Genomic DNA, 72,089 nt, shown 5'->3' with positions numbered 1-72,089 from the left:
TATGTGAGGGCCTTCCAAAATGAATGCTTTGGATCATCCAAAAAAAAAGAGAGTGATCATAGGAGCTGATTTTTTGTACACACCCTATCCATGTGAGGGCCTTCCAAATGAATGCTTTGATGGGACCATCCGCTATGTGCCTATGCACATGATGGCACATGATGAATGTTTTACTTTTTAGGGAATTGCTAGGGACTTTTGCAGAAAGGCATTTCGCGCTGGATGTTGCATAAGAGAGCAGCCACACATGCTCACTTCATGCTTTGATGGAATGGGACCCACTATTTTACACCATGCAGCGCATGAGCCGGGAATGCTAATGTTTAACATAACTGAATAGGCTCAAATACAGATTAAGAATGCTAATAAAATTTGGTCATGGATTTTGGCACAAACACGCCGTTGATATGATGGACCCATTGTTCTGGCCCCATTCTAAAACGAACTCTATTCCTAAGATTACCTCTTCTGGTATACATTACATTTTAGAGATTTGAGAGAGAGATGGACCACTACAGAGATATTTTAGGGAGAGAGGGAGTGATTTTTGTTGGTATTTTAATACAACAGTGGCCCTTGTTAGTATTCTACAAATTAAGTTGTTTTGTTTAAAAAAAAAAGCCACTTTGGTTTTAGAAAATGAGTTTGCTCACTTCCTTCACAAAAGCGAATAGTTCCGTATTGGAAAGTGGAGAAAAGTTTCATGGGTTTATATAGCATTTCACTTCTTTAGCTTTGTGAATGAGAAGGGGAGAGAGGGGGCCTACGTGCATGAGCCACCAAGTGGACACGGTGGGCTTTTGGCTATGTCACACATGTGCGCCGCCCGGTGCTGGTCGGCCGGCCGCGCGTGTGAGTTAAGGTTTTTTCCTTCCTCATAAATTTTAATTTTTGTCCGTCAAAACATTAATTACCTTTACCTTCGCCGTTCTTTGAAAAGAACGCCAACGTTATTAGGTAAGCCGGCGTACCTGGGTAAGGCGGTTTACTAGAGCGGCTTATAGAATATCAATGATGCGTGAGTTTTTAATGGAATTTTTTGAAAAACCACATCAACAAAGTGATTTAGAAAGAGTCCAACTATGCAAATGATCCCCATTAGGATCAACACTAACGGTGACATTGGGACCCACAAAGAGACACTTGCTTAATCAGAACCATAGAAACAATGGAAGCCACTCTTTATTTATTTCTCAATTTTTCTCAATTTATTACTACCTATTTATTATTTATTTTATATCTAATATCAGTACAATTTCTTATTCCGAGGTGAAATGCCTAGAAGAATTAAAAAATTATGGTCGGGAAGGTCACAGCAGCAAAAGCCATGGGAATTTTTATTTTATACATCGGAATTGATCTGCTGGTCCATCATGAGCAACTAACATGGCCGTGGTTATTAAAATATATGTGCAGAATCCCTGCTATTAGGAACTTGAAAAATCAACTCCTTTGGTTTCTCTTAAAAGTACCCGAAACGAGGCCTATCCAAGCCAAGGTTGGGTTAATGGCAAAAGACTAGAATTATAAATGTTTGCTGGTCAAATCAATTGACACGATCATGTCAATGGGGCGCACATATCCTCTATAGAGTAACGCTAGCGGACCGGCTGACATGAGGCGCACATATCCTCTATAGAGTAACGCTAGCGGACCGGCTGTTGCATGAGAGAGCAGCCACCTCATATGAAATAAATGAATGAGAAAAAATCGGTGCTTCTGTGGCTGCTCTCTCAAGCAACAGCCGGTCTGCGAGATGCCTTCTGCCATGGTCTCTAGCAAATCTCATATCTTAAATATTCACCCTGTTATTAGGGGTGTAAATGGATATTCGAAAATTCGATTACCGTCCACATCCGAATTCATTTAAAGCGAATATTATCCGGATCCGTTTCAAGCGGATATTATCTGAATCCGTTTACGAGATATCCGGCTCTTAGCGGATGCGAATCTGGTAAATGGTATATCCGATTCGTTTAACATCCAAATCCGAGAAGTAAATATTTTTTATTTATTATTAATAATATCATTAATATTTATTTTTAGTAATGACACACTATCTTTTGTTTCTAAAAGAAAAGTGAATTTTCTTTTTAGAGAAAAACAAAAACAAAAAAGTGTTTTGGGTAGGAAATGAAGTAATCTCTCATTTTGAGGGCATTCTTGGAGTTTGACATGTCTTCTTTATGAAGCAACAAATGTGGGCTGCAGGATGAAAGAGACAAATGGATGATGGTGATCGAAAGAAAATGTCATTATTCTAGAGAATTCTAGAGCAAAAAGGCTATAGTCATTGATGGTAAATGGATGGCTTAGATCAATTTTCCAGCTTAGGGTTATATAAAAACCCAAAATACAATTAAAAGAGGGGTCTTCTAAGGTTTGCAAGGAGAAGCAAGAGAGAGGAGAAATGAGGAGGTTGAGACACTATCTTCGGCATTCCGTGGTGCCTCCAACGCAGCCCCTCTCCACCTTCTCACAGCCACCTCCATCACCGCCAATCACCTCCATCACTAACCCAATCCCCATCTCCATCCCCATTTCTCTTCATCTTCCACAATCAGCACTTCCACTTCCCCTGTTCAAAATAGCCCAAACCCATTCCATCATATACATAAAAAAGAAGAAGAAAAAACCCAAAGACCACTACCAACACCATCATCCATCCCCACCGCCTCTCCCTCTCTCTGCCTTTGTTTTAAAAGGAAGAAGAGGATCTCATATATTTTATGGTTTGAGAGTTAATTTTGTGAAGAGAAGGTAGATGTCTGGTTTTATGGTTTGGAAAATTTATTTGAAGAGTAAGAAGGAGAAGAAAGATAAAGTGCTGCAAGCAAATGTTCGAATATACCGGATAAACGGATACGGATAATATCCGAATTCGAACAATATCCGATGGATACGAATTCGGTAATATATATTAAATATCCGTCAAATTCAAATCCGAATTCGGATAGTGTATACCGTAATCGAATTAGGATATAGCCATATCCGATTCGAATTCGATCCGTTTACACCCCTACCTATTATTTCTTAGGGAAATGACATCAGCACAACCATGTTTTGATAACTGCAGTACCCTGTCTTGCCATTTATTTTTTAAAGAGCTCTCAAGGGTTATTACAGTTCCCAAAAAGCACTTGCAAACCAATTAAAAAGGAAAAGACAAGCTGCATTTGTGGAATTATATCATTTCCCATTTATTCAAGGGTTATTTTTTAAAGAGTTGTGCTTATATCATTTTCCATTTATTAGGGCAGTGTATCCATTGACCCCCATATATCTTAAATCGACCCCATGTAGGGCAGTGGAGAGAGAGAGAGAGAGAGAGAGAGAGAGAGAGAGAGAGAGAGAGAGAGAGAGAGAGAGAGAGAGAGAGAGAACTTGGCTCTTACGTCTTATGCACTCATGCAAGTTGCATTATGGCAACTCTGATAATTAATAGAGGGAAGTGATATTTACGCCCCTTTTGATCACCAGGGGCACCCAGCGCCAGTGTGCGTGGCAATCAAACCTACTATATTCTTCTGACGTCAAGTACATTAGCCCCCCCTTTAGCCATTGATACACTGGTGCTGGGTGTCCCTGGTGATCAAAAGGGGCGTAAATATCACTTCCCTTAATAAAAGGAGTATACTTTGAAGTTGTGTCTAAATTCATGGGACATAAACACACGTCTAGATCCTTCAAAGGTGGGACCCACTGATGGGGACTCAACCGATTATCCAATTAGAGCGTGACACGTGTCCTCGAATGATATACTCTAATTACCCCTCTCAACAAAGGATAATTAAAAGCCTAACCCTAGAAGGCGGGGGAAAAACCACATTCTACCCAATCACGGGGCAACACCTGTCGGAGGGGCAGAAGGGTAAATCAACTGCACCCACTTACTATAAATAGCCATTAAAGGCTCAAAGGTAGGGGTTCGAAACCCGAGAAATGACTGTTTATAGCTATTTTTGCTCTGTACGGCCTATAGATGATGTCCTATACTGACTTAAGCATCGGAGGGCCCGTCAGGGGACTATCCCCCAGGTTGGCCTTCTGACCGGGCGCTACCTTGTGCAAGGTTCATCTTGGTACAGAACCTTCATTACAAAACGATCAGATCAATACTCACTCCAACATTCGATCATATTCCAATCAGGTTTGCTTTTTTTGGGCTACCACCTCACATTAACTATTTTTGACCACAATACCCACCATTGTGTAGTGGGCGTTCCTCAACTTACTACAATGAGGTCGCTCCCTCCTTAAGCCTTCCTCTTCTATGCCTTCCTCTTCTATGATATGATATATGTGAAAGGGAGAATTTAGAAGAAACCTTTGGATGCGACCGTTAGCAAAACCCTAATTTCACTCATCTTTTTTGTCATGAAGACAAACTTAAAGTTAGGAACTATAGAACTAGTCAATCTATTTTATTTGAAGTTGAAAAGAAACAAATAAAAATAATAATAAGAAATGAGCAGTGATAAATCGACCCCATAATATCTTAAATCAATCCCATATCTCTCTCCGTCACATTATAAATGCACTTTGGTAACGTGCAACCAATGGGGGCACACTTTCAGTTGATTTTTGCAAGGGTGCCCTTGAGTTTAGCATACCTCTACAAAAAAGTAAAAGAAAAAGTAGAAATATCCATGATGCATGAGTTTTTAGTGGAATTTTTTGAAAAACCACATAAACAAAGTGATTTTAACAGAAAGAGTCAGACTACGCAAATGATCACCCACTGTGAGATTGGGACCCACACAGAGACACGCGTTTAATCAGAACCATTGATCTGGTGGTCCATCATGAGTAACTAACATGGTCATGGTTATTAAAATATGGGAAGTGATATATCTGCCCCTTTTGGTTACGTGAGATACCGGCAACGTGAGATACCCGCCCCTTTTGGAAGTGAAGTGATGTACTTCACGTCAGAAGGATACAATGGGGCTGATTGCCATGTACATTGCTGTTGGGTCTCCCAAGTAGTCAAAAGAGGCGGATATATCACTTCCCTAAAATATATGTACAGAATCTCTAATATTTAGAGGAATGATAGAATGAAGGGCGCCCTTGCAAAAACCAACTTCCATCACACCATTCTTTCTTTTTCACTGCATCAACAAAACTAGAAGGCTCCATTGCAAAACAGGCAAACTCACATGAATCATATAAGTCAGCAAGACTTCTCATTCTCATGGGAGTGGAATCACCAGATGAACTTGGTGACTCATTAGGATTTGGTAAACAAATCTCCAGGGAAGGAATCTCACTTGATGTGTTCTCATTTAGAACACATAAGGGGGCTTCTACATCATTTTTCCAATTCCAAGCTTCTTTTTCATTAAAAATAACATCACGACTTACAATCAATTTTTTGAAAATAGGATCATAAAGCCGGTACCCTTTTGTCTCTACACTATAGCCAATAAAAATACACTTTCTACTTTTATCATCTAACTTTTGTATTTTTTCAGATGGAACAAAAGCATGGCTATAGAACCAAAGTTTTAAAATGACTCACATTGGATTTTCTTCCACTTCAAGCCTCATATGAAAGTTTTCTTTGAACTGCTTTTGTAGGAGCTCAATTGTATAGGTATACCGATGTGGCTACTGCTCAGCCCAATAATCATTAGGCAACCTTTTGTCTTTTAGCATGCTCCTTGCCGCCTCAAGAAAGGTTCTATTTTTTCGCTCTCCGATGCCATTCTGCTGTGGGGCATAACTCGCTGTCAACTGTCTTTTGATTTTACTTTCTTTGCAAAAATCCTGAAATTCTTTCAAAATAAATTCACCACCATGGTCAGTACGAAGAGTAATAATAGAATGACCACTTTGGTTTTCAACAAGCCTTGAACTGCTTGAAGATAGAGAAAGCTTCATCTTTTTGTTTCAGAAAATAAACCCATGTCATCCTTATGTAATCATCAACAAATATAATGAAATATTTATTTTCACTCAAGGATAAAGTTTGCATTCGGCCACAAATATCGGCATCCATAAGCATCAAAGACTTATATGCCCTCCAAGACTTACCACTTGGAAATAACTCACGGTGGTGTTTTCCTAAAACGCAAGCTTCACATACTTTTCCATCATATTTCAAAGAAGAAAAACCAACAGTCATATTCAATTTTTGCAGTAAATATAATCCACCAAAATTCAAATGCCCATATCTTCTATGCCATAACATAGAGTCATTAGATGCACTAAAAGCATTGAATACTCGTTTTGAAAACACTAGTGGAAATATCTTGTTTTTTGTTATCTTAATAGACAAAACTAGTTTCATACTTTTCTTATCATAAGGTTTACATTCTCTTTCATCAAAGATAGCATGGTACCCCATTTTTATCAAATGGCTCAAACTTACCAAATTTTGAGCCAACTCCGGTAACATTCATAACATCTTGAATTCTTTTCTTGCCAACCAGTGTAGAAACTTCAATACGACCAATTCCATAAGCATTAATATAATTGTTATCACCCATGAAATCCAAATAGGGCCTATGGACATGTTTGGCAACCATGAAAACATATTCCATAGAACATTAATGGGCCCAAAGTGAATGTTTGGGCCATGTCATAGAACAAGGCCTAAGGGCATGTGTGTCTCTTTTCAAGTCCATTGCATAGTAGCAAAATTTCTTGTCCTGGCTTCATTGCCATGCTAATTTGCAAGGTAGCCTTATATTTCATTAAGTATGTGAAATATTTATCAATTCCGTTTCCACGTTTCTTCAGTTCTGGATCACTAGTCAGCTGTTCGACGAAATGCCTCAAAGAAAATCCATCCATCTTCCAAACTCACCCATCTCTTTTCTGTTTCATTATCCGAGCTTCCATCGAAAAGGGTTCTCCTCAAAAAGCCCTTCTCGATTACAAAACAATTCTCCTCTCCGGATTAATCCAACCCGATCGTCGAATGCTTGCGTATGTTCTTGAAGCCTGTAGGATATCTTCGAACCTAGAAATCGCGATCGGAATCCATGGTGGAATCATAAAATCTGGCCATGAATTGCACCCCTCTCTCACAACATCCTTGATTTCTATCTATTTAGCCTATGATTGTTGCATGGAAGCTCACCAACTATTTGATGAAATTCCCAGTTGGAATTTTGATCTTGTATCTGCTAATTTACTAATCTCGGGTTATTTAAAAATTGGTGATTGTGAGAATTCGAACCGGGTGTTTGTCAAAATGCCAAAGAGAGATGTGATTTCTTGGAGCTCAATGATTGGAGGTTTGGTAAAAAACACGCGGCCAAAGGAGGCGATAACCTTCTTTCTTCGTATGCTTAATTCGGGTTTCGAACCAAATTGTTTCACATTTGCATCTGTTCTTTCCGCATGCGCTCGAGTAGGAGCTCTTAATCGCGGCAAGTGGGTCCATGGCTTGATGGTGGAGAAAGGAATTGAGATTAATTTCATACTAAGTTCGGCGCTAATTGACATGTACTCGAAATGTGGAAGAATTAAAACCGCTTTGGAAATTTTCAATGCTGTTCGAAGGGACGATGTATCCATTTGGAACTCAATGATCACAGGGCTAGCAATTCATGGGCTTAGTTCAGATGCAATTGTAGTATTTTCAAGAATGATTGATGAAAATCTCGAACCTGATTCGATTACTTTCGTTGGAATCTTAACTGCTTGTAGCCATTGTGGATTGGTTGAAGATGGTCGGCGGTTTTTCGATGTTATGAGAAAGGATTACATGATTGAACCACGACTTGAGCATTACGGGGCAATGGTAGATCTCTTGGCCCGAGCCGGGTTCCTTGAAGAATCTTACGAGATGATAAGAGAAATGCCTATAAAACCCGACGTCCTTATATGGAGGGCATTGCTAAGTGCTTGTAGAACATATGGAAAGCCTGATCTGGCTGAGGCTGTGATTGAACAGATGGAACGCTGTAATAGTGGGGACTATGTCCTGCTTTCGAACATCTACTCCTCTGCCAAGAGATGGAATTGTGCGGAGAGGGTAAGAGAATTGATGAGAAGAAAAGGAATTCGAAAGGATCGGGGATTGAGTTGGGTTGAGATAGGTGCAAATGTTAACGAATTCAAGGCAGGGGATCGATCGCACCCTGATTCAGATGCAATATATAGAATGTTGGATGCATTGATAATGAGAGCTAAGGCAGAAGGGTTCGAGCCCGTGATAGAGTTGGTGTTAATGGATGTGTCTGAGGAGGAAAAGGAAGGGAATCTGAAATCCCACAGTGAGAAGTTGGCTCTCGCTTTTGGGATCCTAAAGACGAGCCCTGGATCAGAAATTCGACTCTCAAAGAATCTTCGGACATGTCAAGATTGCCATAACTTGATGAAAATGGTTTCTAGAGCATTCAGTAGGGTGATTATTATGAGGGATCGAGTTCGATTTCATCGGTTTGAAGGTGGTTTTTGTTCTTGTAGAGACTACTGGTAGTAATTCTTGAAGGGAGGATATCATCATTTAGAATATGTTATAGATTGTGAGGGGTTGGTTTAATTTTGTACATCTAAAATCATATTTTTGTTGTACACCCCCATGAATTTGTGAAAATTTTAGCTATGGACTGAACTAAAACTGCAATTTAAGCAACTATGTAATAAATAGTTAGTAGTAACTGGGAGAGAAACCATCTTCTTGTTGGGAGTTGCCTTGTTTCCCACATCCTTGTTACCTAATATAACTAGATTAACAGAGGAAAGTGATATATTCGCATCCTTTTTTTTACTTGGACAGTCCCCTCTAGTGTATTTATGACTATTTTTTTACACTAGAGGGGCTGTCCCAAGTAAAAAAGGGGCGAACATATCATTTTTCTTAAGTAATTGTTGAATATTTTACACATTACTTTATTTAGTGCCATATCATTTACCTAACAGCTCACTGGGGTGCAACTCGGGTTGGGTTGGGTCGGGTTGGGTCCAACCCGAACCCGATATGAGCAACCATTTGCTCAACCAGAACCCGACCTGACCCGAGGAACATTTTTTGCCAACCCGAACCCAACTCAACCCGAGATTTTGAACTTAAAAAAATTTATTAAAAATGTCGGGTTCACTCGGGTCGGGTTGCCCAAGCCCTCAACCCAAACCCAACCCAACCCGAACTCAACCCGGGTTGAGAAAACCCAACCCGACTTTTTCCTGGGTTGAACCTGTTGGGTTCTGGTTGAGCCCGCCCAAGTTGCACCCCTAAGCTCACTCATCGCATCAATGCTTATACACTGTTATTTATTTTAATTTATTAATTTCATAATAATTATTATCACATCACCGTATCATCAACCTCAAAATCTCATTTTACGCATTTAAGCGCACACCCGCCCCACCCACACAAAGGGATTTGCTAGGGACCATCGCAGATGGCATTTCACGGAATGGCTGTTGCATGAGAGAACAGACACATTGGCTCAGTTTTTGTCTTATACATCCACTTCATCTGAGATGGCTGCTCTATCATGCAACAGCCGTTCTGCGAAATGCCTTCTGCGATGGTCGCTAGCAAATCCCATATTTAAATATTCTTCATGTTGATATGATCAGCACAACCACAATTGCACTCCCCCAACTTGTCATTTATTATTTAAAGAGCTGTCAAGGGCTATTAAAGTTCCCAAAAAGCTCTAGCAAAAAAGAAAAGCTGCCCTATCTGTGCAATTATTAAAGCATGGTTGTGCTGATATCCTTTCCCATTTCTTAATATCATCTTTGTTTGTTTTCAATTTCAAATAAAATAGAGAAACTAGTTTTTTCAGCTCCTAGCTATATCTTTGTCCACACGACAAAAAAGATGAATAAAATTAGAGTTTTGCTAACGGTCACATCCAAAGGTTTCTTCTAATTTCCCCCCTTCATGTATACAATAGAAGGGGGAGGATTCTGTAGGGAGCGACCTCATTGTAGTATGTTGAGGAACGCCCACTACAGCATGGTGGGTCCCACCTTTGAACGATCTAGACGTGTTTATTACGTCCCGTGAATTTAGACACAACTTCTAAGTAAATTCATTCTACTAATTAGTTATCAGAGTTGCATGCAAGCAGTACTTAAGAAGACGTAGGAGCCAAGCTTGAGGTCAAACAACCTATCCAAGCCAAGGTTGAGTCAATGGCAAAAGACTAGAGTTTGTTGTAGAAAATAAGAAGAATAGAAAATAAGAAGAACAGAATACAGAAAACAGAACAGTATAAACAGTTGGGCAAGGCACTTCCAGGAAGCTATCTTTAGGACAGTAATTTCCCACGTATAGATGCAGATGGACTCCAGGATACACCGAGAATTTTAACAGGACTGCACTTCCTGTATTCTCACGAATCAGAACCCACTCAGAAAACTTTAAACGTATATGAAAGAGAAAAGAAAACTATTGAAGAAGAAAATGTTAGCAAACTAGGATTGAGTCTTTTTATTGACTCTGAATCGGTGCTAAGACACCCACTCATGAAGAGACTCCCACCCTTCTAAAGAAGAGGCGCAACTCTTCAAATATAGCCGTTTAACAGAAAATTGTTTCGGCAATTAAAATTTATACTCTTTTGTTTAAATGACAGTTATAGCCGTTAGGCCTTAACCGTCCTTTTATTTCTTCTTCTTCTTCTTCTTCTATATATATATATATATTTATATTATATATATATATATATTAATAATTATTATTACTTGAAGTTCTTTCATGGTGCTCTCTCAAAGAGAAAGTCCTCCAAAGAACTTGAATGAGATGAGAGAAACTATCTCCTATTTATAGATGAAGGAGTGAAGGAGTTTGAATCCTAAATCTCCATGTGAGATTCACCAAATTTCAAATAATTCCCACCAAAGCATTTGAAAAGATTCCAAATGAAAAAGATGGAGGGAACTTTGCACAACTTTCAAGACTTTGATTTTTTCCTTCAAATTAATGGAGGGAACTTGCACAAGTCTAAAAAACCATGACTTTTTTCCCTTCAAAACATATTATTGTAATATAATATAATTTATAATATCAATTACATTATTAGTAATATAATATAATTTATAATATATAACAATCCCCCACTTATTACTAATGATGAATGTAGAATGCATGAAATGCAAAACTGAGTATAAGTATAGTGTAAGTCCAAAGGTGGCTTAGGCTTGAACCTTAGGATTGAATATGAGACACAATGAAACATATTCACACTATACATGGGTTCTTCGTTCTCTCAAATGGCAGCGCGTTAATGGGCCTTGCGCTGATCCTGGTTTAACAAGTACTCTAGGATTTATCCGGAGAAATCCATAGAAAGCGGCATCTCACTTTCTTACTTGTAAATGCATACTCATAAGGAACGTCCACAACCGCTCTATCGTTCCAGTTTCAAAGCTATGAGTCATGTTAAGAACAAAGTTCAACCTATCTTATTGTGGAGACACAGTGCATCTAACCAGATATGAGACTTTAAGAGAAAAAGTTTTTCCCCCACTATTTCTCAAAATATATAATGCACTGGAAATGCAACCTCGCGTTGACATTTCATGAATAATTCTTGATTGAATTGCCATTGAACTCTTATGCACATGTTTTTCACATTAAAGTATTAAACTTCAATTGACATCAATATGATAGAGTGAGTTTCAACCAGTATTATCTCTTTACATCGGTAATAGTCCCATATCTCCCATGGTTTTACTGATCTTATCACCTGATAAAGGTTTAGTAAGGGGGTCTGGCAACATTTGATCAGTAGGTAATTATTGAAGTGTCACCTTACCCCTTTTCACAACTCTTTTTATGTGATTATATCTCATAGCAATATGCTTGCTATTATTTGAAATTCTTTTATTTATTGTGTTGTAAATTGCTGCTTGATTATCACAGTATAAAGTGATTGGTCTTTTAGTAAAATCTATAAATGGAATACACTTAAATTTTTTTTAATCCAAAGTATCTCTTTGCTTGCAAGAGACATAGCAATGAATTTAGATTCCATTGAAGATAATGATATACACGTTTGTTTCTTAGAGGACCAAGCAATTATGCAACCACCCATAGTAAAAAGCCATCCACTAGCTGATTTAGAAGTAAGTCAATCAGAAGCCCAATTAGCATCACTATAACATTCTAAAACAGAAGTTGTACAATTATAATGCAAGCCATAATTCATGGTATGTTTTAGATATCTCAAAACTCTACTAATTTCATTCCAATGTTCAACACTTGGATTACTAGTAAATCTACTTAATATACCAACTGAACATGCAATGTCTGGTCTAGTATAATTCATGGCATACCAATGATTTTAGCATATTCCTTTTGATTTACAGGTAACCCAATGTTGGGTACTAATTTACAGTGGGGATCAAAAGGAGTCTTACTAGGTTTGCAATCAAAATGATTAAACTTCTTTAATAATTTTTCAATGTAATGAGATTGAGTTAAAATATATTTACCATCTCTTTTGGTTATTTTAACTCCTATTATAACATCAGCAGGACCTAAGTCATTAATGTCAAATATTTGAGTCAAATATCTCTTAGTCTCATTAATGCAATCTATTTTGGAACAAAAAATTAATAAATCATCAACATATAGAGTAATTAACACTTTAAAATCTTTTGTGCTCTTAGAAAAAATACAACTTTCTACTTTACTTTTTTTAAAACCAAAATTTTTAATCTCTTTTCTGAATTTCTTATATTACTGTCTAGGTGCTTGTTTAAGACCATAAAGAGATTTGTTTAGTTTGCATATCTTATTTTCTTGACCTTTGAGAACATACCTTTCAGGCTGATGAATGTAAATTTTCTCATCAAGATCTCCATTGAGAAACGCGGTCTTGATATCCATTTGATGTACTTTGAGATTGTAGATGGAAGCTATAGCAAACATAGTTTTAATAGAAGTAAATTTAGTAATAGGAGAAAATATTTCAAAATAATCTAATCCTTCCTTTTGACTATAACCTTTGGTTAATAACCTTGCTTTGTATTTTTCGATAATACCATCAGGTTTGAGTTTCTTTTTCAAAACCCACTTACAACCAATGAGTTTAGTATTAGGAGGAAGATCCACAAGAGTCCATGTATTATTATCATTTATGGATTTGATCTCATCATCCACAGCTATTTTTCATAATTTGTAATCAGGTAAGGACATAGCTTCTTGAAATGATTTAGGATCCTCTTCTAATAAGAATGTAAACATTCCAGGTCCTAGATCTTTTTCAATCTTGCGTCTCAATATAGACTCATAATCATTTTCTCCGTTAACATTATCATGCATTTGAGATGAACTACTTTCATGAGTCGAATCAAGTAAATTTTCAGAAATACGATCATTATTTGTATTTGTAGACACCCCATGTTGATCGAACCCTAAATGAGCGTCGTTAGGGTAGAAACCTTATTAAACTAGTGTTTTAATGTCCCAAATTTGTTCCTAGAATAGGTTAGGGTCTCATTTAGGTCCCCGTAAATTTTTGTCCGAATCCGTCGCGGTTCGCCTAGCAAGCGGACGATGTTTGTAGAGTAGTGTAGTGTAGGAATAAGGGTGGCGATTCAGCCAGAAACAGGGGTGCGTAGGAACCTAGAAAACCAGTTCAAATTTTCCGTGGTGAGCTGTCCAGGAAGATATAGGGGTATACGGATTAATGTGTAACTTAATTGAGGGGTGTATTATCCTGAACCAGGGCAATTTCGTAATTTGCGAAGATGCTTTTCTTCTTCTCCAAGTCACCATTAAGCCCTAAGCTAGGTTAGTGAGTGATTAGGACTAGGATTAGTTAGAGGGAATCTTAGTTGGTTATATTTCCTTTGATCTCAGCCATTGAATGAAAAGGTGATTTTAACGGTTGAGATCATTTTTTCAAAGAAGATATTTTTGCAAATTTTTTCCCCCTGTTTTCTGCTTGGGCCGCCTCTTATAGAATGGTAGTTGTCCTAAATTTGCCAAGGGAGGTGTCCTGGAAGGTTTGGGGGTATCAAATATATCATTTCTCGTTTTCTTCTTGGGCACCCCCCTGCCAGTTAAAAAGTTGCTAAAAATTACACTAGAGGTGGTTCTCCAAGTAGAAAAGGGGCGTGTTTAATTACATCTTTTCTTTTGTATAAAAGAAAAAAAAAGCCATCGAAGAGAGGAGGGGAGCTCATTTTCGTAGAAAATTGCAGAGGGAGAGAAAGAGAGAGAAGGAGAAAAAGGAGAGCCACCATATTCTCACCACCGACCCCATCTCCGGCCAGCCACCTTTTCCGAGACCACGCCACCATCTTCTTCTTCATCCTCTACCTCCACACCCACACCAGCCATCACCTCCATCAAACCCGACAACCCATCTTCTCCGGCAACTCCCTCTTCTCCCGCGAACCCCATACCCCACGCCACCATCTTCTTCTTCCTCATTTGCTTTTTCCATCCCCTACCACAAAACCCATTTCGTTTCCCTCAAACCCTCTTCCATTTTCTTCTCTTCTTCAGCCACTTCTTTCTCTCTAGACCCACCACTGTGTTTTTGACGCAAACCCCCTTTTTCAGTTTCAATCCCCCATTGATTCCGGCTAGAATCTCGCCGGAATCCGACAGACCCACCTAAACCTTCTTCCCATCTATCATTATCAAACCCTCTCAAACTTCTTATCCATCATCTTCTCCGGTGAGAAATCCCCAAACCCCATTTTCTTCCTCTATAATCCACCACCATCTCCTCAGCCATCGTCATCTCTATCCCTCAAGCTTTTGAAAACCCATTTTTTAAAACCCCATTTTCTCCGGTAGGATTCCGGCAAGCCATCAGCCCTACCTGTGCCATACTTTTCATCACTTCTCTCACTTTGGATTCAATTGGAAGGGCAAAAGGAAGAGGAGCTTCGATCGTCGGCATATCTGGGTAATTTTTCTCTCCCCATTTAATTCATAATCAATAAGCAGACTATGTGGATTTGGATTCTGGAAGTTCATAATCTTGATGGATGGTTGTATTTACTGGTAAGCTTTTCATAAATTCTGTTGTTCATTTTCTCGCGGATTCCGTATCTATCCTCATGCATATCAGTTTGGCTTTGAAGCTATAGCTTGGGCATTTGGATGGCGCACTTAGTTTGTGCCTTCACTGGTTCATTTTCCGGGAAATGGTAATTTTTATTTTTTTAGACTTTGCAAGTCCAATGGATTTTGGGGAGGGGAAGCAAATCATTAAAATTCCTGTCGTGCCTTGTATGGCTTGATCAACAAACTTTTCTCCTGTGAGTCTGAGTTTTCATTGATACTGATATAGCATCTGTCAAGGAATTTGCTGTTGTATTAAATCAGATCCTCTACAGCATATAACCTCTTTGTTTTGCCTTGCATTCTATTGAAATAGCATTTTGAAATTTTAATCTTCATTAAATATTGCAACTTGGAATGGGATATGAATATTGGAACCTGACAAAGCTCTCATTATTCAATTTCTGGTATCATAACATCTGGAATTTATTTAAAGCCTTTGCGATTTGGCTTTCATACTAACTTCATCTTTATCAAGTGAGAGTATTGCTCGTTAATGATTTATCCTTCAATAAGCATTTAAAAGATCTGAATTGTGTTTGCTTCCAAGCGTACACCTCAAATGTTAATCTTTCCGATGTTATCTCGCTTTCCCAATGTTTCTGTCAATTTTAGGCGCCCTTCTTTCTTCTTATAGGTTAAATCTCAGAGTTTAAATTGGGTTCATTTGAGTTGATATTTCTAGATTCATGTAGGCTATTCTCTTGATAAATCCGTCATTTGTCTTCATTTTGAGATTAGAGATTTGAGCCACATGATTATGCTTTTGCTGGTCATAAGGAAATAATTTTCATTTTTATTTTGGTTAGCTTTACATCATTTAGTTTGAAAAAATGATGAGAATTGGAGGCTTGGATCTGTGATTGGAGTTAATAATGGAATTACAAAATGAAATGGCATCGGTATTAATGTTTTGTTCTTAGGAATTTTGTGACAGAAGCTTTTTTTTTTTGTATACTCAAAGAGTCCTTTAGTTCAATAATTTACAGATTTTAACTTTGGACTCGAGGGAAATTTGTAAACAGAGTTTGTTCTTTTGAAACGGCTGAAAATAGATGGTATTTCTTTCACGTATTTGGGGTTTCTGTTGATCGTGTAAAAATTGTGAAAATCTGATAGTTTCTGTTTTATCTTGAAGATTTTCACAATGCTTCAAAATAAAAAAAAACTACCAAAGTTTTTCTAAGAAAGAAGCTTTCTGTACATATCATTGTATGCTTCAGCTTGTGGTCACTTTGATAAAATCAGAAATATCATTGCATGTATTTGTACAATTTGTTGAAAATTTAAGATTCTTCTTTTATCTTAAGCATTGAGTTAGGTTCTGAAGACAATAATGAATGGACTGTTCAGGTGAGATTATCTTGAACCTTATCATATTTGTTTAATTTTATTTAAATAAATTGTTTTAGGAAAGAAGGAGATCAGATGACTACTCTATTCGATATTATCAACATGAGTACTGTCTGATTTCAAGGCGGGATTAGAAATATTATCATGTGTATTATGATATCAGATGATTACTTTAGCATCATCTGATTTCATCCTCATATTGGGGTGGTGTTTGTGGTTGGGCATAGAAGTGTTTGATATTGTTTTATTTTACTTTATTAGGCTATCCAGCGGCTGGTCTGGACTAATTTATGTTTATCATTTTATGATTGCTATAGGTTGTGCATTTTTTAATTGAAAATTCTTCTTTGCTTAGCACTTGATTTATTTTTATAAGAATAGAATGGAATTTGCGATTACCTGGTAGCCTTTTCTTCTCTCTTTGATAGACTAACACAGTCTTATAGATTTCTGTTAAATTTCTTTAGATACTAGAATCCCCTCTCATTGCGGGGGCGATGAAGGCGCTAGCCCAAGCCCATCCTTAGGGGACTTGCTCAGTCCAAGTAGCATCCCCCTCCTTTGTATATAGGAGACTTGCCCAGTCTCATTCTCTTGCTAAACCTCCTCTTTGTGCGTCGTTTGGTTTTGGGAGAACACCCTACTCGGCTTGGCTTCATACCCCTACCCTTATGGGTATTGGGTTGCACATTTGTTGCACCCTAGGGCTAGGTAGCTGTCCGGCCCGGCTGGGTGTTTTACCTCTGCCAAATTTGCAAATTCGTGTTTCCTTTTCTTTTAGAGAGTCTTTGACTCATCTATTCTTTAGTTGGTGTTAGTGGAGTCTTTGACTCATGTTTCTTTCTCTTTTAGAGAGTCTTTGACTCGTCTATTCTTTAGTTGGTATTAGTGGAGTCTTTGACTCTTGTTCCTTTTCTTTTAGGGAGTCTTTGATTCATTTATCCTTTAGTTGGTGTTAATGGAGTCTTTGACTCGTGTTTCCATTTCTTTTAGAGAGTCTTTGACTCATTTATCCTTTAGTTGGTGTTTTTGGAGTCTTTGACTCGTGTTTCCATTTCTTTAAGAGAGTCTTTGACTCATTTGTTTTTGTGATGTTGTTATCAGTGGAGTATTTGACTTGTGTTGTTGTCAGTGGAGTCTTTGACTCATGTTTCCATCTCTTTTGAAGAGTCTTTGACTCTTGTATCCCTCAGTTGCTCTCTTTGAAGAGTCTTTGACTCTTATATCCCTCATTTGCTCTCTTTTGAAGAGTCTTTGACTCTTGTATCCCTCAGTTGCTCTTTTTGGAGAGTCTTTAACTCTTTTATCCTTCAGTTGCTTTTATTAGAGAGTCTTTGACTCATTTATTCGTCAGTTACTGCTATTAGAGAGTCTTGGACTCATTTGCTCTTATAATGGTATTATTAGAGCATAGTTTCTCCTTTTAACTCTAGGGTTCGTCCCTAAGATGTTGTTTTGTATTTTCCCTCCGGTCTTTGACCAAAAGGGTGAAAACATCAGAAACCTATAATCCAAAAGTATCGAAACATTTGAATTGTTTTAAAATGTTCTGAGTGTAGTTAGAGAGTTCATTTCGAACTACGTTGGCTTGATCCTCTTCCACGAGGTACGTAGTGCAGCTTGGGATTTATATCCCAAGTCCAGCCAAACTTTTTAAATAAATGCTTTAACCCTTTTTTCTTCAAAACCTTGTTTTCAACAAGATCTTCCTCTAGAGTTAGGAGTTTGTCCTAGGTAGAGAGTTTTAGAGTTAGGAGTTTGTCTTTGATTTGTTGTGTGCTTGTTTGTGTTTGTTTTAGAGTTAGGGGTTTGTCCTAGAGTTATAGGAGCGCCTCCGTCCGGTCAGTTGGCGATTCACATCGCCGACTGATGACTAGGTCTAGGATGCGTTAGTGATCCCATTGTTTTCCTTAGGACACACAGCCTAGTTACACATAGGTTGTAGGAACCACCTGCATTAGCTTAGGGCTAACTAGCATTTAGTTAGGGCATATAGGGTGTCCTAAAATCTACAATTCACTGGAATTTAAATAATCGTTCAAGAAGCTTTAATAACTAGTCCGGTCTTTTAGATCGAGTCTAAGATAGAGGTCTAGGTGTCTTAGGCATCCTAGCTTAGAATAGGCGCGAAGAACTACGTTGCCTTGATTCTCGTGGAGGCGGGGATACGTAGGCTTCTTTGGATGAACATCAGACCATCCGAGGACTCGGGCTAAATCGTTTAGAGCCTTAGGATTTGTTGTGTTGTGTTATATTGTATATTTTGTTGTGTTTTCTTACTTTCTTGTGCAGACCTATACCTTTAGCTGTAGCATGCATGTGTTCGTCCACCAGAACTTAGACACCCTTTAGGCATGTCACTCATAACCTAGCTGTGCTTAGGCAACACATCTTTCATTTTATTTTATGGGTGTTTATTATCTTTATCCTCAGGAAATGCATGCTTAGGTAGACGACTCCTGAAGATTGTTCCCATTTCACATGATTTTTGCCCAAAACTCTTCGAGGTTAATAATAAATGGCATAAGAGACCAAGTGTTCGCACTCGGGCGAATTGGGGGCGCTCTTCAGACCTTCTCCATTCGTCATCAGGCACGGACCTTCTGTATCTCTGGTTATCCATTGCAAACAGAGCATTTGTTTTGGTTCCATGGCGTGTCCATGGATGGCGACTCTGAGTTATTTTTAGGTACATCTTGGTTTCGAGCTCTGGCTCCTGATCAGGATGTATCTCATTCGTTTTGTATCGCCACTCATGCTATGCTGTGAGGGTGGCATCCGTTTCGAGAGTTCCTTGGCAGAGCCCTCCTTCACTTTGTGGAGATCCAGAGGGTGTTAGGGACCTGTTCCCTCACCGTCCTCGGATCGGGTTCCACAATATTTTGTACTATGGAAGAATCATTGTAAACAACATTACTATCAATTTCTAATTCACTTGATAGTTCTTTTTCTAATTCTAACTTATCAGCATCTTTAATAGTTAAATGTTCAAAGTAAATAGCATGAACAGATTCAATAACACTATTAGTTTTAAGATTAAGAAATCTAGAAGCTTTACTATGCATAGCATAACCTAAGAAAATAGATTTGACAGCTTTACTACTTAATTTAGGTCTTTTAACAGTAGCATCTAACACATATGCAATACATCCCCAAATTTTGAAATAATCAATATTTGGTTTTCTACCATATAATAACTCATAAGGTGATTTATCATTATTTTTATGCAAAATTCTGTTATAAATATAACAAGATGTTTATAAAGCTTCACCCCAAAAACTAAATGGAAGATTAGAATGTAAAAGCATAGCACTCACCATCTCTAGTAAGGTTCTATTCTTTCTTTCTGCTACTCCATTTTGAGGGGGAGAATTATGAGCATAAACTTCTCTAATAATACCATTTTGTTCACAAAAGGACATAAATTCATTAGAGAGAAATTCATCACCCCTATCTGATCTAATCCTTTTAATTTTCTTTCCAGTTTTATTTTCAATCTACTCTTTAAAGATTATAAATTTATCAAATGCCTCATCTTTAGTCTTTAGTAAATACACATATGTATATTTCGAAAAGTCATCTATAAAAGTTATAAAATAACGTTTGCCTCCTCTAGTTAATTTGTCTTTATTGTCACATAAATCTGTATGTATTAGTTCTAACAAAGATGTAGTTCTAGTGACAGATTTAAAAGGTACTTTAGGAATTTTTGCTTGTGCACAACATTCACAAGTTTTAGTAGTTAAAACAGAACTAGATTTAGGAATCAAATTATTTGAAGCCATACGATTTAAAGCATTACTATCAATGTGTCCTAATCTATAATGCCAGATATATGTCATGTCATTTGCATCAATAATATAAGCAGAAATAGAAGCATTCTTATTGATATTAAGCAAGTACATATTGTCCTTAACATAACCTTTCCCAACAAATGATCCTTTCTTACTTTTGATCACTTTTTGGGAATCAAATACAACTTTAAACCCATGATCATCAAGTTTCTTAACAGATACAAGACTCTTCCTATGACCAGGAATGTGATAAACATCTTGAAGAGTTAACACTTTTCCAGAAGTAAGAGGGAGTTGCACAGTCCCTTTGCCAACAACACTTGTGAAGGAATTTTCCATGAAAATAGTCTTGTCTTCATTGATTTCATCATACTTCTTAAAAGCAGATTTGAATGGAGTCACATGGCATGTTGCACCAGAATCAACCCACCAGTTTTCTTCCATGTTGACCATTGGAACCTCAGTGAGCATTGCAACCATATCATTTTCAGCCACCACGTTTGTCTCAACAGATTTCTACCATTTGCGATGGCGACAAACTTTAGCCAAGTGACCCATCTTTCCACACACAAAACAGGAACCTATCTTCTTCTTATTTATCTCTTTTTTCTTGTTGTCTCATCCTCTCTTTCTCTTATTTGAAGAGCCTCCATTATTGTGAAACTTGGGTTGGGGTTTAAAGGAAGAAGATGCAGGAACTTCAACATTAAGAACTTTATCTTTGTTTCATTGATCAACATATATTTCTCTATTGCGAGCCTTATTCTCAATTTGAATGTGTTGAACCAATTGATCCAAATTCAGAGATTTTCTCTTGTGTTTTAAACGTTTTTGATAATCATTCCAAGAAGAAGGCAATTTACCAATAATAGTTGAGACTTGAAAAGTTTCTGAAATTGGTTTATCGGCATCAGAACATTCAGTTGCAATATCATTGAGTTCATTAACATGATCAATAATAAGTTTGGAATCAACCATTTTGAACTCAACAAATTTGTTAACAAGGAAAGATTTATTTCCGGAATCTTCATTAACATACCTTCGTTGAATTACTGACCACAATTCAAAAGCAGTAGAATACTTGTGAAATATGTTGAAGAGGGATTCTTCATAGCCTGCAGAATGGTGAATCGACAGATATAATCATCTTCCGGCCATTTCTTCTGCCCATCATTAAGTTCACTGGTACTTTCTCTTGACTGATTGTGCGGATATGCCGTGCTCTGTACATAGGCAACCTTTGCAATCGTGAGTTGATAGAAGATCTTTAAACTCCAGCGTTTGTAATTCAAACCATTGAATTGCTCAAGCTTTTCCACATTCTGAACTTAAGTTTTGACAATTGCAGAATCCATCTCGGAATAAATTACTATCTTAAAATTGTTGTAAAAAATAAGAAGAACAGAATACAGAAAACTTAACAGTATAAATAGTTGGGCAATGCACTTCCAGGAAGCTATCTTTAAGATAGTAATTTCCCACGTATAGATGCAAATGGACTCTTGAAATTCTATCTCCAGGATACAATGCCCAACACCGAGAATTTTAACAGGACTGCACTCCCTGTATTCTCACAAATCAGAACCCACTCAGAAAACTTTAAACGTATATGAAAGGGAAAAGAAAACAATTGAAGAAGAAAATGTTAGCAAACTAGGATCGAGTCTTTTTATAGACTCTGAATCGGTGCTAAGACACCCTCTTATGAAGAGACTCGCACCCTTCTAAAGAAGAGGCGCAACTTTTCAAATATAGCCGTTTAACAGAAAACTGTTTCGGCAATTAAAATTTAAACTCTTTTGTTTAAATGACAGTTATAGCCGTTAGGCCTTAACCGTCCTTTTATTTCTTCTTCTTCTTCATTCTTCTTCCTTTTCTATATATATATATATATATATAATTACTATTACTTGAAGTTCTTTCATGGTGCTCTCTCAAAGAGAAAGAGCTCCAAAGAAGTTGAATGAGATGAGAGAAACTATCTCCTATTTATAGATGAAGGAGTGAAGGAGTTTGAATCCTAAATCTCCATGTGGGATTCACCAAATTTCAAATAATTCCCACCAAAGTATTTGAAAAAGATTCCAAATGAAAAAGATGGAGGGAACTTTGCACAATTTTCAAGACTTAGATTTTTCCCTTCAAATTAATGGAGGGAACTTGCACAAGTCTAAAAAACTGTGACTTTTTCCCCTTCAAAACATATTATTGTAATATAATATAATTTATAATATCAAATACATTATTAGTAATATAATATAATTTATAATATATAACAGAGTTATGTTCGCTAGTTAAATCAATTGACACAATCATGTCAATGGGGAACACATATCCTCAGAGGATAGAGTAATGCTAGTGAGACCTAGAGTAAATGTAGATTTATTTGCACACATGGCACATTCTCATTGTTGGGCTCTCTCATTGCTGGAAAAGGAACTCCTTCGGGCTACCCATAGAGAGGAAGATTAATCGATTAGATTGGCAACAAAAAAAATGACTCAACTTATAGTCTAATTGGTGATTTTATGGATACATTTGTCACTATATGATATGCATAGCATAAATTCGATCAAACTCGAATCATTCTTTCTCGAGCCGTATGAGGAGAAAACCTCCCATACACCAGGCACCCTGGCAGCATTGCATCCTTTTTTGTTGTTTTTCTTTTGGCTAAGAAGCCCTTAGGTTGTACGCCAGCCATACGTAGCTTGAACGGTGATGGCCACAATGCTTAGCTATTGCCGATTCCCAAGACGCCTTTGGTTGAATGTTGTGGTTTCCATGCCATTTTCCTTACATAAAGCTAAACAAATTTGATGACTTTCTCACACAAGTATTTAATTAGTTAGTTGTATTTTTTAAAGTCTGGAATTGATACCAAGACCAAGGTGACACTAAAAGTTAATCTCTCATAATTCAACCCATTGAATCTCTCTCTCTCTCTACATACACAAGGAGTTGGACAAGTGACAAGTTATGTTTGCATTTTATAGATAATCATCATGGAATAATGGGATTTGCTAGGCAACTTCGCGACTCACTTTTTCGGGAGAGAGAAGTAACGCAGGGACTCACGGCAACGGCAACTCAAGAAAGGCAACTGAAAATTTTATTCATAAGATGATGTAAACGATTACATGAGTGCCTTTCTTGAGTTGTCGTTCCCGCCTTGATTTGCTCGGTGAGTGCATTGATTTGAGATTAAAGTCGTTCACCGTGAACCCGTTGTTGTTCTTTCATCTCACTTATAATTTTAAACATCTCGACGATTAAATCCGCTCGTGATAGAGATATGGTGAGTCTCTTAATCTTATAACCCAGGATTTGAATTCTAGTTTTCCTAAGCTCTTATACCAAATAAATTTTTTTTTGGCAACAAATGGCAACCGAATTCAACTCCAAATAAAGATAATAAAAAGATTACAATAATGCCTATTTACAGGCTTGCCAAGATTAATCCTAAATCAACTAAAACTATGAGACAACGTCTACTACTCTACTAAAACTCCTAAATATTCTCTAAATCAAAGCTTAAAATATATCTAACTCCTAAAAATACTCTCAATCCACCTAAAAGTAAAACTCCTAAATACAATCTCATCTTGGACGTCCCAATTAAAGAAAATAGCTAAAAATAATTAAAACAAATCCAAACTAAAATAGGACTCTATTGAAGAGTAGTAACCAACGTGGAGCATTGATCTAGATGCCGTCTTATATCTTTCGATCTGAGGGTCCTAGACGATCCGATTAAGGTCCGGACGATCTTTACCGTCGATCTTCGTAAGCATGCAAGATGCATCTGCATCAGAATTGGCACTCATGTAATCGTTTACATCATCTTATGAATAAAAATTTCAGTTGCCTTTCTTGAGTTGCCGTTGCCGTGAGTCCGTCGAATGGTGTAGCAAATTTTTTATGAAATCGACTCACTAAAATATGACTCTTTTAAAGTGTAGCAATCAACGTGGACGGTTGATTTGGGCGCCGTCCGATTGGATCATCAAATTACTGTTTTGGTAGTCCGATTAAGTATCCGACGATCCTAGCCGTTGATCTTCGCAATCCGAGGGATGCACATGCATCAAGAAGCCACGCAGGCTCACTTTTTAGCAGATCTTGCCTGATTCATCTAATTCATCTGAGGTGTCTGCTCTCTCCTGCAAAAGTAAGCTGTGAAATGACTTTCCCGCAAAGTCGCCTGGCAAATCCCTGGACTAATACCTTGCCCAACTGTATTGCCATTTTCATTTTTTATGGGAAAAAATAAAACAACAAAAAGAAACAAGTTCATGTTGAAGGACAGTAAACTCTTACATGGTATAAGAGCAGGGAAAAAAGGCCTCTTTTGTTTTGCAACCATGATGCCTCACAACGAATTGAAAAATAAATTTCAATTTAATGTCTTCCCTGAAAAGAAGTTGAGTTCATGTTTAAGCCTCTTGGTTTTGAATTTTGATAAATACAACCTATCTCTCTGGTTTACAATTTCTTTAACTTGTTGTAACAGCTAAGGAAGAAAGTATGAAATATAGGAAGAAATACATCTATCAAACTCAGTTTGCTAAAAAATTACAATAAATCTAATAAAGAGGATGGTGCAAGTACAAGGGAAACAAAATGAAGTGATATTGATTGTAGTTATGGGGATGATCCTTTAATTACAAAAGATTATACATAGCCACCATATATTAGGAGCCAAGAAAGATGAAATTGGAATGACCTGATCTGAATCAAACTCTTCCAATTCTTCCGCCTCTGGGCACGTCACTAGAGACTCCCTACAAAGGGGACAAGTGGGATGTTGATAATTGAGCCATCTATCCAAGCAGACTCTATGAAAGAGATGCTTACATTTCAGCTCTCTGATCTCTTCTCCTTCTTCAATATTACTTAGGCAGACAGCACAGTTTACTTCTTCCCTTGATTTGTCGAGGGACCTGTATTGACAGACCTTAAGTTCTCTGTCAAAAAATTCTGTGTTACGCCAATGAAATGGTGAACTACTTGATGCCCATATGAAATGGGTTCTTGACAATAGACAAAAACACCACACAACAAATCGAGCAATAAGTTTACAGATAAGGATCATAATGAAACAGGAAAGCAGGAAAATGGTAGAAAAGGAAAGAGAAGCTGGAAGTTTGAGGGCTCCCATGCTTGTAGAGTTGTGGAAAGGGAGGATTTTTGGTTGCCTGTGAGCAATGATGGAGAGCCAAATAAGAAAGATATGAGTTGCCTGTAAGGAGTGATGAAGAGCAAAATACATTAAGCGTAGGCATTATATATAGAGAAACGGTAATGATAAATTGGCACCGCCTAGAGTATGCATACGCACACCCTGATTTGTCGTGAACAGTGCTCAACTTTAACCTTATTGACGTCAAATCACGTTATAAGGGGTGCGTATGCGTACTCGTTTCCGTCAAATCATGTTATAAGAGGTGCGAATTTATCATTGCCCTTTCCGGCAAAAATCCTGGCCCCAAAAAGATTTTGCAAGTCTTTTTCCTTCTTTTTTTTTTGGGGGGGGGGGGGGGGGGGGGGGGCACGCTATATGTGCCTCCGCGCCTCGGATCATCTAAAAAAAGTGGGCCCGCATTTTTTTTTTTAATGCTCGAGCATAGATAAGATTAAAAAAAACCATAAGATAAAAAAAAAATATGCGAACCCACTTTTTTTAGATGATCCCAGGGGCGGAGGTACATATAGCGTGCTCAACTTTAACGCTTTTTGACGTCAAATCACGTTATAAGGGGTGTGCATGCGTATTCGAGGAGGTCCGAATTTATCATTGCCCTTTCCGGCAAAAATCCTGGGCCCCAAAAAGATTTTGCAGATCTTTCGGGGGGGCATGGCCCCCCTCACGCTATATGTGCCTCCGCGCCTGGGATCGAACTACTTGATGCCCATATGAAATGGGTTCTTGACCATAGATGAAAACACCACACAATAAATCGAGCAATAAGTTTACAGATAAGGATCATAATGAAACAGGAAAGCAGGAAAATGGTAGAAAAGGGAAGAGAAGCTGGAAGTTTAAGGGCTCCCATGCTTGTAGACTTGTGGAAAGGGAGGATTTTTGGTTGCCTGTGAGCAATGATGGAGAGCCAAATAAGAAAGATATGAGTTGCCTGTAAGGAGTGATGAAGAGCAAAATACATTAAGCGTAGGCATTATATATAGAGAAACAGTAATGATAAATTCGCACCGCCTGGAGTATGCATACGCACACCCTGATTTGTCGTGAACAGTGCTCAACTTTAACGCTTATTGACGTCAAATCACGTTATAAGGGGTGCGTATGCATACTCCTTTCCGTCAAATCACGTTATAAGAGGTGCGGATTTATCATTGCCCTTTCCGGCAAAAATCCTGGCCCCAAAAAGATCTATCATTGCCCTTTCCGGCAAAAATCCTGGCCCCAAAAAGATTTGCAAGTTTTTTTTTATTTTTTTTAGGATGGCTCGAATCTTCTTACGGGACCACGTTACCACATTTTCAAGCCTCTCGACCCTTTTTCATACACCCTTTTCACTTTTGACCTTCCTAACTCTCCATACTCTGAACTTTTTCTTTCCAAAGTATTCATATTACCCACACAATTGTAAGGGTTTCCACATACTGAGAATTGTTGTTTTTATAAATTTAGGATCAGAGCATTCAATCAATTTTTAAATTCATTCTTTTATTAATACAATAGATCTAATCAAAATTATTTTATAAATCTATTCAAAGTAATCTACTCTAAACATACAAATGATCTAGAATACAAAAGAGATCAAGAACTTACTTCGATCAACTAGGGTGGATGATCAATCTAGGCTGAATCTTCTGCTTTCTCTAATGAAATAGATCTCCTTATGATCAATTAGATGGCAGCAGGCACCAACCAACCACCTTATTTATATAAAAAACAATTGTTAGTATTCTACCAATAACAAAACTAATCAGTCTAATTGACCTTATATTAATTTATATCTAGCAATCCTGATATATTTAACTTATGACCGCACTAGAACATTCATGTCTCAATAGAATACTTAAGATGCACTAAAATGCCACGTGTGACTCTGAAAACCGGCTAAACTTAGCACCGGTTACCATTTTTTTAGGTTTTCATATTTAACTAAATATATAAAAGAAAAAGATAAACCTTTCCCAAAATTCGTGCCAAATATCTCTCCAACCACCAATTATCTGTTTTCAATATACGTCCTCTCACCTGGACTTTCTATTCTCTCGTCTTTTTCTCCCTCTCTCTCTCCCTCCCTCCCCCTCCATGAATAAATCCCCAGCAGAATTGTTAGGATTTGCATCACTTTCCGAGCTTTATAAAGTCCTGACCAAAAGCCACCAATTAACCAGGTAAACTATAAGAAAGCCGGAGATGGAAGAGCCACTACTTCTCCAAGATGCAAAACTGGTTTCATGTCCAGGCAACCAATGAGGTGTTGTGGGAAGATAAACCAATTGGTCTGATAGGATCACCATAGGGGTTGCAAATTGGGTCACTTTTTAGGGATTCAGGTTGAGCTTTTCCCTTAAAGTCGGGTAGGGTACGGGATTTTAGCAAAAGCTCAACCTGACCCGAACCAAGTTGCACCCTTAATTTTATACTATTTTCTCGTTGCCGGCTTTTCCCACCATTTCCCGTATAAACTATAAACACCCGTTATCTTTCCAGGCCTCTCTCTCTCTCTGCAATAAGAGCAGCTTAAACAAAAACAAAAAGGGGCTTCCCAATCCCTCTAATATTGAAGCAAAAGAACAAGTTTTCATACATCTCAGTCCCTTCCCAAATAATCAATAAACTCTCTCCTCTTCCTCTCTTCAAAATCTCCTCGTCTCGCCAAAAATCTTCCAAGAGCGCGAACAAGTTCTTCACTTGACCCAAAAACCCTAGGTTCTGGTTCTTCTTGCTCTTCATCTCGGCCTTTATCCGAATGACAAGAATTCTCTTCAATGTCGATCCTATACTCCCGTTCTCCGACTCTTTTCAGCCGCTCACATTTGCAGGATGCCGGCCACTTTCCCGTTCTCCGACAGGCCTAAACCCAAATCCATGTAGGAATTTATAGGGGAACTAGAGGAAATGGTGATCTCCCTCCAAGGCACCGATGCTGAGTGGAGATCAAGAGTTAAGGTGATTGCAGGCAGAGTTAGAGACTGGGGAGAAGGATACGACAGAAAATGGTGCAAAGAAAAAACAGCAGAGAAAAAACATTACATTTTAGAGATTTGAGAGAGAGATGGACCACTACAGAGATATTTTAGGGAGAGAGGGAGTGATTTTTGTTGGTATTTTAATACAACAGTGGCCCTTGTTAGTATTCTACAAATTAAGTTGTTTTGTTTAAAAAAGAAAAGCCACTTTGGTTTTAGAAAATGAGTTTGCTCACTTCCTTCACAAAAGCGAATAGTTCCGTATTGGAAAGTGGAGAAAAGTTTCATGGGTTTATATAGCATTTCACTTCTTTAGCTTTGTGAATGAGAAGGGGAGAGAGGGGGCCTACGCGCATGAGCCACCAAGTGAACCCGGTGGGCTTTTGGCTATGTCACACATGCGCGCCGCCCGGTGCTGGTCGGCCGGCCGCGCGTGTGAGTTAAGGTTTTTTCCTTCCTCATAAATTTTAATTTTTGTCCGTCAAAACATTAATTACCTTTACCTTTGCCGTTCTTCGAAAAGAACCCCAACGTTATTAGGTAAGCCGGCGTACCTGGGTAAGGCGGCTTACTAGAGCGGCTTATAGAATATCGATGATGCGTGAGTTTTTAATGGATTTTTTTGAAAAACCACATCAACAAAGTGATTTTAGAAAGAGTCCAACTATGCAAATGATCCCCATTAGGATCAACACTAACGGTGACATTGGGACCCACAAAGAGACACTTGCTTAATCAGAACCATAGAAACAATGAAAGCCACTCTTTATTTATTTCTCAATTTTTCTCTATTTATTACTACGTATTTATTATTTATGTTATATCTAATATTAGTACAATTTCTTATTCCGACATAAAATGCCTAGAAGAATAAAAAAATTATGGTCGGGAAGGTCACAGCAGCAAAAGCCATGGGAATTTTTATTTTATACATCGGAATTAATCTGCTGGTCCATCATGAGCAACTAACATGGCCGTGGCTATTAAAATATATGTGCAGAATCCCTACTATTAGGAACTTGAAAAATCAACTCCTTTGGTTTCTCTTGGAAGAACCCGAAACGAGGCCTATCAAAGCCAAGGTTGGGTTAATGGCAAAAGACTAGAATTATATATGTTTGCTGGTCAAATCAATTGATACGATCATGTCAATGGGGCGCACATATCCTCTATAGAGTAATGCTAGCGGACCGGCTGTTGCATGAGAGAGCAGCCGAGCAGCCACCTCATATGAAATAAATGAAAGAGAAAAAATCGGTGCGTCTGTGGCTGCCCTCTCAAGCAACAGCCGGTCTGCGAGATGCCTTCTGCCATGTCACTAGCAAATCTCATATCTTAAATATTCACCCTGTTATTAGGGGAGTAAATGGATATTCGAAAATTCGATTACCGTCCGCATCCGAATCCATTTAAAGCGAATATTATCCGGATCCGTTTCAAGTGGATATTATCCGAATCCATTTACGAGATATCTGGCTCTTAGCGGATGCGAATCTGGTCAATGATATATCTGATCCGTTTAACATCCGAATCCGAGAAGTAAATCCTTTTTATTTATTATTAATAATATCATTAATATTTATTTTTAGTAATGACACACTATCTTTTGTTTCTAAAAGAAAAGTGAATTTTCTTTTTAGAAAAAAACAAAAAGAAAAAGTGTTTTGGGTAGGAAATGAAGTAATCTCTCATTTTGAGGGCATTCTTGGAGTTTGACATGTCTTCTTTATGAAGCAACAAATGTGGGCTGCAGGATGAAAGAGACAAATGGATGATGGTGATCGAAAGAAGATGTCATAGTTTCTAGAGAATTCTAGAGCAAAAAGGCTATAGTCATTGATGGTAAATTGATGGCTCAGATCAATTTTCCAACTTAGGGTTATATAAAAACCCAAAATACAACTAAAAGAGGAGACTTCTAAGGTTTGCAAGGAGAAGCAAGAGAGAGGAGAAAGGAGGAGGTTGAGACACCATCTTCGGCATTCCGTGGTGCCTCCAACGCAGCCCCTCTCCACCTTCTGACAGCCACCTCCATCACCGCCAATCACCTCCATCACTAACCCAATCCCCATCTCCATCCCCATTTCTCTACATCTTCCACAATCAGCACTCCCACTTCCCTTGTTCAAAATAGCCAAACCCATTCCATCATATACATAAAAAAAAAAAAAAAAAAAACGCAAAGACCACTACCAACACCATTATCCATCCCCACCGCCTCTCCCTCTCTCTGCCTTTGTTTTAAAAGGAAGAAGAGGATCTCATATATTTTAGGGTTTGAGAGTTAATTTTGTGAAGAGAAGGTAGAGGTCTGGTTTTAGGGTTTGGAAAATTTATTTGAAGAATAAGAAGGAGAAGAAAGATAAAGTGCTGCAAGCAAATGTTCGAATTTACCGGATAAACGGATACGGATAATATCCGAATTCGAACAATATCTGATGGATACGAATTCGGTAATATATATTAAATATCCGTCAAATTCGAATCCGAATTCGGATAGTGTATACTGTAATCGAATTCGGATATGGCTAATTCAAATTCGATCCGTTTACACCCCTACCTATTATTTCTTAGGGAAATGACATCAGCACAACAATGTTTTGATAACTCCACTACCCTGTCTTGCCATTTATTTTTTAAAGAGCTGTCAAGGGTTATTACAGTTCCCAAAAAGATCTTGCAAACCAATTAAAAAGGAAAAGACAAGCTGCATTTGTGCAATTATATCATTTCCCATTTATTCAAGGGTTATTTTTTAAAGAGTTGTGCTTATATCATTTCCCATTTATTCAAGGGTTATTTTTTAAAGAGTTGTGCTTATATCATTTCCCATTTATTAGGGCAGTGTATCCATTGACCCCCATATATCTTAAATCGACCCATGTAGGGCAGTGCAGAGAGAGAGAGAGAGAGAGAGAGAGAGAGAGAGAGAGAGAGAGAGAGAGCTTGGCTCTTACATCTTAAGTACTCATGCAAGTTGCATTATGGCAACTCTGATAATTAATAGAGGGAAGTGATATTTACGCCCCTTTTGATCACCAGGGGCTCCCAGCGCCAGTGTGCGTGGCAATCAAACCCACTATATTCTTCTGACGTCAAGTACATTAGCCCGCCCTTTAGCCATTGATACACTGGCGCTGGGTGTCCCTGGTGATCAAAAGGGGCGTAAATATCACTTCCCTTAATAAAAGGAGTATACTTTGAAGTTGTGTCTAAATTCATGGGACATAAACACACATCTAGATCCTTTAAAGGTGGGACCCACTGATGGGGACTCAACCAATTATCCAATTAGAGCGTGACACGTGTCCTCGAATGATATACTCTAATTACCCCTCTCAACAAAGGATAATTGAAAGCCTAACCCTAGAAGGCGGGGGAAAAACCACATTCTACCCAATCACGGAGCAACACCTGTCGGAGGGGCAGAAGGGTAAATCAACTGCACCCACTTACTATAAATAGCCATTAAAGGCTCAAAGGTAGGGGTTCGAAACCCGAGAAATTACTGTTTATAGCTATTTTTGCCCTGTACGGCCTATAGATGATGTCCTATACTGACTTAAGCATGGGAGGGCCCGTCAGGAGACTATCCCCCGGGTTGGCCTTCTGACCGGGTGCTACCTTGTGCAAGGTTCATCTTGGTACAAAACCTTCATTACAAAACGATCAGATCAATACTCACTCCAACATTCGATCATATTCCAATCAGGTTTGCTTTTTTTGGGCTACCACCTCACATTAACTGTTTTTGACCACAATACCCACCATTGTGTAGTGGGCGTTTGTGGACCCCGATCCGAGAGAGAGGCGGTGGAGGACGAATTCCACACGCTAACTGTCTCTATGGATCATCCACGTGAATGGAGAGCTCTACCAAGGAACTCTCGAAAGAATGTGCCTCTCACAGCATGAGTGGCGATAAAAAGGGAAATACCTCTCGATTCGGGGACTAGCCCAGATTCGAGGCGTACCTTAAACAAAGAAGAGTCGCCATCCAAGGAAAAGGGTCCAAGGATCCCATACTATGCTCTGTCGCAACGGATAACCAGAGATATAAAAGAGGGTTCGTGCCTGGTTACGAATTCGGAAGGTCTAAAGAGCACCTCATCCGCCCAAGTGCAAACACCTGGTCTCTTATGCCATTTACTTAATAATTTTGAAGAGTTTTGGACGAGAATCATATGAAATGGGAACACAAATCTCCGAGAAGACGTCTATCTAATCATGCATGTCTCGGAGGAATAATAAACACACATAAAAGAAATAAAAGTGTCACCTGAGAAAAACTAGGTTATAAGTGACATGCCTAATGGGTGTCTAAGTTCTGATGAACAAACACATGCACGACACACCAAAAAAGTATAAGGTCTGCGCAATAAAGTAAGAAAACACTGCAAAACATAGAAAAATGACTCGATACCATACAACCCTAAGACTCTAATCTATACCTAGGCCCGAGTCTTTAGATGATCTGATGTTCATCCAAAGAAGCCTACGTATCCCCGCCTCCACGAGAATCAAGGCAACGTAGTTCTTCGCACCTATTCTAAGCTATGATGCCTAAGACATCTAGACCTCTATCCTAGACTCGATCTAAAAGACCGGACTAGTTCTTAAAGCTTCTTGTGTGATTATTTAAATTCCAATGGATTGTAGATTTTAGGACACCCTATATGCCTTAACTAAATGCAGGTTAGCCCTAAGCTAACGCAGGTGGTTCCTATGATCTATGTGTAGCTAGGCTGTACGCCCTAAGGGAAACAATGGGATCACTAGCGTATCCAAGACTTAATCATCAATCGGCGATATGAATCGCCAACTGACTGGACGGAGGCGCTCCTATAACTCTAGGACAAACTCCTAACTCTAACACAAACACAAACAAACCACACAACACATCAAAGACAAACTCAAAACTCTAAAACTCTTTAACTAGGACAAACTCCTAACTCTAGAGGAAGATCTTTTTTTGAAAAGGTTTTGAAGAAGTTTTTGTATTTTTTTGAAGGTTCGAAATGTTTATTTTTAAAGGTTTGGCTGGACCTGGGATGTGGATCCCAAGCTGCACTACGTACCTCGTGGAAGAGGATCAAGCCAACGTAGTTCGGAAAAGAATTTCCTAACTACACTCCTAATGACTCAAGATTTTTGAGATTTTCGGTTTTTAGATGTTTTTGAATTTTCAAGTGCTTTTGAAATATTTTTGATTTTTTTGACATAGGAGGACAGAATCCTATCATCATAAGGGGAGGACAGACTCCTGATATCCCGCAAAGGTTGGACAGCATCCTATGCTTTGCGGGGGAATGAACAGAATAACAACTCTGCAAGGGTTGGACAGCATCCTATACCTTGCAGGAGCGGATAGAAAAAAAACACATGATTTGATGAGAGGTTGGAAAGAATCCTAACCCCTAATGATGATAGGACTGACTCCTGAAACTGAAGGACAGACTCCTATGCTAATGGAAAAGACTTTCAAACGAAAGAACTGACTCCTAGTGCACAACCCTAAGAGGGGAGTGCCAAGTGCCTAGTTTCCTAAAAGAAGAAAAGATAAGAAGGATGCTAGTGAGACTAGGCAAGTCTCCTAAACACAGAGATGGGCTCCATTGCCCTTGCAATGACAAGATGGGTATGACTTTCTATGAGATAAAGCATGTCTCCTAACAAGATAAGACATTTCTGCACGAGACATAGCTTGTCTCCTAATAGGGTAAGACATTCATGTTGGGACATAGCTTGTCCCCGTAAAAGGTACGAGTTGTGAGACTTGGATAAATTTCCTAAAGGGTAAACTCTAGACAAGGCTTGTACTGAACCTAAACGAAATCAAAACAATCAATTCTAACATGATTATTTGACACACAATTCTGAGATGAAAAGCCATAAACATTCCATACGCCAACCAACAGAAAATGATTCTCTATACGAAAACAATGAGATTGTGAAAATTGATATCTTTAACAAGTGAGACAAACCAATGAGACAAACCAAAGATATTGTGAAGATTAATATCTTTAACAAAACCTTAGAATCTTATGTGAATTTCACTATTCAAGACAGAATTTCTCTGGGTAAATCATTACCAAATATGAACAAGAATCCATTTTAGGAAAATAAAATCTGTACATCCTATTCTCTGAATCTCATAAAAGATCGAATGTAAAAAAAAAATCAAATTCAGAATCAAGACTAAATCAAAATGATTCACACTAAAATTAATAGATGAGAGTATTTCATACCATAGCAAACACAAATCATAATAAAAAATAAATAAATCATACCTGGACAATTGATGAAATCCAAATCAAAGTTGTAAAATACCTTGGATCCAATTTAATCTCTTGCTCCTTCGTCTTCTACTTCTTCTTTTCTCTCCTGGGCTAAAGCAGGGAGAACTGGCCTCCCTGTCTGTTCAAGAAACCAGCACAATCCTCAAGCGTATACACATTTTCTACAGAAAGAACCCGTAGCCACTCATCCACACCGATCCTTCCACCGGGAGACTTGGGAAGATCTCTTTCACGATGCCCCGCATGAGGTGAACAACGCTCTTGGTCAAGTGCCTGGTTGCATATTGCCTTAATTCCCCATCAAATGATGATAGGATTTCATTTGTCTCTATCAGTGTCACACGAATATCGTCTTTAACATGAGAATACCGCTCGTGCACATCTCTCATGATAAAATCACTCAGTTCACCACTGAACTCCATGCCAGTTGGGCCACCTCCAATTACAACAGTGTGTAAAAGACGATTCTTTTCTTCTTCTGAAATGCCAGTATTTTCGGAGAACATCAGGTTCAACAGAAATTTCTTTCGTATTTCTTGTGCGTGCACTACTTCACGGAGAAACTGTGCATGCTCCTTTACTCCTTCGAATGTTAAAAGTCAAGGGCTCAGCCCTAGCTGCAATGACCAGCTTATCATAAGCAACTTTAAAGCGATATGGCTCGTGAGGGGATCCAACATTGCTGGTCGTCTCACAATAAACTTCATGCTTGTCAATGTCAATTTCTGAATTCCAGAGTCCCAACACATGTAGAAGCTAGCAGAGGAGTAAAAACCATGTGTTTCCTCTGTGATATGCAAACAACATCGTACAACTTTGTGTCCAATCCTTGAAGAAACCGACAACCAGCCCATCCACTACCCAATACGACGACCCTTGATTTCTCATCTGGCCTTGTTGGTTTCAACCCTGGTAACTTCCTATTTTTAATCTTTGAATCAGAATCATCAACAACCTGCTCGGCCAAAGGGAATTGGTACTGGGGAGATACCCTTATTCCCCTGCTCCAAAAGCACATCTGATCCATGGTTCCTATGGCAGAAAAATCCCTCAAACTGCTGCTTGCTGTAACATTCCTAAATGAAGAGAAATAGCATTCCCTAGCATATAAATCCTTGCAGCAATTCAAGTAATTACTTCCTATTCTTGCTGCTGAATCAGAATTCAATGACTGTCTTAAGCTACTTCTTGCCACCCTTGACCATACCATCTTAAAATAGAAGCTCTGAAGAAACCACAACCCTTTATACACTTTTCTTGAAACACTAGTAGTCTGCTAGAAGTTCTGCGCGGAAAACCTTCAGCTATTATAGCTATAACTCTTATGGTTGGCTGCTTCAGAGCAGCCATGGAGGAGGCAGCCGCACTTCGAAAAGATGCAAAGTTGATGAAAACATCAGCTGTTGGATGTGCGGCACAAGCTGCTTCAATGCTTGAGTGAACTGGTATGGCAATTTCCTCTTGACCAAAAAAATAGTTTCTGAAATCCCTCAGCACCAGGGTTAATAATTCCAGCAACAGAAGGTATTTCCCTCCCACAAAGGAAGTCAAAATCAAGCATGCGTTGGATGGGAAGTTGTTTGTAGTTGTAGAATAATGCTTGTGTGTTGCGAGAAAAGAGTTGACCTGTAGCCATGATGTGCAAAGGCACTCAAAGCAACCTCGAATAGAAGAGCGTAGCTCGAACCTTGTTATGTTGGACTTTGGTGACCTCAAGAAATGTCTGAGGAAGGTTTGGGAATTTCATCTTCAGTAGCTATAGAAGGGCCTCACCTCTCTCCAACAACATCTCCACCTTGTCAACTTCTGATTCTGAATCCCTCGTGAAGGTCCATGAATGTCGCGCTGGCGATTTCCCATTGGCTTGATCAGAAATTTTCTGTTTCCAGGTGAAAATGGCGCACTCCAACTGATCGCAATTTCCAGAATGCCATGCTCATTTTTTAAATCAAGGGAATACAAGATTTCCTCAACAGAACTCGATTCCATGCTTAAGACCCTGTAAAGACGTTCGCCCAAGCTAGCCTTGCCTGACTTTGGGAGGGCATCCCTGATAACGATGGGGATGGGGATTTCCACCAAGATGTGCTGGTTGATAGATTTTGCGGCCTTCAGGATTTGATGCAAGAATTTGCCCCGAAAATTAATTTCTCCCTTTCGATGGTGGAAAGGCCAGAGGTGGGGACTTGTGCAGACGGCAGCCACCATTTCTTGCTCTGTCTTCCACCACCTCTGCTCCTCCCTTCCGCTCTGCTCCGTCCCTCTGCATACCAAAACTCCCTATTCACCATAGAATCTAGGGTCTCAATGAGCATAGAGTCAAGCTTTTGAAGTGCCGGAAGATTCACGTGGATATCTGAACGAGCTTTGGGTGTCATTATCTCTAAGGTCTTGCCATTGGCACCATTTTGCCTGGCAGCAACCAGCTCAACCATGTAATTTGTCGGGGAAAGCAACCGGTCCATTTCTCTTCGCCATTTGCTCTTTATTTCTTCAGGCAATGGCTCCAATTTCCAAAGCTCACCAAAAACAGATGCTGCGAGGTTTGTTATAGCGTTGGATAATGCCAATGCAGTGGTGACGCCCCTGCAGCCTCCCGAAACATCATCACCTAACAAGAGCTTTGAAAACCTTTCTTTCATAGTTTCAACATCTGAATATTGCATGGTGTAAGCAGGTTTCTCAGAAAGCCGCCTTGGACTGTTATACATCTCACACTCATCCGAGCAAAGCTCTTCATGTTTGTTCATCAACAGTTGACAGGAGAATGATCCAAAGGCATCTTTGCTAGAAGAACAGCTGGAATCATCTTCATCCAAGGAGTCAGTGGGGCAACCATTTGCTCTGCTCGTGCTGCTTTCGTTATCGTAAGAATAGCTGTTGAGAATGCAGCTCTCCAAACCACTGTATGTCATGACCCTCTCATGCTGATCAAAGTCGATGCTAAACTCCTTTTCCCGGCGGCAACAAGCTAATCTTCGCATGATCCCTAGTCTTTCAAGCTAAAAATTCCTCAATTTTCGTATTATCCGAATCCGACTATTTGCACTGGAAATCCACAGGAAATGAACTAAAACCTTTATGAATCGGCATTTTCAAGAGAAGAAGATTCAGTTTTTGTTTGAAGCTCTGATTCAGTTTTTCTTTGAAGCAGAGCAGAGAGTATCTTTTTGGAATATGGAAGAAGAATAAACGATGATGGGAGGAAAATGTGAGGGCTGTTGATGAAGATATATGATGGAAAGAAGTAGATGAAGGTGAAGAGGGTTGATTGGAAGGCAGAACAACACCGGCCGGAGTTCCGGCAAAGCCGCCGGAGAAGATAACTTTGGGGATAAAAAAAAAAAAAAAAAAAAAACTAGCTTCTCTTCCTTTTCTTCTTAGAAAATACAGATCGATCTCTTCATCATGGATAATGCTGCTTGTTTGACAGCAAAAAAAAAAACAAATGACCGGAATCCGATCAAAACCTAGCCGGAGAAGATGATCGGCACCTTGGAGTTAGGGTTTCAAAAAAATGATGAAACAACAGATCTGCTGCTTTTGAAATGCTAATCCTCTAAATCAAAGATGAAAATAAAAAGATAAAATACTTCGGAGTTAAAATTGTGAAACTCGGCTTAGGGTTTCAAGCAAAAACTAAAGCTTGATCTAATGGTTTCAAAGGCATGGCTGATGAGAAAGAGCTTATATAGAGAAAGAGGATGTAACTACCGTGCTCGGATGAGTAAATCTAGTAGAAACTTGGCCAAAATCCGGCGAGATCCGCCGGAGAAGAAGAAATTGGGGTTTGAGGATTGGATCGGATTTTTCTCTCATCTCTGTCCCTTTTTTTTAAAAAAAAGCTTAAACTTGTATTTATATGCAAAATGGGAAGTTGATATTGGCACAACCAGTTTGAAGGGCGCGCGGTTCACGCGGATTTTGATAAGGCGTGCGAAGAAATCGTGTCCTTTCTGGAATAAATTCGCCCCCCTCTCAGGATAAACTCACCCCCCTTTCTGATTTACACTATGAACACCTCTTTGGTTCGTTCTCTAGGCAAATACACTCGGATTTCGACGAAATTTTACAGGGACCTAGCTAGGATCCTAAGCTAGCCTAGGGCGAAGTTTGGGACCCTAGTTCAATCATTTGATGGGGTTTTACACAAAATTGAAAGGTTTAGGGCACGGTCAAAATGGGGTGTCTACAGATGCCCCTCTTTGGCAGAGCGTGCTTGTCGCGCGAATGTCAAAGTTGAATAGACAACACATTTTGACTGGCCCAAAATTGATTGGAGAGAAAGAAGAATGAAGGAGATGATTTGGTGAATATTGGATTTTTGAAAGGATCAAACACCTCAGGGATTGTGATATGGAATGGATGCCTCAGGGGTTTGAAAATGGAACGGGTGCCTCAGGGGTCTTGAAATGGAAGGGTTGCCTCAGGGGTCTTCAGATGGAAGAGATGCCTCAGGGGTCTTCATTTGGAAAGGTTGCCTCAGGGGTCTTGAAATGAAAGAGATGCCTCAGGGGTCTTGGTTCTTTTGACGCTCGGGACGAACACTATTCAAGGAAAAATTAGATTTTATGTTCAGGACGAAAAACTCTCAGGAGAAATTGGGTTCCACGCTTGGAGCGAATGCTTTCAGGAAGAAATGGGTTCTACGCTTGGAGCGAATGCTTTCAGGAGACAAAATTGATTTTACGCTTGGAGCGAAATGCTTTTCAAAGAGAAACTTGGGTTCGACGCTTGGAGCAAAAGCTTTCGGGAATAATTCGGTTTCTTCACTCGGGGTGGATGCTTTCAGGGAGAAAATTTGGTATTTTCACTCGGGGTGGATGCTCTCAGGGAGAAAATTTGGTATTTTCACTCGGGGTGGATGCCCTCAGGGAGAAATTTTGGTATTTTCACTCGGGGTGGATGCTCTCAGGGAGAGAATTTGGTATTTTCACTCGGGGTGGATGCTCTCAGGGAGAATTTGGTATTTTCACTCGGGGTGGATGCTCTCAGGGAGAATTTGGTATTTTCACTCGGGGTGGATGCTCTCAGGGAGAATATTTGGTATTTTCACTCGGGGTGGATGCTCTCAGGGAGAATTTGGTCTCTTCACTCGGGGTGGATGCTCTCAGGGAGAATTTGGTTTCTTCACTCGGGGTGGATGCTCTCAGGGAGAATTTGGTTTCTTCACTCGGGGTGGATGCTCTCAGGGAGAATTTGGTTTCTTCACTCAGGGTGGATGCTCTCAGGGAGAATTTGGTAAACAGGAATTGATGGTCCATGGTAATAAACCACGAAGAGCCTCACGAGAAAGATATTGAGGTGGTTGGTAGGTTAGAAAACTAGGAATCAAGGGTCCATAGCCATAAGCTATGAAGAGCCAAGAAGTAATCGAGGGTCCACGGTGACAAGCCGTGAAGAACCACGCAATGAATCTAGGGTCCATGGCAAGAAACCATGAAGAGCCCAGCAGAAAGGAATAAAGGGTCCACGGCAATACTCCGTGAAGAGCCAAGCATTGAATCTGGGGTTCATGGCAATAAGCCACGAAGAGCCCAGCATGCAGAAACAATGACATGTAAAAGATATGAATGGAATGACTATGAATAGTAGATCCATAATATATCTGAAAGGATATATCACAAAGAGCCACTCAGGAAGCAAGGGTCCATGGTATACCTGAATGTAGACCACGAAGAGCCTTGGAAGGACAAGGATATTGCTGAGAATTGATTGATTTTGAATGATGATTTTTTTTTTTAGACTGATCGCCTCTTGCCGAGGAAATTGGGAGTATGAGTTCCTTGCTGAGAATTGGACTCAGATAACTTGCAGGGATTTGGATATTAGCCCTTCTTTGACAGGCGAAAAGCATTCTGCTGAGGTTTGAAGGTTGTGGGAGCAAATTCTAGACTCCATTGGAGAAATTGATTTTCTTTGAAAGTTGACTCTTTTAGAAAGAGGGTTCATTTGAGGAGTTCAGAGATTTGGCTTAAGACGTGCTCGTATCTCTCTTATCTCAACTTGTTATAAACATTGGCACTGATTGCCTTTGTGCGCTTGATATCTTTTATGACGCAAGTCATAAAAGATGCCCCTAGTGTATTATACTTCCATGACAAGAGTCCTAAGGAAAGTAGAACCAGGATAGGTAAGAAAATTTGGGTTTGCATGTGTTTTTTCTTTGGAATCAAAATAGGATGATGGCTAAGCCCGAAAACTTCTCTTTTCATTGACCATTATTTGAGGTTCTTTCCACCACTCACTGCTTGAAACTTGACATCGTCTCCATGTCTGAATAGGATATTTCTTGCTTTTTCTGGTACCTAAACCAAGGTCTATTCTGAGAGTTTTTTTTTTCATTTTGGAAGGTATACACCCATTCTCCCAGTGCCAGACAACTTTGGACCTTGAAAGGGAAATTGATAAGAATGAGGAATAGACTTCCAAGACTCTATCAAAGAAGATGTACTTTATTCAAGGGACTTGACTCATTTTTTATTCACCCTTAGACCTGATGTGTATTTTTAAATGGTAAGGCTAGCCGCTCCCAAAATAATTTTGAAAACCATGTCAAGAGGCACTAATTTCCTCCAACGGGATTTCCGTCATGGTTATTACCCCTTTGGATTGCTCAGTTTCAATGCCCCTAGTTTAGAAAGGTGTCAAAGTAAATCTTACTGACACTACTCGGATTCCAAGATCCTGCCCTGTGTAGTGATTGCTTCTTCATCTCTTCGAGTCTCCTCTGGTGGGAACTCATGATTATTGCATTCCAGGTTTCTGGTCTAACAAACCATTTGCCTCAGCTTTTGCCTGGAATTCTCATACTATTCAAACGTCAAAGTTCTTCATAACCGAGGAAACTCCTTCCATGCTTATTAGCTCACTTTTTGTAAAGTCTTTGCCCCTGACTGGATTGCCACTTCAATTTTTCAATCCAGTAGATCGCTACCCTCATTTTGCATAAGCCGGCTTCTTTAGTTATCGACTTAGCAAATACATGACTTTATCTAGGCCGCCCTTTCGGGTTTTCAACCTAGTGGGTCTTCAGACTCTCATTCCTTTTATTTCTTTCTGTTTTTTGTTTTTCAATTGCCTTGAACCTTTGCTCGTTTCACCAGAAGAACTTTATAGGTAGGCTCGGGTTCAAAAGGGTTGGATATCGGAAGTTCAAACGATTTGGATCGAATCTGGTCTTGCCAGACTACCTACGTACCCCAAAAATGGAGGATCAGATCCGCGTAGTTCGCTTTGGGTTTAACAAAGAATGGTTTAGCTTTTTAGCTTCAAAATTTTGAAAGGGGGATTATTTGGCTTTTATCCCCAAGGATTTGACCGAACCTGAGTTGATCAGGTTGCCTACGTACCCCCGAAGAGGTGGGGATCAGGTCCACGTAGTTCGGGTGCATAAAATGCCCCTGGTTTATAATGTAGCTGAAAGAATTGTTTGGTTTTAAAATGTTGGCTCAAAGGGCTCACAAAAGGATGTTTTTAAACATTGGGATTTTGGCTATAAAGGCTCAAACGTCCAAGGATGGCTTCCTGGTGTTTTGATGTACAAGCTTTTGAATGTTTAAGGTTCAAGACTTTGAATTTTTTTTTTCGAGAGTCTGGCGGTATTTGCAAACAAGACTTCAACCACGGTGCTCCACTTAAACTTGTGCGCTTCTCGAATATCTTGAATGGTCAAGATTATATCGTTCTCGATAGTCTCCAAATGTTGGAGACAATTCTGATATTCAATCTATTTCATAAACTCCATCACTTGGGTCTTTGATTTTTCTAAGGAGTTGTCTAAGGGACACATTCCCTTCTCCTTCTTGTCTTTCTCAGGCTCTTGTTTCTTTTAGATGTGCTCTTTCTTTCTCTTGAATATTTCCTTTCTTTGGATATAAGAACTGTCCCACTCTCTGAATACAATGACTTCAAATCCCACCAAGATTTACAACACAAATGCTCTTCATGGGGATCAAGTCTATAACTTTCTTTTTTTTGAAAGTCATCTCTCAATGTCTTCTCATCAGCTTGACTGGATGTCTGATGCTCATTTCTCGAGCATTTTAGTTTCTGACTTGATGTCTAAAGCGGAAGGAGTCTTGCTTTTCACAACAACAGGGCGTTCACTTGGTTTATCCTTATAGGATCAAGCAAGACTACCTCAAACCCCTAAAAACAGGTTTATCAATTCCTCGCTCTCCTCGGGAGATAAAGTTTTGCCAATCCATCTTTCCCGAGTTTCGGATTTCAATACCACTATCAACAGCTTTGATTTCTTCTTTGAGTGGCTATGCTCGACGCTCTTCCTCTCGTTTGACCATCTTTCAGATCTCGAGGGGAATTTCGTCTGCATTCTCATCCGAGAAGGGTGTCTTTAGTTATTTTAAACATTAGATCTAAGAGTGAATCATAGAATATCGAAGATATGAAATCAACAACTTTATTGAATTGAAAATTGTATGTACAACGGTAACACTCTTTTTCTCTTTCTCTTTTTTCGACGCGCCTCAATGGGCTCTACATTAGACTTGACAAAGGACGGAAACAACAGACTCTGAATGAACACGACTGACAAACGTGACACTTTTTTTTTTAACATTGACACAATAAGACTTACCAACTTTGAGAGAAGAAAGTTGGTGTACATTTAACGAAAGAAAAACCTAACAAAACAAGACACTTCTTCGTCAGTAATGCACTGGCACTGAAAGTTTAAAGGGTGGCACTCCTCTCTCCATAATGTCCATAATTGGGGGTTCAACCCTGGTATAGGTTCTGTTGACCTAGCTGGGTGAAATGAAAGGAAACTGGTTCAACAAATGGGCGAAGTCAATTAGGTCTGACTCCTGTCATGGAAATGACAAACACTAATTTTAGTGTGAGACAATCTCGTTGAATGTTATACACAAGTTGAAACAAGAGATAATACAAACACATCTCTCCCTTGGGTAAGAACCAACAGCATAACAATTGGAAGAAGGATTATGGTAAGATAAACACATGACTCATCAACAATCCCAAAAGATGGCGATCACACTGAAAATGTGTTGGGTAAAAATTGGCAGCATGACGGCCACACAAAGGGACCCCACAAGTCATCTCAAGGGTATATGAATAATCTCTGTAGTATAGAACTCCCAGCAAGGATACTTGCACTCAAATGATGGTGGCAAGATAGGCTCATGAGTGAAAAACAGAATATGGTCATCGGAGGGATGTGAGGGACTGACCATGAACGACGACATTTAGAGATAGGTTGAATTTGCAACCAAAAGATCTAAGGATAGATCGTGACCATAAGAATGATGATTAGAAGCCATCGATCTGATCATAATCTAAAAGAATGAATAGATAAGGATAATTGATTAGATTAGGAATGAAAACCTAACTAAGAGGTAAACCCTAATCTAACAATGAAAAATACGGATCGATTTTAAGACCAATAGATCAAGGAATAGATTATGGATAAAGAACCAATAATCTAATGATAATCCACAGAATGGATAAAATAGAAAGGATTGATTAGATTACGAAGGAGAACCTAACTAAGAGGTAAACCCTAATCTAATAATGCACATATAGGATCAATGATACAAGGTATGAATCAGATCTATGATCAAAGGATCAGAAAAAAGACCATGGTCATAACGATGACAAATAGAAGTCACCGACCAAATCTAAATCTCAAAGAAAATGACTGATTGGATTAGATAGGAAACATTACAAAGGAGTAAGCCCTAATCTAATAATCAATAAATAGGTATATATACATATATACACCCTAACCAGGGGCACCAGCCCTAATTCTAATCTAGTGGAGTCGAGAGAGTCTCGACTCATGACAGACATGTGAGTGTATTAGGACTGCGATGTAGTCACATAAGGTGAGCTACAATAATCTAAAAAATAGGACATGGCTCCTAAATCTAAGCTCCAACATGTGTAAGCAACACATGTTCGTCCTTATATGAATGCAATATATATATAAGCACATGCAGATCCTAATTGGGTTTTACTAAATCAACATATATATCCATGTACATAATATATGTAAAATGAAAGTAGAGCTCCGGACTCAATCAGGTACTATGCATATGATCCATACTTTAAGTATATAACACAAGTACACCGAGTGTTATATACAGTATGCTTCATTGCTCACCGGCTGCTGTAAACACAAGTACACCGAGTGTTTACGACTGCAGCACTGGCGCATAGCTTGGTAATAGATACAACAGCACCATCTGGATAGTGATATCCCATGAGGCACGCATTATATCTATCCCGTGGAGCCAATAATAAGAAAATCAATAAAAGAAAATGAAGAACAAAATGATGTATGCTGTGCAATGTGTGAATCCCTTGTTTTAAACACCTATCTGGTGCCCCTGGATTCTAAGCGATTAAATTCCCATTTATAATGATTTTAGCTCAAAATTCTTCAAAATTAATAACAAATGGCATTTTAACAGAGTTAGGCAATGTTCCCAGAACTCCCCAGCAGAGTCGCCAGCCTGTGGACCCCGATCCGAGAGAGAGGCGGTGGAGGACGAATTCCACACGCTAACTGTCTCTATGGATCATCCACGTGAATGGAGAGCTCTACCAAGGAACTCTCGAAAGAATGTGCCTCTCACAGCATGAGTGGCGATAAAAAGGGAAATACCTCTCGATTCGGGGACTAGCCCAGATTCGAGGCGTACCTTAAACAAAGAAGAGTCGCCATCCAAGGAAAAGGGTCCAAGGATCCCATACTATGCTCTGTCGCAACGGATAACCAGAGATATAAAAGAGGGTTCGTGCCTGGTTACGAATTCGGAAGGTCTAAAGAGCACCTCATCCGCCCAAGTGCAAACACCTGGTCTCTTATGCCATTTACTTAATAATTTTGAAGAGTTTTGGACGAGAATCATATGAAATGGGAACACAAATCTCCGAGAAGACGTCTATCTAATCATGCATGTCTCGGAGGAATAATAAACACACATAAAAGAAATAAAAGTGTCACCTGAGAAAAACTAGGTTATAAGTGACATGCCTAATGGGTGTCTAAGTTCTGATGAACAAACACATGCACGACACACCAAAAAAGTATAAGGTCTGCGCAATAAAGTAAGAAAACACTGCAAAACATAGAAAAATGACTCGATACCATACAACCCTAAGACTCTAATCTATACCTAGGCCCGAGTCTTTAGATGATCTGATGTTCATCCAAAGAAGCCTACGTATCCCCGCCTCCACGAGAATCAAGGCAACGTAGTTCTTCGCACCTATTCTAAGCTATGATGCCTAAGACATCTAGACCTCTATCCTAGACTCGATCTAAAAGACCGGACTAGTTCTTAAAGCTTCTTGTGTGATTATTTAAATTCCAATGGATTGTAGATTTTAGGACACCCTATATGCCTTAACTAAATGCAGGTTAGCCCTAAGCTAACGCAGGTGGTTCCTATGATCTATGTGTAGCTAGGCTGTACGCCCTAAGGGAAACAATGGGATCACTAGCGTATCCAAGACTTAATCATCAATCGGCGATATGAATCGCCAACTGACTGGACGGAGGCGCTCCTATAACTCTAGGACAAACTCCTAACTCTAACACAAACACAAACAAACCACACAACACATCAAAGACAAACTCAAAACTCTAAAACTCTTTAACTAGGACAAACTCCTAACTCTAGAGGAAGATCTTTTTTTGAAAAGGTTTTGAAGAAGTTTTTGTATTTTTTTGAAGGTTCGAAATGTTTATTTTTAAAGGTTTGGCTGGACCTGGGATGTGGATCCCAAGCTGCACTACGTACCTCGTGGAAGAGGATCAAGCCAACGTAGTTCGGAAAAGAATTTCCTAACTACACTCCTAATGACTCAAGATTTTTGAGATTTTCGGTTTTTAGATGTTTTTGAATTTTCAAGTGCTTTTGAAATATTTTTGATTTTTTTGACATAGGAGGACAGAATCCTATCATCATAAGGGGAGGACAGACTCCTGATATCCCGCAAAGGTTGGACAGCATCCTATGCTTTGCGGGGGAATGAACAGAATAACAACTCTGCAAGGGTTGGACAGCATCCTATACCTTGCAGGAGCGGATAGAAAAAAAACACATGATTTGATGAGAGGTTGGAAAGAATCCTAACCCCTAATGATGATAGGACTGACTCCTGAAACTGAAGGACAGACTCCTATGCTAATGGAAAAGACTTTCAAACGAAAGAACTGACTCCTAGTGCACAACCCTAAGAGGGGAGTGCCAAGTGCCTAGTTTCCTAAAAGAAGAAAAGATAAGAAGGATGCTAGTGAGACTAGGCAAGTCTCCTAAACACAGAGATGGGCTCCATTGCCCTTGCAATGACAAGATGGGTATGACTTTCTATGAGATAAAGCATGTCTCCTAACAAGATAAGACATTTCTGCACGAGACATAGCTTGTCTCCTAATAGGGTAAGACATTCATGTTGGGACATAGCTTGTCCCCGTAAAAGGTACGAGTTGTGAGACTTGGATAAATTTCCTAAAGGGTAAACTCTAGACAAGGCTTGTACTGAACCTAAACGAAATCAAAACAATCAATTCTAACATGATTATTTGACACACAATTCTGAGATGAAAAGCCATAAACATTCCATACGCCAACCAACAGAAAATGATTCTCTATACGAAAACAATGAGATTGTGAAAATTGATATCTTTAACAAGTGAGACAAACCAATGAGACAAACCAAAGATATTGTGAAGATTAATATCTTTAACAAAACCTTAGAATCTTATGTGAATTTCACTATTCAAGACAGAATTTCTCTGGGTAAATCATTACCAAATATGAACAAGAATCCATTTTAGGAAAATAAAATCTGTACATCCTATTCTCTGAATCTCATAAAAGATCGAATGTAAAAAAAAAATCAAATTCAGAATCAAGACTAAATCAAAATGATTCACACTAAAATTAATAGATGAGAGTATTTCATACCATAGCAAACACAAATCATAATAAAAAATAAATAAATCATACCTGGACAATTGATGAAATCCAAATCAAAGTTGTAAAATACCTTGGATCCAATTTAATCTCTTGCTCCTTCGTCTTCTACTTCTTCTTTTCTCTCCTGGGCTAAAGCAGGGAGAACTGGCCTCCCTGTCTGTTCAAGAAACCAGCACAATCCTCAAGCGTATACACATTTTCTACAGAAAGAACCCGTAGCCACTCATCCACACCGATCCTTCCACCGGGAGACTTGGGAAGATCTCTTTCACGATGCCCCGCATGAGGTGAACAACGCTCTTGGTCAAGTGCCTGGTTGCATATTGCCTTAATTCCCCATCAAATGATGATAGGATTTCATTTGTCTCTATCAGTGTCACACGAATATCGTCTTTAACATGAGAATACCGCTCGTGCACATCTCTCATGATAAAATCACTCAGTTCACCACTGAACTCCATGCCAGTTGGGCCACCTCCAATTACAACAGTGTGTAAAAGACGATTCTTTTCTTCTTCTGAAATGCCAGTATTTTCGGAGAACATCAGGTTCAACAGAAATTTCTTTCGTATTTCTTGTGCGTGCACTACTTCACGGAGAAACTGTGCATGCTCCTTTACTCCTTCGAATGTTAAAAGTCAAGGGCTCAGCCCTAGCTGCAATGACCAGCTTATCATAAGCAACTTTAAAGCGATATGGCTCGTGAGGGGATCCAACATTGCTGGTCGTCTCACAATAAACTTCATGCTTGTCAATGTCAATTTCTGAATTCCAGAGTCCCAACACATGTAGAAGCTAGCAGAGGAGTAAAAACCATGTGTTTCCTCTGTGATATGCAAACAACATCGTACAACTTTGTGTCCAATCCTTGAAGAAACCGACAACCAGCCCATCCACTACCCAATACGACGACCCTTGATTTCTCATCTGGCCTTGTTGGTTTCAACCCTGGTAACTTCCTATTTTTAATCTTTGAATCAGAATCATCAACAACCTGCTCGGCCAAAGGGAATTGGTACTGGGGAGATACCCTTATTCCCCTGCTCCAAAAGCACATCTGATCCATGGTTCCTATGGCAGAAAAATCCCTCAAACTGCTGCTTGCTGTAACATTCCTAAATGAAGAGAAATAGCATTCCCTAGCATATAAATCCTTGCAGCAATTCAAGTAATTACTTCCTATTCTTGCTGCTGAATCAGAATTCAATGACTGTCTTAAGCTACTTCTTGCCACCCTTGACCATACCATCTTAAAATAGAAGCTCTGAAGAAACCACAACCCTTTATACACTTTTCTTGAAACACTAGTAGTCTGCTAGAAGTTCTGCGCGGAAAACCTTCAGCTATTATAGCTATAACTCTTATGGTTGGCTGCTTCAGAGCAGCCATGGAGGAGGCAGCCGCACTTCGAAAAGATGCAAAGTTGATGAAAACATCAGCTGTTGGATGTGCGGCACAAGCTGCTTCAATGCTTGAGTGAACTGGTATGGCAATTTCCTCTTGACCAAAAAAATAGTTTCTGAAATCCCTCAGCACCAGGGTTAATAATTCCAGCAACAGAAGGTATTTCCCTCCCACAAAGGAAGTCAAAATCAAGCATGCGTTGGATGGGAAGTTGTTTGTAGTTGTAGAATAATGCTTGTGTGTTGCGAGAAAAGAGTTGACCTGTAGCCATGATGTGCAAAGGCACTCAAAGCAACCTCGAATAGAAGAGCGTAGCTCGAACCTTGTTATGTTGGACTTTGGTGACCTCAAGAAATGTCTGAGGAAGGTTTGGGAATTTCATCTTCAGTAGCTATAGAAGGGCCTCACCTCTCTCCAACAACATCTCCACCTTGTCAACTTCTGATTCTGAATCCCTCGTGAAGGTCCATGAATGTCGCGCTGGCGATTTCCCATTGGCTTGATCAGAAATTTTCTGTTTCCAGGTGAAAATGGCGCACTCCAACTGATCGCAATTTCCAGAATGCCATGCTCATTTTTTAAATCAAGGGAATACAAGATTTCCTCAACAGAACTCGATTCCATGCTTAAGACCCTGTAAAGACGTTCGCCCAAGCTAGCCTTGCCTGACTTTGGGAGGGCATCCCTGATAACGATGGGGATGGGGATTTCCACCAAGATGTGCTGGTTGATAGATTTTGCGGCCTTCAGGATTTGATGCAAGAATTTGCCCCGAAAATTAATTTCTCCCTTTCGATGGTGGAAAGGCCAGAGGTGGGGACTTGTGCAGACGGCAGCCACCATTTCTTGCTCTGTCTTCCACCACCTCTGCTCCTCCCTTCCGCTCTGCTCCGTCCCTCTGCATACCAAAACTCCCTATTCACCATAGAATCTAGGGTCTCAATGAGCATAGAGTCAAGCTTTTGAAGTGCCGGAAGATTCACGTGGATATCTGAACGAGCTTTGGGTGTCATTATCTCTAAGGTCTTGCCATTGGCACCATTTTGCCTGGCAGCAACCAGCTCAACCATGTAATTTGTCGGGGAAAGCAACCGGTCCATTTCTCTTCGCCATTTGCTCTTTATTTCTTCAGGCAATGGCTCCAATTTCCAAAGCTCACCAAAAACAGATGCTGCGAGGTTTGTTATAGCGTTGGATAATGCCAATGCAGTGGTGACGCCCCTGCAGCCTCCCGAAACATCATCACCTAACAAGAGCTTTGAAAACCTTTCTTTCATAGTTTCAACATCTGAATATTGCATGGTGTAAGCAGGTTTCTCAGAAAGCCGCCTTGGACTGTTATACATCTCACACTCATCCGAGCAAAGCTCTTCATGTTTGTTCATCAACAGTTGACAGGAGAATGATCCAAAGGCATCTTTGCTAGAAGAACAGCTGGAATCATCTTCATCCAAGGAGTCAGTGGGGCAACCATTTGCTCTGCTCGTGCTGCTTTCGTTATCGTAAGAATAGCTGTTGAGAATGCAGCTCTCCAAACCACTGTATGTCATGACCCTCTCATGCTGATCAAAGTCGATGCTAAACTCCTTTTCCCGGCGGCAACAAGCTAATCTTCGCATGATCCCTAGTCTTTCAAGCTAAAAATTCCTCAATTTTCGTATTATCCGAATCCGACTATTTGCACTGGAAATCCACAGGAAATGAACTAAAACCTTTATGAATCGGCATTTTCAAGAGAAGAAGATTCAGTTTTTGTTTGAAGCTCTGATTCAGTTTTTCTTTGAAGCAGAGCAGAGAGTATCTTTTTGGAATATGGAAGAAGAATAAACGATGATGGGAGGAAAATGTGAGGGCTGTTGATGAAGATATATGATGGAAAGAAGTAGATGAAGGTGAAGAGGGTTGATTGGAAGGCAGAACAACACCGGCCGGAGTTCCGGCAAAGCCGCCGGAGAAGATAACTTTGGGGATAAAAAAAAAAAAAAAAAAAAAACTAGCTTCTCTTCCTTTTCTTCTTAGAAAATACAGATCGATCTCTTCATCATGGATAATGCTGCTTGTTTGACAGCAAAAAAAAAAACAAATGACCGGAATCCGATCAAAACCTAGCCGGAGAAGATGATCGGCACCTTGGAGTTAGGGTTTCAAAAAAATGATGAAACAACAGATCTGCTGCTTTTGAAATGCTAATCCTCTAAATCAAAGATGAAAATAAAAAGATAAAATACTTCGGAGTTAAAATTGTGAAACTCGGCTTAGGGTTTCAAGCAAAAACTAAAGCTTGATCTAATGGTTTCAAAGGCATGGCTGATGAGAAAGAGCTTATATAGAGAAAGAGGATGTAACTACCGTGCTCGGATGAGTAAATCTAGTAGAAACTTGGCCAAAATCCGGCGAGATCCGCCGGAGAAGAAGAAATTGGGGTTTGAGGATTGGATCGGATTTTTCTCTCATCTCTGTCCCTTTTTTTTAAAAAAAAGCTTAAACTTGTATTTATATGCAAAATGGGAAGTTGATATTGGCACAACCAGTTTGAAGGGCGCGCGGTTCACGCGGATTTTGATAAGGCGTGCGAAGAAATCGTGTCCTTTCTGGAATAAATTCGCCCCCCTCTCAGGATAAACTCACCCCCCTTTCTGATTTACACTATGAACACCTCTTTGGTTCGTTCTCTAGGCAAATACACTCGGATTTCGACGAAATTTTACAGGGACCTAGCTAGGATCCTAAGCTAGCCTAGGGCGAAGTTTGGGACCCTAGTTCAATCATTTGATGGGGTTTTACACAAAATTGAAAGGTTTAGGGCACGGTCAAAATGGGGTGTCTACAGCGTTCCTCAACTTACTACAATGAGGTCGCTCCCTACTTAAGCCTTCCTCTTCTATGATATGATATATGTGAAAGGGAAAAATTAGAAGAAACCTTTGGATGCGACCGTTAGCAAAACCCTAATTTCACTCATCTTTTTTGTCATGAAGACAAAGTTATAGTTAGGAACTATAGAACTAGTCTATCTATTTTATTTGAAGTTGAAAAGAAACAAATAAAAATAATAATAAGAAATGAGCAGTGATCAATCGACCCCCTAATATCTTAAATCAACCCCATATCTCTCTCCGTCACGTTATAAATGCACTTTGGTAACGTGCAACCAATGGGGGCACACTTTCAGCTGATTTTTGCAAGGGTGCCCTTGAGTTTAGCATACCTCTACAAAAAAAAAGAAAAAGAAAGTCGAAATATCCATGATGCATGAGTTTTTAGTGGAATTTTTTGAAAAACCACATAAACAAAGTGATTTTAACAGAAAGAGTCAAACTACGCAAATGATCACCCACTGTGAGATTGGGACGCACACAGAGACACACGTTTAATCAGAACCATTGATCTGGTGGTCCATCATGAGAAACTAACATGGTCATGGTTATTAAAATATGGGAAGTGATATATCTGCCCCTTCTGGTTACGTGAGATACCAGCAACGTGAGATACCCGCCCCTTTTGGAAGTGAAGTGATGTACTTCACTTCAGAAAGATACAATGGGGCTGATTGCCAGGTACATTCCTGTTGGGTCTCCCAAGTAGTCAAAAGAGGCGGATATATCACTTCCCTAAAATATACGTACAGAATCTCCAATATTTACAGGAATGATAGAATGAAGGGCGCCCTTGCAAAAACCAACTTCAAGGGAACTCTCATTGGTCAATTTCAGCAAAAGTGCGTTTATGATGGCCCCGAAAAAAGTAGATGGCAGCCATAAAAGTGGAACAAGTTTGACTTTTGCTGAAATTGACCAATGAGGGCGCCCTTGAAGTTGGTTTTTGCAAGGGTGCCTTTCGTTCTATGCTAGGGCTCTCTCATCGGTCGCACTCTCTGCCTCCATATCATTTTCCTTCTGTTAGGCCTAAAATCGGTAACAGGTTATGGTAGGGCTGGGTAGTCCGGGCTAACGAGCCACGGCTGAATGGCTGGTTGAGTCCTGCGCTGCACAGAGTACAGACAAGAAAGAAAAGGGTCAGAGGACCAACCCGGAGTGATACTCCGGACGGGCGCTTCGACACTCAAGTCAGTATGAGCAGGAGTGCAGAGCAATGTCAGAGCAAAAAGCTTAGAGTTTTGGTTCTCAGATTTCCAGGACCCTCACCTTAGCACAAGTGAAGGCTATTTATAGTGGTTCTGAGCCACCTGTCTAGGACAGGTGGTAGTTCTGAGCCAGGTGGTGGCCTCTGCATGGACCAGGTTTCATACCTAAGGAGGGCAGGTGGAGGTCCCTGATTGGTCCAGGTGTCACACCTAGTGGAGACAGGTGTTGGCCTTCCAACGGTCCTTGTGAGGGCCACGTGCCAGAAGCTAATTGGATGCTGAGTTCGGACCCATCAGTGCTGAATCCGGATTGCTGAGTCCGGATTCCCTCAGTGCTGAGTCCGGACCCTATCAGTTGCCCCCTGGTTCTTCAAGCCATGAAAGTGGCTAGAAGAAGCAAGAGAAGGTAAAGACAGCGTCGGGCCAGCCTTAAGACCTCCAGGCAGCTGAGGCCGGGCTCAGACTCAGCTAGAAGAAATAATGGCTGGACAGGAGACTCCTGGCGCCCTGGCCTGGCCTTGGCGTTTGGCCTGAAGGAGTACGGCCGGGCAGAAGGCATTCGACTATCCAGCACGGCTGAATTTTTGACCAGAGGCCTGGGCGGCCAGGGGTCCTGGACGTCCTTGGTTCAGGAAGTCATGTGATCCTGCTCGGCTAGGGCTGTGAACGGCCAGCCGCGCAGGTCTTTCCTGGTAAAACTTTTTGTCGCCTAGCGCTTTTGTCGTCTAGCGAACGCGCCATATCCTGTCCGGACAGCCGGACAGGTCTTTTGTCGTCTAGCGCTTTTGTCGTCTAGCGAACGCGCCATATCCTGTCCGGGCAGCCGGACAGGTCTTTTGTCGTCTAGCGCTTTTGTCGTCTAGCGAACGCGCCATATCCTGTCCGGACAGCCGGACAGGTCTTTTGTTGTCTGAATTATCCTGTCCGGACAGCCGGACAGGTCTTTTGTCGTCTTGAATTATCCTGTCCGGACAGCCGGACAGGTCTCTTGTCTTTTGAATTATCCTGTCCGGACAGCCGGACAGGTCTTTTGTCGTCTAGCGCTTTTGTCGTCTAGCGAACGCGCCATATCCTGTCCGGGCAGCCGGACAGGTCTTTTGTCGTCTAGCGCTTTTGTCGTCTAGCGAACGCGCCATATCCTGTCCGGACAGCCGGACAGGTCTTTTGTCTTTTGAATTATCCTGTCCGGACAGCCGGACAGGTCTTTTGTCGTCTTGAATTATCCTGTCCGGACAGCCGGACAGGTCTCTTGTCTTTTGAATTATCCTGTCCGGACAGCCGGACAGGTCTTTTGTCGTCTAGCGCTTTTGTCGTCTAGCGAACGCGCCATATCCTGTCCGGGCAGCCGGACAGGTCTTTTGTCGTCTAGCGCTTTTGTCGTCTAGCGAACGCGCCATATCCTGTCCGGACAGCCGGACAGGTCTTTTGTCTTTTGAATTATCCTGTCCGGACAGCCGGACAGGTCTTTTGTCGTCTAGCGCTTTTGTCGTCTAGCGAACGCGCCATATCCTGTCCGGGCAGCCGGACAGGTCTTTTGTCGTCTAGCGCTTTTGTCGTCTAGCGAACGCGCCATATCCTGTCCGGACAGCCGGACAGCCGGACATGTCTTTTGTCTTTTGAATTATCCTGTCCGGACAGCCGGACAGGTCTTTTGTCGTCTTGAATTATCCTGTCCGGACAGCCGGACAGGTCTCTTGTCGTTTGAATTATCCTGTCCGGACAGCCGGACAGGTCTTTTGTCGTCTAGCGCTTTTGTCGTCTAGCGAACGCGCCATATCCTGTCCGGGCAGCCGGACAGGTCTTTTGTCGTCTGAATTATCCTGTCCGGACAGCCGGACAGGTCTTTTGTCGTCTTGAATTATCCTTTCCGGACAGCCGGACAGGTCTCTTGTCTTTTGAATTATCCTGTCCGGACAGCCGGACAGGTCTTTTGTCGTCTAGCGCTTTTGTCGTCTAGCGAACGCGCCATATCCTGTCCGGGCAGCCGGACAGGTCTTTTGTCGTCTAGCGCTTTTGTCGTCTAGCGAACGCGCCATATCCTGTCCGGACAGCCGGACAGGTCTTTTGTTGTCTGAATTATCCTGTCCGGACAGCCGGACAGGTCTTTTGTCTTTTGAATTATCCTGTCCGGACAGCCGGACAGGTCTTTTTTCTCCTGAATTATCCTGTCCGGACAGCCGGACAGGTCTTTTGTCCTCTAGCGATTTGGGACCTGTGCCTTGTATTTAATGCAGGCGGCGTATTTAATGCGGACGGCGCATTTAATGCGAGCGGCGCATTTAATGCGGAAGGCGACGTGGCGCACTCCGGCTGGCGGAAATGGGCGGGATTTTTCCCGCTCTTCCCAGCTTCTCTATAAATACAGAAGTTCACTCTTCATTTCTTACTTTTCATCTTTTACTCTCCTCCTCTTCTGTTCGGCTGCTCAAGTTTTCTGCCCGCTTCGGATCAGTGAGCCCGGAGGTCCTCGCCCAACACTCCAGTTCGGTAATCTTTTTTAGCTTTTAGCCTTTCTTTCCTTTTTTTTCCTTTTTATGTCTAGCACTAGTTCGGAGACGGACTCCAGTTCAAAGGAGTCCGGTTCGACCAGTACCGCATCGGGGTCCGAGGCGTCGGAGAGGGCGGTTCCGGCCTCACCTATAGAGGAGGCCGGTGTTGAGGGCGAAGAGCTAGTGATCATAATAGACGAGGAGAGCGGTGAGGAAATGAGTGTGGACTTAGACACAATCCCGGCCTGTGGGGATGGACCGGACCGGGTAGAAACCAGCGACGATGATGAGGACGTCGAAGCGGCAGTCCCTCAATCGTCGCGCATGCCAGTCGAGGTGATAGCGGAGGCACAGATGGAAGCCAACCCGCAGTATAACATCGGGGCCCTATACGAGGTGAACCATCTGTGGCCGAACAGGCTTCAGATCGTCAGGGACAAATACTGTATTCCTAGCCGGTACATTCTGAGGGCGGCTGTCGAAGGGGATCGGGCCAGCAACGATAGCGCAGACCTCTGCGTGTATGAGGAGGCCTTCCGGGCCGGGCTTAGGCTCCCCTTCCACCCCTTCTTTGCGGATGCACTGAATTACTACGGGCTGGCAGTTACACAGGTCGTCCCGAACTCTTGGAGAACACTGATCGGCTTCTTGTACCTTCTTGAAGTCCGGCTCCGTAGGAACCCCACCGTGCCCGTCTTCAGGATGTGTGCGCACCTGAAGAGGCATAAGGACGGCGGCTGGATCTACATTAGCCAGAGGCCTGAAATGAAAATGATCACTGGGATACCTTCTTCCATTCACACATGGAAGAACAGGTTCTTCTATGTAAAGGACACCGCGCCGGGCTCGCAGTGGCCGTTCTCATTACAATGGAGAACGCCGGACACTCGCCGCCTTAGTAAAAAACCAGCTCTCGAAGACTATGACCATATGACCTTCGCTCTGATCAAAGAAGAGCTCAAGCGAGGTCCAGTACACTGCTCAGAGTTCGAAGAAGAGGCCGAGCTGGTCGCACTCGGGGTCAGTCGTGCGACGCCGGCACGTACGTAGATACTATAGGATAGCATTTATTTTTCTGAAGTATTTTTCAACTTTCGTATTGCTGACTGCGCTCCGTTCTCTTTTGCAGAAATGGTGAAGCAGATGTCCCTTTTGGACAGAATCAAGCAGTCTTCGGGCGCGTCCCCAGCGCAGGAGCAGCCCCAAACAAAGGGCAAGAAGAGGAAGGTGCCGGAGTCGACCCCGCCGATGGTCGCGCTGGCTAAGCCTCTTAAAAGCAGCCGGGCGACGCATAAGCTTGCCCTATCGAGCCGGGCAGACACCACGGGTCAGAGCTCCAAGTCCGGAGCGGCGACGGGGTCAAAGCACGGCGGGGCAGTACTGGGTATGCCGGCTACTGCATCGGTTGGAGGCGACAACGTCTTCCGCCCGAACTGGGCCGTGCAGAAAACGGACACCGGCCTGGGGGATACCCGGGTGGCCACAGAGTTGATGTACAAGGGTGTCCTCGCCCGCGACCGGTTAGCAGTCGAAAAAGAGGTGCCGGAGACCTGTGAAGCGGCAATCAGCTCCGCCCTCTATCAACTCCAGGTCTACTCAAGGGATATGGCCAAGAAGCGATATCTCTTCTCGGAGACGATCACAAGGATCGAGTTCGAAAAGGCCTAGCTCCAGAAGGAGAACGGCGAGCTCAATGAAGCCGTCCAGATCAAAGAGGCCGAGCTCAACAGCTTACAGGACGAACTGCAGAGGGTCAAAAACCAGGCCGTGCAGGATCTCCTAAGTGCGGCTGAGAGGGCCGGAAGGAAGGAGAAGGCGGCCGTGGAGAAGGCCGTGAAGGAAACTGAGGAGAGGAAGGAGGCCCAGCACTTCGACTTAGGCCTCCAGGCCTACAGGGCGGGTTTCCTTCTCTGCTCCGAGCAGGTGAAGAAGATTCACCCCGACATCTCCTTGGACGGGCTAACCGTCCCGTATGCACCTCCAGAGGATGAGGAAGATGAGGAGGAAGACGAACCGGACTCCTCCCGGCCTATTGAGGTGGATGCGGAGGTGACTGTGGCCGCCGTCTCCTCGGCGGAGGGTGGCGAGCTTGCAGCCCTCACTCCCGCAGAGGTCGTCACCGAGGTGGTGGCCGACGAGGAGGCCTGAGCAGCAGCCTTCTTTCTTTTTTGATGATACGTTTTTTGTTTGCACAGTTGGTAACGCCTATTCTTTGTAAGCCAGCTCGGCGAAGAGAGCAATTTTGTAATACGAATACGAATACTGAATACAAATACATTTTTGTTCAACTGTCTGTACAGCATTCTCATTTTTGTACGTATTATTTCTGTGCTGCATCGGGAACCGAGCTGGGAATATTTGAAGTTGGTTTCCACTGCGGGCTTCCTGGCTGGAACTGATCTCCAAGCCACTAGGATGAGCCGGAGTGCACCACTGCTGCTCGTCCTAAGTCTGCGAGAACCGAGCTGGATGCTTGGTACTCAAACACTTAGGAAATATTTGAAGGTGGTTTCCACTGCGGGCGTCCTGGCTGGAACTGATCTCCAAGCCACTAGGATAAGCCGGAGTGCACCACTGCTGCTCGTCCTAAGTCTGCGAGAACCGAGCTGAATGCTTGGTACTCAAACACTTAGGAAATATTTGAAGGTGGTTTCCACTGCGGGCGTCCTGGCTGGAACTGATCTCCAAGCCACTAGGATGAGCCGGAGTGCACCACTGCTGCTCGTCCTAAGTCTGCGAGAACCGAGCTGGATGCTTGGTACTCAAACACTTAGGAAATATTTGAAGGTGGTTTCCACTGCGGGCGTCCTGGCTGGAACTGATCTCCAAGCCACTAGGATGAGCCGGAGTGCACCACTGCTGCTCGTCCTAAGTCTGCGAGAACCGAGCTGGATGCTTGGTACTCAAACACTTAGGAAATATTTGAAGGTGGTTTCCACTGCGGGCGTCCTGGCTGGAACTGATCTCCAAGCCACCAGGATGAGCCGGAGTGCACCACTGCTGCTCGTCCTAAGTCTGCGAGAACCGAGCTGGATGCTTGGTACTCAAACACTTAGGAAATATTTGAAGGTGGTTTCCACTGCGGGCGTCCTGGCTGGAACTGATCTCCAAGCCACTAGGATGAGCCGGAGTGCACCACTGCTGCTATATACTGATGGCTAAATGAGTTACTCAAAGAGGGACAATTATTTGGGAAACTTATTTTATTCATTACAGAATTTGGATGATTACAGCAGTTCTTTACAAGCCTATGAAGGCAAACAAAATTACTGATAGTAGATCCGAAGATTTCTAGAATTCCAAGCATGTGGCAGCATCTGTTCGTCGAGGGACTCTAACCGATAGCTTCCTGGGCGGATGACTTCCTTGACTCGGTACGGTCCTTCCCAGGTCGGAGAGAGCTTGCCCACGCTTCTTGGCTGGGAAACGGAGGCTTTCCTCAGGACTAGGTGGCCTGCACGGAATTCTCTTGGTCGGATCTTGACGTCATGATATCTGGATATTTTCTGTTTATAGGCCGCCGCCCTGATCTGAGATTCCTCTCGGACTTCCTCAAGCAAGTCAAGGTTGGCACGGAGTCCGTCCCCGTTGAGCTGCTCACTGAAATGGACGATCCTTGGGGAGGGGACGCCGATGTCAACCGGGATCACTGCTTCTGTTCCGAAGGAGAGATTGAAGGGTGACTCGCCTGTGGCCGTACGCGGAGTAGTCCGATACGCCCAGAGCACATGATACAGTTCGTCTGCCCAACGCCCTGCCTTGCCATCCAGTCTCTTCTTTATCCCCTGCAAGAGGGTCCTGTTCGTCACCTCTGTTTGCCCATTCGTCTGGGGATGTGCCACAGATGTGAATCTCTGCTCTATGTGCAGGTCAGAACAAAACTTTCGGAAGTTCCTCGAGTCGAACTGCTTGCCATTGTCCGTTATGAGGACCCGGGGGATTCCGAACCTGCACACCACTGATTTCCAGAAGAAGTTCTGTACATTCTGCTCAGTGATCTTGGCCAGAGGCTCTGCTTCTACCCATTTGGTGAAATAATCAATGGTGACAACGACGAACTCACGGCCTCCCGAGGCCGGCGGAAAGGGGCCCAGAATATCCATTCCCCATACTGCGAAGGGAAGAGGACTGATGATCGGGGCCATCGGAACGGGTGGCTGGTGGACGGTTGGAGAGAACTTCTGGCACTTCTCACACTTTTTCACAAGGCTCAGCGCGTCCTTCCTCAGTGTAGGCCAGTACAGACCTCTCAGGAGGATTTTAATGGCCAGGGCCTTGCCCCCGAGGTGCTCTCCGCAGATTCCTTCATGGGTTTCCTGCAGGGCTAACAAGGCATCACTGGGGCGAAGACACTTCAGATACGGGAGGGTATACGACCTCTTGTATAGCGTCTCGCCATCCAGTGAAAACCTCGCTGCCCTCTGCGTGACCTTACGGGCCTCCTTTCTCTCTCCAGGGAGCTTTCCGCTGCGCAGATACCTGATTATCTCATCCATCCAGCACGGCTCATCGTCAATCTGCATTACCACGACGGACTGGGCATCGATACTGGACCTCTTCAGAAACTCCATGCGAATTTCTCTGAGGGCGGTGTAACCTGAGGCTGCAAGCTTTGATAGCACATCTGCCTTTACATTCTCTGCTCGGGGGATTCTGACGACCTCAAAGCTCTTGAAATGAACGGCCAGACCGCGAACCCTCCCCAGGTACTTGATCATTCGCTCTTCACGGGCTTCATATACTCCCTGGATCTGACAGACGACCAGCTGTGAATCGCAGTACGCCTTTAGCCTCTAAGCACGGGTCTGCGCAGCAAGATTCATCCCGGCTATGAGCGCTTCATATTCTGCTTCATTGTTGGACGCACGGAAACCAAACCTCAGGGCGTAGTTCAGGACGAAGTCCTCTGGTCCGGTGAGAACTAGTCCTGCACCACACCCTGTCTTGTTCGATGACCCGTCCACATAAACTTCCCAGAGCGGCTCTTCATCAAAAACTGGGTGCGCGATGACGGACTCAGTCCCGGGAGGCGGTGATGCTCTGGAAACGACTCGAGGCTCTGATACGGCCAGCTCTGCTTCTGGAGATGGAACTGCTACCAGTCCGGGGTCTGGGTCCGGAACTGTGCACTCGGCTATGAAGTCAGCGAGAATCTGAGCTTTGATCGCCGGCCTGGGTAGGTACTTGATATCAAACTCACTGAGCTCCACGGCCCACTTGACAAGTCGGCCCGAAGTGTCTGGCCGGTGGAGGATCTGTCTGAGAGGCTGCCCTGTCAAGACCTTGATTGTGTGCGCCTGGAAGTACGGCCTTAGCTTCCGGGCCGCCATAATGAGGGCGCACACGAGCTTCTCTACTCGTTGATATCTGGTCTCTGCATCGTGGAGGACCTTACTCACATAGTAGATCGGCTTTTGCTGGTTAGACTCTTCTTTAATCAGTACTGCTGCAACTGCTAAGGGTCCCGCTGAGAGGTACAGAATCAGCTCTTCTCCTGGCTCCGGCGTGGACAACAAGGGAGGGGAGGACAGGTACTGCTTCAGCTCCTCGAACGCTGCTTGACATTCCGGAGTCCAGGGCGCGGTTTTTATACCTTTGATCGCATTGAAGAACGGGAGGCATCTCTCGGCGGATTTAGAAATAAACCGCCCCAGAGCCGCCACCAGTCCGGTCAGCCGCTGCACTTCTCTGATAGTGTTGGGAGGAGTCAGCTCCATTACTGCCTTGATCTTCTCCGGATTCGCCTCTATTCCTCTCTGGCTTACCATGAAGCCCAGGAACTTGCCTGCTCCGACGCCAAACGTACATTTGGTCGGATTAAGCTTCATGTTGTGTTCCCTCAAGACTTGGAAGGCTTCTTCGAGGTCGGAGATATGGTTGGAAGCACTTCTGCTCTTCACTAGCATATCGTCAACGTAGACCTCCATGTTCCGGCCGATCTGATTTCTGAACAGCTTGTTGACGAGACGCTGGTAAGTGGCTCCTGCATTCTTCAGTCCGAAAGGCATCACCCGATAGCAATAAGTCCCTTGGTCGGTAACGAATGATGTCTTCGGGATGTCAGACTCGTACATTCTGATTTGATTGTATCCTGAGAAAGCATCCATGAAACTGAGCAGCTCGTGACCTGCTGTGGCGTCAATGAGCTGGTCTATTTTTGGGAGTGGGTAGCTGTCCTTTGGGCAGGCCTTGTTCAGGTCTGTGAAGTCTATACAGGTCCTCTACTTTCCGTTGGACTTTTTTACCATTACGACATTCGCGAGCCAGTCCGGATACTGGATCTCACGAATGAAATCGGCCTTCAAAAGCCTCTCCACCTCTTCTCTGATGGCTTTCCGCCTCTCCGGTGCAAAGTGTCTACGCTTCTGCTTCACGGGCTTGCAGGTCTGATCGACACCGAGCTCGTGGGTGCTAATCGACGGGTCAATGCCGGGCATGTCTGAAGGAGTCCAGGCAAAGACATCTGCATTGGCCCTGAGGAACTGAGCGAGATCCTGCTGCGCGGCCTCTGGCAGGGCAGAGCCAATCTGGACAACCCTCTGTTCATCATCGATGTTCAATTGAATAGAGATGAGGTCCTCTACGGGCTCGTTGACTGTGACCTGCGCTTCGTCTCTCAGATCGTACAGCTCGATTGGGAGGGACTCAGACGCATTCTTCCCTCTCAGCGCTGCCGCATAGCATTGTCTTGATTGGGGCTGATCCCCTCTGACTTCACCTACGCCTCCTGGCGTAATGAACTTCATCTTCTGATGATAAGCGGAGGGAATCGCTCGGAGGAGGTTCTGGCCGGGGCGCCCTAGAATGGCGTTATAGGCCGACTTGGCCTTAACCACCAGGAAAGTCACCATTGCGAAGGACTGGCGGGGCGGCTCCCCGATAAGAACTGGAAGCTCAATCTGCCCTTCGACCTTGACAACTTCTCCTGAGAACCCGAACAGATCTGAGTTGGCCGGCTTCAGACGGTCAGCTCCGATCATCATCTGTTCGAAGGCGTGATAGTAGAGGATGTCGGCGGAGCTCCCGTTGTCGACCAGGATCTTCTTCACTTCCCAGTTCGCCACTAGCATTGTGACGACCAGGGCATCATCGTGCGGGAGGATCAGACCGTCAAGATCTGCCTCCGAAAAGGATATCTCATTTTCTGGCTCGGCCCTCTTACTGCAGGCGTGGACGGCGTTGACCTGCCGGGCATAAGTCCTGCGGGCCGATGAAGAGGTCCCTCCCGCGGTCGGCCCTCCTGAAATGGTACCAATAACGCCATGAGGTTGGAGTTGAGGTTGAGGTACCTGAGGAGGGAGAACGGCCGGGGCAGGAGCCTGGATGCGGTCGCCCAGGGGTTGGGCGTCTCGAGGACTTCTGTCTCTGGGTCTCGGGTCGTCCTGGCGCTCCCTTCTGTTGTCGTTATTTTTTAAGTACCTCCCGAGGTACCCTCTGCTTATCAGCTGCTCGATCTCCTCCTTGAGATGAATGCAGGCGTTGGTGTCGTGGCCGTGGCTCTTATGGAACCGGCAATACCTGGACATGTCTTGGGTGCCTGCCTCCGGCGTCTGCTTCTTCGGCCACCGGATGAAGTCTTCTTTCCGGATGGCTGCCAAAATTTGAGCCCTAGATGCGGTGAGGGGCGTGTAGCGCTCCCTCGTCGGGGGGCTCCTCTCCTTTCGAGGCCGGGGGGAGCTCCTTTCCTTCCGGGACGGGCTGCTCTCCTTCCTCTGGGGTCTGTCATCCCTACGCTGCTTGGCGGGGTTCTTCTCCTCTGGTCTTCTCTTGCTGACGGAATCCAGGGCAGCGAGAGTCTCCTCGACGGAGATGTACTCTTCCGCCCCGGTCATCAGATCTGCTAAGGACTGCGGATTTCGCCGGGCGACTGCTCTTCGGAAGTCGGTGGACCGGGCTCCGGCCAGAAGAGCATTCGTTGCCGCGGAGGGATCCAGATTAGGTACCTGAAGGGCCTCCCGGTTGAACCGGCCAACGAACGCTTTTAAGGCCTCACCGTCTTCCTGCCTCAGGGCCATCAGTGAAGCCGTCGTCTTTCGAGGCCTTCTGCTGCTCATGAAATGCCGGGCCAGGTCGTCCCCGAAGTCGTCGAAATTGTCAACGGACTTGGGCTTCAGCCGTGAGTACCAATCTCTTGCGGCTCCGGTTAATGTGGTGGGGAGTGCCCTGCAAAGGAACCCGTCCGACGCCCCGTGGAGAAGCATCGTGGTCCTGAAGGTCTGCAGGTGATCCACGGGATCAGTGGTCCCATCATACTGCGGGATCTGCGGCATCTTGAAGCCCAAGGGGACTGCCGCACCGAGTACCCTGTCTGTGAAAGGGGGATTGCTACTGAAGATCCTTGAAGCAGGGCGGCCATGATCTCTAGCCAGCTCCTCGATTCTGTTATCGATCTTCTGGATTCTTAGTAACATCGGATCATCCCTCTGTTCGGCCAGACGGGCAGGTCTACTCCTTACGGCTGATGGGCTCCTTGCGGATCCGGACTGGCTGAGGGGACTCCTTCGCCGGTGCCGCGATCCCTCTCCGTGCATAGGGTCTCTCTTGCTGCCCCGCTTCTGCACGGAGGGAGATCGTGACCGGTGATGCTGTCGACGAGGCTCAGGACGCACGCTCCTGTCCCGCGAGTGGTGGTCTCTTCGAGTGGAGTGACGAGTTTGGTCGCGGGGTGGAGACGCGCGTTCTCTGCGGGAGCTTTCTCCCCTCTGAACAGGTCGAGAAACCTCGACGGGGTGTTGCTGGAGTGCGGGAGCCGCATTCCTGAACTGCGCAACTACAGCGGTCATTTCCTGAAAAAGGGCCCTCATCTCCCTCGGGGTCGGGGTGGGGTCTGAACGGTCCGAGTGGGGCGAAGTCCGCTCCACGGCCGCCCCGACCTCCACCTGTGAGGCCAGACGCTCACTTCGTCCTTCACGGGGGGCCGTAGCCCGGGTAGCCCGAGAAGTCGGAGGTGCTCGCTTGCCGGTCTGTCCTACCATTTTTATCTGGGTGAGATTTCGAACAGCTTTTTGTTGCGTGGTCCCACGGATGGCGCCAAATCTGTTAGGCCTAAAATCGGTAACAGGTTATGGTAGGGCTGGGTAGTCCGGGCTAACGAGCCACGGCTGAATGGCTGGTTGAGTCCTGCGCTGCACAGAGTACAGACAAGAAAGAAAAGGGTCAGAGGACCAACCCGGAGTGATACTCCGGACGGGCGCTTCGACACTCAAGTCAGTATGAGCAGGAGTGCAGAGCAATGTCAGAGCAAAAAGCTTAGAGTTTTGGTTCTCAGATTTCCAGGACCCTCACCTTAGCACAAGTGAAGGCTATTTATAGTGGTTCTGAGCCACCTGTCTAGGACAGGTGGTAGTTCTGAGCCAGGTGGTGGCCTCTGCATGGACCAGGTTTCATACCTAAGGAGGGCAGGTGGAGGTCCCTGATTGGTCCAGGTGTCACACTTAGTGGAGACAGGTGTTGGCCTTCCAACGGTCCTTGTGAGGGCCACGTGCCAGAAGCTAATTGGATGCTGAGTTCGGACCCATCAGTGCTGAATCCGGATTGCTGAGTCCGGATTCCCTCAGTGCTGAGTCCGGACCCTATCACCTTCCATAAACCTAAACTAATTTGAAGACCTTCTCATACAAGTATTTAATTAGTTAGTTGCATTTTTTTTAGTCTGGAATTGAGACCAAGACCAAGGTGACACTTAAAGTTTATCTCTTATAAGTTTACCCATTTTTAAGTCTGGAATTGAGACCAAGACCGAGGTGACACTTAAAGTTAATCTCTCATAAGTTAAGCCATTAATGCTCTCTCTCTCTCTCTCTCTCTCTCTCTCTCAAATATTTACACAAGGAGTTGGACAAGTTATGTTTGCATTTTGTAGATTATCCGGATTTGCTAGGCAATTTCGGGGCTCACTTTTGCAGGAGAGAGGCCAGGGAGGCTCACTTTTTAGCAGATCTTGCCTTATTCATTTAATTCATCTGAGGTGTCTGCTCTCTCCTGCAAAAGTGAGCTGCGAAATGGCTTTCCTGCAAAATTGCCTAGCAAATCCCTGGAATAATACCTTGCACAATAGTATTGCCATTTTCATTTTTATGGGAAAAAATAAAACAACAAAAAAGAAACAGGTTCATGTTGAAGGACAGTAAACTCTTACATGGTATCAGAGCAAGGAAAAAAGACCTCTTTTGTTTTGCAACCATGATGGCTCACAACGAATTGAAAAATAAATTTCAATTTAATGTCTTCCCTGAAAAGAAGTTGAGCTCATGTTTAAGCCTGTTGGTTTTGAATTTTGAGCAAAATGCATCAAGCGTATGTTGAATTTAAGAACAGTAAACAAGATGGGAGAAGAAGAGAAATATAAAAACTTTTTATTGAATAACAAGAACACAACAGATAGTGGAAACAATGTTCTGTTTTATTTTTTTAATTTTTCCTCACACAACCAAGAACCAATACGTACAGCCCTTTTAAAGACTTTTCTTCACGTTCAACAATAGGTGCACGTTTTCTATTTTCACAAACCTAGTTAAACTCTAAAACAGTACTTCACCGAATCCATTGCCTATAAGATAGCTTTTGATAATAATCCTAACTAATAACAAAAGAAGGATAACTACTAAACAATTCTAAAATATCTAAGAGATAAAACATACTTGGGTGGGTTTAGGTGGGCCCCACAAAATCAAGCACCGTTTGAATTATTATTCCAACATGCCCCCTTAATTCAAACTATGAGGGGTGTTTGTACTCCCATCATATGACGAAATTTTTTGAACTTCTCTTCTGGCAAAGCTTTGGTGAAACTATCTGCCACTTGATCTTTAGTGTTGCAATGCTTTAGTTCCACTTCTTCTATGACTGTGACTTCTCTAAAAAAATGATGACGAATCTCGATGTATTTCGTCATTCCTTGATGAACCGGATTCTTTGTCGAGGAAATTGTGGATTTGTTGTCACAAAACATCCACATAGGCCTGTTTTGTTCCTCCTTCAAATCACACAAAATTCTTCGTAGCCAAATTGCTTAACAAGCTGTAGTTGTAGCAGCGATATACTCGGCTTCCGTGCTTGAGAGCGCTGCAGTGAGTTGCTTCTTGGATGCCCATGCTATGACACCTGATCTAAGGCTAAAACAATAGCCCGTTGTGCTTTTCCTATCATCAATGAAACCTGCCCAAGCACTATTAGAAAAATAAATCAATTTGTAATTAGTGGCTTTTGAGTACGCAATACCAAAATTGATTGTGCCTTGGATGTATCTCATAATTCTCTTTGCTGCCCCAAAGTGATGCTAGCTTGGATTGTGCATAAACTTGGAAATAATGTTAACCGCAAACATAATATTTGGCCTTGTATGAATTAGATAAATCAAACCACCAACAATGCTTCTAAAATTCTTCTCATCTGCTTTTTCAACTCCATCTTGTAATGTAAGTTTCTCATTAATATTTATAGGCGTTTTTGTAGGTGCATAATTTGTCATACCAAACTTTTTCAATAAATCTAAAGCATACTTTTTCTGACATATGAAAATTCCATTTGATCCTTGAATGACTTCAATTCCAAGAAAATAATACAATAGACCAAAATCTGACATTTCAAATTTTTTTAACATGCTCTTTAAATTCCTTAATCATATCAAGAGAATTCCCAGTATATATCATATCATCCACATATAAACAAACAATTAAGATATCATCACCATGAATTTTAACAGAAAGTGTTGGTTCACTAGCACTCTTTTGAAATGAGCTTTCAAGAAAATACCTGTCAACTTTACTATACCATGCTCGTGGGACTTGTTTAAGCCTATAGAGTGCCTTCTTCAATTTGTAAACTTTATGCTCCATGCCTTTGATTTCAAAACCTTGAGGTTGATCCACATACACTTCTTCCTCAAGTTCTCCATTAAGAAAGGCTGATTTCACATCAAGCTGAAAAATTTACCAATTCTTTTGAGCCGATATAGCCAAAACAGTTCTAATTGTATCCATTCTAGCAACCAGTGCAAATGTTTCAAAGTAATCAATACTTGGCTTTTGGGTATAACCTTTTGCAACTAACCGAGCTTTATGCCTTTGGAGAGAACCATCGGCATTGAACTTGGACTTGTAGATCCACTTAATTGCTTTTTTATTCGGAGGCAAATTCATCAGTGTCCAAGTGTCGTTCTTCGTAATTGCATCAATCACTTCTTTCATTCCATCACACCATTCTTTCTTTTTCACTGCATCAACAAAACTAGAAGGCTCCATTGCAAAACAGGCAAACTCACATGAATCATATATGTCAGCAAGACTTCTCATTCTCATGGGAGTAAAATCACCAGATGAACTTGGTGACTCATTAGGATTTGGTAAACAAATCTCCAGGGAAGGAATCTCACTTGATGTGTTCTCATTTAGAACACATAAGGGGGCTTCTACATCATTTTTCCAATTCCAAGCTTCTTTTTCATTAAAAATAACATCACGACTTACAATCAATTTTTTGAAAATAGGATCATAAAGCTAGTACCCTTTTGTCTCTACACTATAGCCAATAGAAATATACTTTCTACTTTTATCATCTAACTTTTGTATTTTTTCATATGGAACAAAAGCATGGCTATAGAACCAAAGTTTTAAAATGACTCACATTGGATTTTCTTCCACTTCAAGCCTCATATGAAAGTTTTCTTTGAACTGCTTTTGTAGGAGCTCAATTGTATAGGTATACCGATGTGGCTACTGCTCAGCCCAATAATCATTAGGCAACCCTTTGTCTTTTAGCATGCTCCTTGCCGCCTCAACAAAGGTTCTATTTTTTCGGTCTCCGACGCCATTCTAGTGTGGGGTATAACTCAATGTCAACTGTCTTTTGATTCTACTTTCTTTGCAACAATCCTGAAATTCTTTCGAAATAAATTCACCACCATGGTCAGTACGAAGAGTAATAATAGAATGACCACTTTGGTTTTCAACAAGCTTTGAACTGCTTGAAGATAGAGAAAGCTTCATCTTTTTGTTTCAGAAAATAAACCCATGTCATCCTTATGTAATCATCAACAAATATAATGAAATATTTATTTTCACTCAAGGATAAAGTTTGCATTCGGCCACAAATATCGGCATGCATAAGCATCAAAGACTTATATGCCCTCCAAGACTTACCACTTGGAAATAACTCACGGTGGTGTTTTCCCAAAACACAAGCTTTACATACTTTTCCATCATATTTCAAAAAAGAAAAACCAACAGTCATATTCAATTTTTGCAGTAAATATAATCCACCAAAATTCAAATGCCCATATCTTCTATGCCATAACATAGAGTCACCATTAGATGCAATAAAAGCATTGAATACTAGTTTTGAAAACACTAGTGGAAACATCTTGTTTTCTGTCATCTTAATAGACAAAACTAGTTTCATTTTTTTTTGAAATAGCTACAAAACTAGTTTCATACTTTTCTTATCATAATGTTTACATTCTCCTTCATCAAAGATAGCATGGTACCCCCTTTTTATTAATTGGCCAAAACTTAGCAAATTTTGAGCCAACTCAGGGAACATATATAAGATCTTGAATTTTTTTTCTTGCCAACCAGTGTAGAAACTACAATAGGACCAATTACATAGGCATTAATATGATTGTTATCACCCATCCTTACTCATGGTATGATAGTTTCATCTATTTCAATTAAATAATCATTGTTCCCGGTCATCTGGTTACTACAACCACTAACTAAATACCATATTAAATCATTTAATTCAACATTGGCAGTAAGACATGATAAAAATATGGTATCTTCTTTTTCCACTTTTTCATCACTTTTCTCTTCATGATAATTTGCTTGTTCCCTAGCCTTTTGATGATAATTTTTTTCAATATGACCATACTTTTTGCAATAAAAATATTGTGGTAAATTTCTATTTTGATTTCCATTATCCTTATACCAACAATATTTATCAACATGGTCTGATTTCTTGCAAAAAGAACAAAATAATGAAGTAGATTCATGGTTAATTACCTCCACTTTGATTTCTTTGATAACCACTGAATTGGCCTCTACCTCTTCCTCTGCCGCGGAATCCACCACGTCCACGGTCTCTTCCTCCTCGAAGACCTTTATTTGAATCATAAGATCTGTTCTTCGAATCCACTTTTGATTGAAACACTTGTTCTGGTGGATTTTCTGTAGTCCTATTCAATCTCTGCTCATGTGCTTGCAAAGAACCAATTAATTCATTCGTAGAATATTTAGTTAAATCTTTAGATTCTTCTACGGCAGCAAATATATGATTAAATTTATTTGGAAGACTCCTTAACGCTTTTTCAATAATTTTTTGATCATCTGATTTCTATAAGTTCTTATTTGATTTACAATAGAACTCACTCTAAAGAAAAAAAATTGAATTGATTCAAAAATTTTCATAATCAAATTCTCAAAATGACAACGAATGGCTTGTAACTTAACAGAGATTACCTTCGTAATACCTTGGTATTCGTCTTGAAGCAAATCCCATGCTTCTTTTGATGTAGTTGCAGCCATGATCCTTGAAAATATTGGTTCATCCATTGCTTGTTGGATGAGAAAAAGAGCCATTGCATCTTTCTTTTTACTCTTCTTCAATTCGTTCTTTTGTGCTGTGGTCAATTTTTTCAGTTCTGCAAATTTTTCATACTCATTCTCCACCAATTCCAATAATTCATAAGACAAAAATAACGTTTTCATCTTAATTGACCAAAATTGAAAATTATCACCTTGAAATAAAGAAACACTTTGTTGAAAATTTGAAAAATTGGTGTTACCTGCCAGGTTGCAAACTTACCAAACCCCTTGTCGGTGTTTATTTGAATTCGCCCTGGCTTTTATGCTCTCTACTTGATTGAGAAATTCCAAGACTTTCTGCTCTTATACCACTTTCTTGAATTTAAGAACAGTAAACAAGATGGGAGAAGAAGAGAAATATAAAAACTTTTTATCGAATAACAAGATCACACGAGATAGTGGAAACTATGTTCTCTCTTTTTCTTTTTTTAAAACTTTTCCTCACACACCCAATAACAAATACGTACATCTCTTTGAAAGACTTTTCTTCACGTTCAACAATAGGAGCCCATTTTCTAGTTTCACAAACTAAGTCAAACTCTAAAACATCACCTCACCGAGTCCATTGCCTATAAGATAGCTTTTGGCAATAATCCTAACTAATAACAAAAGAAGGATAACTACTAAACAATTCTAAAATATCTAAGAGATAAAACAAACTTGGGTAGGTTTAGGTGGGCCCCACAAAATAAGCACCGTTTGAATTATTATTCCAACAGCGGCATTATATATATATAGAGAAATTATATAAATATACCTATCTTATCTTATCTATGCTCGAGCATAAAAAAAAACATGCGGGCCCACTTTTTTTAGATGCTCCAAAGCATTCATTTGGATGGTCCAAAGATAGATAGGGTGTGTACAAAAAATCAGCCCCTATGGATCATCCTAACCCTTCTATCTGTCCATTTTAACCTCCACAAATGGAAGGATTAGGATGATCCATAGGGGCTGATTTTTAGTACACACCCTATCCATGTGAGGGCCTTCCAAATGAATGCTTTGGATCATCCAAAACAAGGTGGGCCTACATGCTTTTTTTTAGTGCAGGAACAGTTTTCCACGTATATGTTTATATATTTATTACTATATACAAAGAGACACTAATGGGACCATCCTCGATGCACATGATGAATGTTTTATTTTTTAGGGAATTGCTAGGGACTTTTGCATAAAGGCATTTCGCGCTGAATGTTGCATAAGAGAGCAGCCACACATTCTCACTTCATGCTTTGATGGAATGGGACCCACTATTTTACACCATGCAGAGCATGAGCCGGGAATGCTAGTGTTTAATATAACTGAATATGCTCAAATATAGATTAAGAATGCTAATAAAATTTGGTCATGGACTTTGGCACAAACACGCCGTTGATATGATGGACCCAATTGTTCTGGCCCCATTCTAAAACGATCTCCACTCCTAAGATTACCTCTTCTGGTTTACATTACATTTTAGAGATTTGAGAGAGAGATGGACCACTATTGAGATATTTTAGGGAGAGAGGGAGTGATTTTTGTTGGTATTTTAATACAAAAGTGGCCATCGTTGGTATTTTACGAAGTTGTTTTGTTTACAAAAAGAAGCCACTTTGGTTTTGGAAAATGAGTTTGCTCACTTCCTTCACAAAAGCGAATAGTCCCGTATTGAAAAGTGGAGAAAAGCTTTATTGGTTTATATAGCATTTCACTTCTTTAGCTTTGTGAATGAGAAGAGGAGAAAGGGGGCTATGCGCACGAGCCACCAAGTGGATCCTATGGGCTTTTGGCTAAATCACACAAGCGCGCTGCCTGGCGCGGCTCGGCCAGCAGCACGTGTGAGTCAAGGTTTTTTCCTTCCCCCTAAATTTTAATTTTTGTCTGTCAAAACATTACCTTTACCTTCGCCGTTTTTTGAAAAGAACGCCAACGTTATTCGGTAAGCCAGCGTACCTGGGTAAGGC

General features: G+C 41.6%; 1 long non-coding RNA gene and 5 pseudogenes across 3 annotated transcripts; 1 reads left to right on the top strand and 5 right to left on the bottom strand.

The window, feature by feature from the left end:
• The first annotated feature begins 6,648 nt into the window (after positions 1–6,648).
• LOC143862152 (pentatricopeptide repeat-containing protein At5g50990 pseudogene) lies at positions 6,649–8,617 on the top strand (annotated as a pseudogene).
• A 16,146-nt stretch (positions 8,618–24,763) lies between these two features.
• On the bottom strand, positions 24,764–70,041 carry LOC143862289 (uncharacterized). Of its 2 annotated transcripts, XR_013240248.1 has the most exons (3): positions 70,018–70,041; positions 25,006–25,115; positions 24,764–24,932 (listed from the first exon to the last, which is right to left on the bottom strand). It is a non-coding gene; the product is annotated as an uncharacterized LOC143862289 (long non-coding RNA). The 2 variants fall into 2 exon arrangements; XR_013240247.1 differs by lacking the exon at positions 70,018–70,041 and having other exon boundaries at positions 25,006–25,139.
• Positions 34,517–35,836, bottom strand: LOC143862043 (internal alternative NAD(P)H-ubiquinone oxidoreductase A1, mitochondrial pseudogene; annotated as a pseudogene).
• On the bottom strand, positions 35,929–38,431 carry LOC143862041 (rop guanine nucleotide exchange factor 14 pseudogene; annotated as a pseudogene).
• On the bottom strand, positions 47,527–48,846 carry LOC143862018 (internal alternative NAD(P)H-ubiquinone oxidoreductase A1, mitochondrial pseudogene; annotated as a pseudogene).
• On the bottom strand, positions 48,938–51,441 carry LOC143862017 (rop guanine nucleotide exchange factor 14 pseudogene; annotated as a pseudogene). Its single transcript, XR_013240127.1, has 2 exons — positions 50,704–51,441; positions 48,938–50,628 (listed from the first exon to the last, which is right to left on the bottom strand). The product of XR_013240127.1 is annotated as a rop guanine nucleotide exchange factor 14 pseudogene (transcript).
• Positions 70,042–72,089: the final 2,048 nt, after the last annotated feature.

The sequence above is a fragment of the Tasmannia lanceolata genome, unplaced genomic scaffold, assembly GCF_043159265.1.
Source record: "Tasmannia lanceolata isolate RefF3 unplaced genomic scaffold, GAP_Taslan_0.1 ptg000037l, whole genome shotgun sequence".
Taxonomy (NCBI): Eukaryota; Viridiplantae; Streptophyta; class Magnoliopsida; order Canellales; family Winteraceae; genus Tasmannia; species Tasmannia lanceolata.
This window is presented reverse-complemented; position numbering and strand designations above follow the sequence as displayed.